Source organism: Perognathus longimembris, chromosome 9, assembly GCF_023159225.1.
Source record: "Perognathus longimembris pacificus isolate PPM17 chromosome 9, ASM2315922v1, whole genome shotgun sequence".
Taxonomy (NCBI): domain Eukaryota; kingdom Metazoa; phylum Chordata; class Mammalia; order Rodentia; family Heteromyidae; genus Perognathus; species Perognathus longimembris.
This window is the reverse complement of record NC_063169.1, coordinates 67,711,364-67,782,378: the sequence shown is the minus strand read 5'-3', so window position 1 is coordinate 67,782,378 and position 71,015 is coordinate 67,711,364. Positions and strand designations below refer to the sequence as shown.

Sequence of the window (71,015 nt, the reverse complement as noted above, 5' to 3'; positions counted from 1 at the left end):
TGTAGAATGAAGCGCACCCCATGAGGTCCCAGGGTCCTGAATCCTGAGTCTAACTCCACTCTCTCCCTGACTGCGCGATACTCTGCCACGCTCAAGAAACGCACCTTCTCATGTCAAGCACGTCACGAAGAGCTCGGGGCTGCGCGCTAAAGACAGTGCTAAATCCACTTTGACTGACATGTAATTCTGGGCCATCTATTTGTGACCCCAAATCAGCGCTCGTGACAATTGAAAGTCCTTCCTCACATCTACCATTTCTAGGGAACAGGTGGATTTGACCACCTGGTACGTTCTCAGTCGAATCTGGTAAAGTGGCACTGGGCCTGTTCACTTCGGCCCTCAAGCTCTAAACAAGTGTTCTTTCCACTATTTAATACCGTGTTTGACTTTTTTTTTTTTTTTGGCTCCTTGTTGGTGATTTTACCATCTAAGATGTTGCCTAAGCATGGCGCTGAAATCCTGTCCAGCAGTCCTACATGCAGGAAGGCTGCAGTCTGCCTCAGAGAGGAAATGCACACGTGTTAGAGAGGCTTCCTCCAAGCTTGAATTGCACGCTACTGGTCAGCAGTGAGGCCTCCAGTAATAAATCCACAATGTATGTGGAATAAAGTGTCTTTAAACCAAAACATACCATTTAAAACAGGTCATGAGATGATCCGACGATAAAAATAATAATAATCTTGTGTTGAAACACTCACAGAACCAAACTCTGTATTTTTCCCTAAGAATGATGCCTTAAGATCTGCTAATTTATGTCCATGGAAAATTTATACACCACAACTACCATGAATAATAAGAACCAGCCATGCTTTACTTGTTGAACGTCTATACTCCAATTTTTAAGCTTGTATTAAAGAACTCATACATTCCCCTGGAAATCACTCCTGTTCCAAGGCTTCCACTTCTCGTCATTACAAAAATAATGTGCATGCAGTCTCAATCTTTTCTCCGAGTTCAGTCCCCCTAACTTCAGTTTCCTAACGTGCTGGTGGACATTTCCACTTGAGTGCCCTGTTGCATCATCAAAAATCCAAATGACAGGGCTGGGCATATAACTTGAGTGCTCGCCTCGTATACATGAAGCTCCCAGGTTCTGTTCCTCAGCACCCCCATAGGAAAATGTCAGAGGTGGCGCTGTGGCTCAAGTGGCAGAGTGCCAGCCTTGAGCAAAAGGAAGCCAGGGACGGTGCTCAGGCCCTGAGTTCAAGCCCCAGGACTGGCAAAAAAAAAAAAAAACCTCAAAAATCCAAATGACAATGTTACCTAGAATTTCCGGTGTCATCGCCCAAGCACTGCCCCTTAACAATGAACACCTCTTATTTCTATTCACAGCCCCACTCCAAAGCTCTTAGGCTCAAAAGTGTTATCTCACTTTACCTAGCCAATTCATCACAAGGTCCTCTCATTTTTGCTTGCAGAATCTCATGGTTCTCTTGCCTTTCTCATCACTAATACCCTAGCCTAAATCTTTTCAAATCATGTCTACATAAGTCTAATCACTGTCTATCTGGCCTCCTTTTCTTGCTTTTCAAACCATTCAGGACCTTCGTGTAAGGGTGATCTCCCTAAAATACCCGTTACAACATACCGTGGGTCTGATTTCATATGTGCCGCTCTTTGGGCTTTATCTACTGCCCCACTGACCTAGCCAAGGCTCACACATCTGACCACCTAGTGGCCATTCCTACCTGGGTGTTCCATGGGCCCTCAAACCCAGCCTGCCCAAGCCAACTTGCCCTGCAGTTCCCACATTCCGGGGGGCAGAGGTGCTGGTAGCTGGCGAAGCTCGCTTCTGGTGTGGTAGTGAAGACAGAAGAAAGGGTTTTTGAAAATGGTTATTATTTTTCAAGTAGTTGTACAAAGGCATTGTTGTTCAACAAAAAAGCTTATGAACAGGAAGTGTCTTGCTCAAAGTCCCCTTTCAGCATTCTTACCCATTCCTCCCAGACTACCCAGAAGAAAGTATTTTTCAAGCTATGTATAGCTATCCTTTGTTTTTTGTTTCTGTTTCTTTTTGCCAGCCCTGGGGCTTGAACTCAGGTCCTGAGCACTGTCCCTGGCTTCCTTTTGCTCAAGGCTAGCACTCTACCCCTTGAGCCACAGCACCACTTCTGGATTTTTCTGTTTATGTGCTGCTGAGGAATCGAACCCAGGGCTTCATGCATGCTAGGCAAGCACTCTACCACTAAGCCACATTCCCAGCCCCAAGCTGTATATTTATGAGCACTGTTTAAAGATTGACTTTAGAAGGACCACTCCACACCTGATGCTGGGCATAACTGGCCATGTTGAGAATTAACTAATCTACCCTATTATTCTTTTATGGCCCAGGACAATTCTGTGAGGTTTTACCCTTGTTTTCATTACCTGTATGAGGAAACGGAGGCTCAGATAATGCTCCAATTTTCACTTGCAAGTAAATCAAGTAAGTCTAATCATAACAGACATGATGAGCCTAAAGGGTGTAAAGTAGCCCAATAATTTTTTTTTTTTGCAGAACCAGGGTTTGAACTCAGAACCATAGGCCTAGCACGACTTGAGCCATGTCCCCAGCCCTTTTTGCTTTATTCATTTTGTAGTTAGGGTCTCGTGCTTTTTGTCCAGGGTCAACCTCGGACCGTGATCCCGCTTCCACATCAGCCTCCCATGGAGACGATGTTACGGGCAGGAGGCCCCCCCCCCTCCCCCAGCCCTGCCAGAACTCGTAGTGATAGTTAGGACTCGGTGCACAGTGCTCTGCATGTCATCCTATGGAGGCTTCCATTGAGGGAATCGAGGCTCCGGGCCAGCCCCAAGCAGAAAACCCCACGACTCCCCATCTCAACAAGAGAAGCCGAGCGCGGGGGTGCAGGCCTGTCATTTCAGTTGTGACAGGAAGCCGGATATAGGTGAACCACAATCCAGGAGCCCATTAAGGACGGAAAAAAGAAGCTACCTCAGAAATAAGCAGCCCCAAAATGAACGGGAGGCATGGCTCGGTGATGCAGGACCAGAGTAGTAAGCGAGGCCCCGAGCTCACATCCCAGTATTGTGAAAAGGCAATGATATCTGGAACTGCGTCTTCATTTCAGACTGTGTAGTACAGCAGTCCAGCCGCACCAGCTGTAAGAAAGAAGCAATCGGTCCTTTAGACACACGTCGACAGCCATTGCCGGAGCAAGAAGCTAAGCGCGGGAACTGCCGGTCTGCTTGGGCTGGCGTGGCTTTGAACCCGGCTGAGCAGTTCAGCCTTCTTTGCTTCAGCAGCCTCCGCTGCCCAACAAGGCTAAGGACGGCTCCTTCCTCACCCAGCTGCTGTGAAAATGAAAACGGGTTCCGAGGCAACTGAATCATAGAAATGGACTAACACGCAACCCTTTTTTAGTTACAGAAATTGCAAATTACAGCCAATCCAGTCTAAGTCATTCAAAACCCATTACCTTGTTAGCACTAAGCTTCGTGTGTGTTAGCACCTGAAATTGGGGTTGGAGAAGTGCACAGCCAGCACGCAGTCACTTCGCCCCCGATTCTTCAGCAGACATGACTAAGCTCAGAACCCTTCAGTAAGCATAGCTTCCCCTAAGACTCTTTCTGAAAGCAACATTTTCACGGCCACAACCAAACTCCAGCCCTGCGTCTACTCCCGTAGAAATTCCCCCAATGCAGAAACCTCAGGAGAATTTTCTTTTTTTAATCACAGTCTATTCACATCTTCCTAAAACAATTTTCTCAGGTTTTTCTGCCCAGGCTGGTTTTGACCACAGGCCTCTGGGTTCCGCTCTCCTGAGCAGCGGGGATTACAGGCTGGAGCCTCTGGCGCCCAGCTGGACTATTCTCAAACAGCAGCCCCCTGCTTCCCAACGACATGGAACTCATACAGCGTATGGGAAGCTGGGTAGCAGTCAGATCTGTTGGGTTTACATTTCTAATCAAGATCAGTCAGAATTTCACTAGAGATACAACAGGTAGAGATGCATTTGGTACCCCAACCACCACTGTGTGCTTAGTCCCTGGTGGGTTTTGGTGGTGGTGGTGGTGGTGGTGGTGGGACTTGAACCCAGGGCCTGGTGTTGTGCCTGAGTTTTCTGAGTCACAGCTCCACTTCCAGTTTCTGGTGTTTAATTGGAGATAAGAGTCTCAGGTATTTTCTTGCTCCTGGATTGTGATCTACATATATCCAGCTTCCTGTCATAACTAGAATGATAGGCATGTATCCCCGCGCTCAGATTCTCTTGTTGAGATGGGGAGTCATAGAGTTTTCTGCTTGGGGCTGGCCTGGAACCTCGATTCCCTCAATCACAGTAAAGAAAAAAACAGTTCTTAGTATCAATAAAACATGCTACATCTCAAGGCACTCCACGTCTATGAACCTATTTTAGGGAATAATTAAATGATACAACAAGATACCATGTCCTCATTGGAAAAGTGGAACATTTGCAACTATCTAAAAGCCCAACAATAGGATGGTGATAGTATGAAATTGTATACAGCTACACAATTAAATAGTTAAGTGACGTTGAAATATAAGCATACAAAATTGTATATCTAAAGACATAAATCATATATGCAGAAGGCAAAAAAATTTGAATGCACATAGAAAAAGGAAATATACTACCAAATATACTACATTATTGTATTCTGCATCTGTGAAACAGGCATCAGCTGACATGCTTGGGACCAAATGAAGTCTGAAAGACCTCTAGAGTGATCTGAAGAAGCACCGAAGTCCTAGGCACTGGGTTGAGGGTCTGATGACTGGGTAAGATGTCAGCCAAGCAAGGCTGAACTGCACTGCCCACAATTCCCATGCTTGGGTCTAGTTAGGGCAGCTGGACCATAAGAGACCATTGTGCAAGATTCTGAGGAGGAAACAAAGCCGCAGACCTCCTTCTCATTGCCTGCGTTTTGTCCCATGAAGGCCGCACCTGTCTTGGCATAGGGGGGTGGTCAGGCCTGGGGTGCCTAGTGATGTCTATCTCTGTGACCAAGGTTCTAGTCTAGTCTCCCCAGGACACCCACGCCGCTGAGGCCAAAGCAAGACAGTGTGTGTGTGTGTGTGTGTGTGTGTGTGTGTGTGTGTGTGTGTGTGTGTCCTGCTCAGGTCTTCAGCTTGTCTTTAATTCCCAAGAGTTTCCATCCACCTCTCTTCCCCTTTGCCTGCTTGTAGACTTCAACCTCCAGCACCAGACACAAAGCAATCGTTCTGCAGAGACTATGGACCCTGGCTCCCAGGACAATGAAGGGCCAGTTGCTATGACCAAGCCCTAAATATTGGCGTGTGAATGTGATATTTATATAACCCAAGTAGACAGTTAATTGGATAGGTGATAGATTAGATAGCGATAGATAGATAGATAATAGAGTAATAACTGTTTCCTCTTCCCAGTGATTCTGCCTCCCTTCTTACAGTAAGCTTAGCTAGTATGAATGGCAATATTATAAGAGGTGCTTGAAGCCAATTTTGGTAAGTAAAAAAAAGCAACCTACTTGCGCCCACAAATTACTTAGAAGGAGAAGAAAAGCTGTTTCCATCTCGTCTGTATCTTTGCTCTAAGCCATGCTCTCTGCAGCCACTTAATCACCTTGGAATCTGGGAAGGTCAGGAAGGACGAGACTTACAGTTCATACCTTTATGACAAGGGGGCAGAAATCACCCCCCAAGGACTAGAGAATCCTCAGGACACACCACCCACCATGCAGCCATGGCCACCGGTGACAGACATAACCACTCCCACAAGACGCTGACCGGGATTCTTGAGTGATCATATCTACCCCTCTCCCGCCCTCAGTTCCCTGTCTACTATAGCTCAAGTCTGTCGCCTGAGGACCTGAGCAGATAGCTGGGGATGGGCTGAAGTGTGAACCCCACCTCTCTCCTTGGCTGCCTGTGCTGCGTAACATGTGTCCCTTCTCTGACCTTCACACCTTCGCTGCCATGGTCTCTACTTGGGCAGATGTGGGTGAGTGGTGAGACCTGACATCTGGAGCTCTTAGAATCGTGGCATGGGGGTCTCAAACTCCAGTTCTAACTGTGTCAACCGATGGTGAGAGGCTGTGGATCTCTAAGGCCGTGCTCTATGGAAGCCAAATCTTTAAAATGGTTTATGAATCTTCTCTTGCTCTCTTCATTCGTAGGGAAAATAGCCTTCCCCCAGTATTGCTCCCATGAAGGACCAAGGGTCTGACATGCTGCCTTCACTTCAAGAGTGACTGCAAAGGAAATACAAGGAATGAGCATGGAGAAGCTTGTTTATCTTTGTAGGTCGGTGTCTGGTCTGAATAGAGGTTTCGTACATAGAACACATTTGTGTTAAAATTTTTTTTGGTTCCTTGAATATTTTGCTTCTCAACAGCTGACCTCCCTCTCCTGGGTTAAATAAAGCTCTTCTGATGAGTTCTGCCCAGCCTTGAATGGGGGGATTATTGCACCTCCTCCGGGCAAGCTTAAAAGTGAAACAAGTCAAAGCGTAGCAGAAAATGAGGGTGTGATTTCTGCACAGGAATTTTCTTATTTATTGGTTAAACCAAGTCCTTTTACTTCCCCGAAGAGTTAAAATATTAGGGACCCCATACAAGAAAGTACACGCATTGCTCTACCCCCTGGACCTGCAAGAGCTTCACGTGCCAAAACCACAGGGCAACCGCATCGACCGGGCGGGTGCCCCTGTATGGACGGCACTGAGTTGATCGGTGCCCCTGTATGGAGGGCATTAAGTTGATTGGTGCCCCTGTATTTATAGTGCCTAATGGGTCTCATTCCTCAAGGGCATGGACACAAGAACTTGAACGTGGCTTGCTGTAGCCCAGTTGGATTTTAAGTGTGGTGTCCCCCCTACGTTATACTCTGATTCAACTCGGGGGTCTCCCACTCCCGTCCCGGGAGTCGGGTCCAAGTTGTAGGATGTCCACAGGTACAGGGGCTTTGAGGATGGGGTCCCTGGTCCTGATCGCCACTAGACCCTAGTCACTTCATCCCTAGCAGCTCCTCATGACCTCTGTGCCATGCGCAAACACACGGGGTCATCTGACTTTCCAGCACAGTACCGTCCAGCTGTCCCAGGCTCAGAGAGGCTGAGCAGACCGAGATCACGGACCATCCCCATTCTACTCTGTGGCTGAATAGGGGGACAAGGAGCAAGAAGAACCTGAAGGCCCAAACTAGACCCAAGACGTGCTATTAACTTCCATCTTTGGCACGTTTTTCATCTTCCAGAGAAGACTCTAATTCTCTAGGACCTTCGCTGTGCCTTATATCCATTGTCGCTGCTGCCAAGGGAGAACCCACCAGCATGCCCTTGTTGCTCGTAGTAGCCCTGTGCAGAGGACATGGGTGTAGGTATGTCTTCAGTTTTCACTGTATCTTAAAGACCTCTGCAGAATCGACCCTCCAGCGCCAGGCCTAGTGACTCATGCTTGTAATCCTAGCTATTCTGGAAGTACCTTGAAGGAGAGAAGCCAAGCCAGAAAAGAAAAGGGTACTGTGTGATCCCAACGGACAGGCCTTCCAAAAGTCAGGGCGGGGGGTGGGGGGCGGAGGGGGAAGCCAGGGGTTGAGAGCCCTGGAGACCTTCCTGCCAATGACAATACATAGCATGACATCGCAACCATAGATGCAGGTCTGTCCTGTATCTCTTGTTGTACGCAGAGGTTGCATGCACAGCGTACGACACCCAGAATGAACCAGATGGTAACGCTAATCTCTGGATGGTGGTGATGAGTCTCAGCAGGCTTCCTGGTCTCAGGAAGGCTCTGGAAACAGCACAGAGGCATGGGGTTTAAGGCTGGGCCTGTGGGGTAAAGGCTGTGTGTGAGACCTCAGTATTTCAGTATCATTTTCCTGTGAGTCTAAAAGGCTAACAAAACGTAAATCTGCTTTTAAAATGCCAAGCCATTCAGAAACAGGGATAGAAGAATGTGAAAAGCACAGGATGATTATTTTGCTGTTTATCACTTCAGATTTTCTCCAGGCAGAGATAACACCTAGACACTCTTCTTTTTGTTTTTACACAAAACTAAAGGATGACATTAGCTACATGACCTAAAGCTTTGCAAAGTGCGCTTTCTGAAACCTGAAAGGACCTCATGCGTCTATTCAGTGCCCGTAGGTGGAGAGCTGCGGTGTGGTGTGAATGTCAGGGAGGAAGGTGGCGATCGTGCCGCACACGGGCGAGGCTCCCGCACTGCACGGCCCTGCGCCAACACGCCCGCGTGCCCGGCTCCGCAGACCCCGCAAAACGCCTTCCCCAGACGGCGTGGTCCCAGCTGCACACAGAACCAGGCCCCCCCCTTCGGTTCCCCCCTCTCCTCCCTCTCCTCTCCTCTCTTCTCTCCCTCCCCCTCCTCCTCCTCGTCCTCCCTCTCTCCCTCCGTCTCTCTAGCTCTCTCTCACGTCTCCCGCTGTCCTTCTGTTGTTCCGTCTCGGCCTTTCTCTCCCCGTCTCTGTCTCTGTCTCCTGTTTGCTCTCTCGCCCTCTGTCTCTCTCTAGCAGAAGCTTCTGGCATGGGAAAAGGTCCTCCCTCCGCCGATTTCCTCTCCAGGTCACCCTGTGCCCTGAGACTGGGCGGGAGGAGAAAGACAAACTAGACGACGACCATGTCCAAAGCAACGGCAACGCCAGCGTCTCCACTGCAGCCATTTTCCCCGTGAGGAGACTGCTGCGCGCGTGGTTCTGAGGGGGAGGCCGGGACACGCGCTTGGTGCTATAGGACACAGGCGCGTGCCAGGATGTCCTCTCTTCTTAGGAGGCCGCCAGAGTGCGGCGGGGGGCTCTGTCCGGACGACTTCATCCTGTCTCATCCTGATCTCCTCCTGGAGACCCCTCCCCACCCCCCAGGACCTCACGCGGGGATGAAACCTCAGCCCCGGTCAAACCACAGGCAAGCAGCGCCTTTGGGTTTGGTTTGGCAGTCCTGGGTTCAAACATCCTGCTTGCTGCTCGGGCATCCACCCCTTGAGCGTGCCTCTAACCCTTTCGGCTCTGAAAAACTCATTTCTGTTGTCGCATCCTGTATTTTTCTTGATTCTGTCTGTGGGAAGTGTCCAGTACTCTCCTCTATCCCCACTGAGACCCACCACAGGTCTCGTCTCTATTCTACTCAGAATGAACCCATTCGCTCGAGCACAGGTGACTCAGACCTGAAACCTTAGCCACTCAGGAAGCTGAGATCTGAGGATCACAGCTCAAAGGCAGCCCGGGCAGGGGAGTCTGGGAGACTCTTATCTCCAATGAACCCACAAAGAGCTGGAAGTGGAGAGAGAAAGAGGCAAGGAAAGAGAGAAAGGGAGAGGGGGAGAAAAGGGGAGAGGGAGAGAGAGAGAGAAAGAAAAGGAAGGGAGGGAGGGAGGGACAAGATGAAAGATTTAACAAGACATTCGTTATCAACAGACGTGACAGGTGACTATTCTGTCTTAGAGTAAAGCAACAGAGAGGAAAAGGGGAAAGCAAGGAGAGGGGAATGGAGGGGAGCACTGAGAGGGGTAGGAGGAGGCTTAAAGGGGGTTGGGAGGGGTGGGTAGACCTGCAGGGTACCTGCCCTCTACCTGGAGTGTGGTTACCTCTGACACCACTGCAGAGATAGCCACCCAACCAAGCCGGGCTTCCAGAACTCCTCTTTATTTAAAAAAAAATATATTATTTACAACCTCAAACAAAACTCCCTATCTGCTACAGTGGCTGCAGGCCATAATAAATACATCACCAGCAATTTCAGCTCTTCAACTGCCAGGATGCTTGTGCCAAATTTAATCAGAAAAGCCCAGGTTGCAACCCACTCGGCTACGAATGTATAAATGTTTTCCCTTTAACCATATAATTGGGTTAATATGGGGAGCTCCCACGGAACTATCAACAGGCGTCTGAAGTTGAAAAGGGATTAAATAAATCATCCTCAGATTGGGGACCTAAATTCATCACATACTTTCCATTCTACTGTGGCATTTGCACTAATAAATGCCAGAGAGAGAGAGAGAGAGAGAGAGAGAGAGAGAGAGAGAGAGAGAGAGAGAGAGAGAGAGGGAGATGGAGAGACAGAGACAGACACAGAGACAGAGAGACAGCGGAGGGAGCCGGTGGCCTCTCGGTAGCAAGGCCGCATTTTCTGTAGCCCCCTGCCCCTCTAGCTCCTTGTACCCTCCAGGCCACACTTCCAACCTCGCGTGACCTCTGTCCCATCGTCCACCGATGGTAGGATGGGAGGACTTTCGGGAGCACCAAAGGCCTGTGTCTGTAGCCATTTGGGGGAGGGAGTCAGGCCCAGTATGGAATACCAGTCCTGCCCACAGTCTAGCTGTGCACTGCTTCTCCGAGAGCCAAGTTCCATGCAGAGGTGCGCCTCGCCCCCTGCCCCACCCCTGGGGGAGGGCACGCGTTCGCTTCGGGGGCCCTGCACTGAAGTCCAGGCCGGCTGTGAAGACTGCCGTAGTCCATGCTCTCCCCGCCCCCCCCCCCCGCCCCCAGCTCATCCCCACGGCCGGACCTGGAGGCGGAGGAGTCGCGTGGGTGGGCGTTTGAAGGTGACTCGAAGGTGACTCGCGAGGAGAGGTCACTGGAGTCCTCATCGATAAGAACCGTGTCCTTGCGAGAGGATGACAAGTCCAGAGCTCTGTGTTCTCCAGGACGCGAAGACACAACGCGGTCGTCTGCCAGCCAGGACGGGAGCCACGGGGAGCAGACAGACAGACGGCTCTCGAGCTCTGACGGGAGCCAGGCTGGAAGCCGCGGTGGAGGCCATGCCGTCTCCACCGCCCCTGGGCTTCGCCTTGCTCTGCGGCTGCTGGAGCTCGGGGAACACCGGCTGGGAAGGGCGTTGGGAGCTGCTGGACTACCACGGCCCCTCGGGGCCCCCGGCCCTTCCCTGCTCTGGCTTTCGTTTCCTTCCTAAAACCCAGGCTCCAGGAGACGTCGCCTAGGAAGGTAGACTCAAGAGGACAGCATACACGGAGCGCAGGGAACTTGGTCCCAGGCTTACGTCTATTCCCTGGGCCCTTGTTCTCCCCGAAGGTGCCCCCCCTGCAGGTTTCTAAGCCCCCACTTCCCTCCTGGCCCCCAGGAGGAGAGGACTGGAATTTTCCTGCTCCCTGGATGCCCTCACACCTGGGTGTTAGCGAATTCATGCATTCTTCTCTGCACTGTCTGTCTATTGTCAGTTTACCTCAGCAAACTCAATTTTCAAAACCCCAGAGGGGAAGCTCACTTCACCCCAACACTCCCCAATAGTTCATGTTTGCCTGGATTATAACACTTATAACAGGGAACATGTCATTACGAGCTCTTGTTAGGCAAGAATCACATCATACCCTTCACATTATTAAGAAAGTGCATGAACAGCATGAGATATACTTGAACTTGAAGCAGCTTGTTGGATTACTTCATTTTTACTGTAATAACGCATAAAATACACAATTACAAAAATAAGGTGTAAACCACTTCGGCTCGCAGCCCTTAGGTAAAGCAATAGAGCCCCCCCCCCCCAATGTCTGTAGCTACCCCAGGTCAATTGCTGTCAAAAACATTATAATGGTGTAGTGGGGGATTAAGACATTTTTGGAAGAGAGAGAGACCACATTCACTTAACTTTTATTACAGCATGTTATTATAATAATTCTATTTTACTAGTACTTAGTGTTGCTAATCTCCTACTTTCACAGATGTACGTATGTGCGTACGCACATACGTATGTATGGGTCGGTTGTGCGGCTTGAACTCTGGGCCCTGGGTGCCGTCCCTGAGCTCTTCAGCTCAAGGCTAGGGCTCTACCACTTTGAGCCTCAGTGCCACTTCTGGTTTTCTGGTGGTTAATTAGAGATGAGCATCTCACAGACTTTCCTGCCCGGGCTGGCTTTGAACCACGATCCTCAGATCTCAGCCTCCTGAGGAGCTAGGATTACAGGTGTGAGGCAGTGGCGCCCGGCTTACATTCACGACTTTACAAATTCAGCCCTATCACAGATGTGTTTAGACAGGTCAAAACATAATACATGAGGTCCCTGATATTGGACAGGTCCTCTTGGAGGCAGAGGATCATGAACCACCAAAGAACATTTCAAGCATAATGGCAACCATAAAGTCCTGGAATTCTGCTGGCAAACTACCGTGAGAGAGAACAGCACGTTTCTGAAACCACAGTGCCCCTATCAGCAAAGGTATATAATACCAGGACGGGCTCTTGGTACTGGCACACTTACACCACAGTGTGCCATGCTCAGTTTCCAAACGAACTTTTAATCCTGTAGAGAATCCAGCGGCTTCCTAAAATGTGTCACGATGCCCTGGCTAGAGACCTTCGGGGATTCTCTCAGCATTCACTCGCCATTCTACCGCCTTCTAGCTACCACTAGGAGCCTCGGAGATCCCCATCGCAGTGCAGACGTCAACCACCAGAGGGAAGTAGAGACCCACCTCGGGAGAGAGGACCAGGGTCTCCATCTGGTCCCGGCACCCTTAATTCTTTTCTCCCTGGATCCTGAGATAAAACTGTTGGAGCCATGACCCTGGTGGACACCCAATGGATAGAAACCCATTCTTTCACTTAGTTAAATGAGGGTAGTTAAATGAGGGTTCCCTCTTTTATTCTCGTTAGTTTGTGCATTCATTTAACAGACGTTGGGTGCCTATTTGTATGCAAGAAATCACTGGTGTCCTAGCCCCTCCGCCCAAACCTCCCCTCGCCTCCTCTGTGTGCACAGACACAGACACATCTCCACGTAGGTCCTTCCCGGATGCAGCGAGCCTGACCTTCGTGGTGCTCTAGGTAGCACGAGAGGAGAAGGGAAGAGACGGACCAAAGTCAGTGCTGTCTCCAGAACTCAGGCCTAAGAAGGCAAACCTGCCCTGAGGAATGACTTTAAACGCTCAAGTTCACTTGTGAAGTTTTCATCCACAGATTAGGTCAGAACGTTTGCCACAATTAAAACTTCTGAACTCTTGGCATTTCCATTCCTTGGTGAACAGGCATCGTTCTTTCAAATATAAAGCAATGATTGCCTACCTACAAAATCCCAGGTGATCTGTTAGGCAAAAAAACTGCAGGAAAATACCACACATTCCCCAGCCCAAAGCGCAGCGCGTGTATGGAGCAGAGAGAAGTGTTTTCACACACAAGCATACTGCAGCCACATGTCTTCATGCAAGTAAGTGTGTGTACGTGTATGTGTGTGTGTGCATGCATGTGTGAAACATGTCTGTTTTCCAGACACTACATATTTCATGAAAAAAAAAGATTAAAGAAAGCTAGGAAGATTCTTCTCTTGAGGTTCCAATAAGAAAGCACCCTAAAACAAACAAGAGACCAGAGCACCACGCAAAATAAATCTGGCGGGAGGGAGCCGGGCAGGATGGAGAGGAAGGAAAGGCCAAGGCCGCTTGCTGGCTCAACCTGTCACATCTTTATTTAGCATTTAGGGGAAGGGGCAAAAGTCACGCTCATCAGATAGCAAAGGGTCATAAAAATAAGAGGGAAATCGCAAGGGGTGCCAAGGAGCGGCTGCTCTAAACACCAGAGAAGAAAGAGGTCACGAGTCATTTCTGGGGACAGCCGGTGGCTTTGAGGCTCCGACAGAAACGCAGTCTAGGGACCGGATGGAGTCAGCCTGCCAGGGCGGCCATGCCAATCACCTGAGACCCCGGGGCCACACCTGCAGAAACCGCTCTCAGCCCGGAGGCCAAGGTCAGACATCAGCCTCCGCACACACCTCTGTCCTGGTCCCTTTGCAGGGAACACCAGTCACACTGCATGAGGGCACACCGTGTGTGCGGCCCACGCACCAAGGACCCTGCTGGAGTCTGGACGGGGTCTTCCCTCAGGGGCCTTGCGTGGGATCCTGGGTCCCCAGTTTAGCCATGTTTAGAACTGGTGGGACCTTTAAGAAGGGGTGCCTAGTAAAAGGTTCTCAGGTCATCGGGAGCAAAGGATTAATTAAGGTCTTGGTCTCAGCCTCGGCAGACATGTATGGGGCGGGCGGGGGGGGGGCGGTGTGCGGGAGGAGGAGGAAGAAGAGGAAGAGAAGGAGAGGAAGGAGAGGGAAAGAAGGGGAGAAGGAAGAGAAGGAGGAAAAATAATAATCCTAAATACTACATGTCGTGTTTAGCCTAATTCTAAATACTATAAAAGCACACGCAGTCATAGTCACCGTAGTGACCACAGAATTTTTTATAGTAGTAAAAGATTAAAACCACCTAATTTCTTAAAATTAGGGGGGCATATTGAATAAAAAGTCTTCCAGAAGAGTATCAGGAAAGAAGCCCGGCATGGTAGGTATGCCTCCAGAACTCAGGCAGTGGTGTCAAACCAGGCACAGCGGTACAAGCCTGAAGCTCTAGGGAGTTGGAAGATGAAGGTAAGGACTCGTGCATCAAGGCCAGCCAGGCCTCACTGTGTATAAAACTCCATCTCAGCCAAAGGCTAGTGCAGTGGGGCACATCTGTCATGACAAAGGGAAGCACAAGTACGAGGATTACAGGCCGGGCTGCCCTCCGCATAAAGCAAAGACCCTACCTCCAAAATAGCTAACACGCCAGGCAGGCACCAGGGGCTCACATCGGTAACCCTGACTACTCAGGAGGCCGAGATCTGAGGCTCGAAGCCAGCCTCGGCAGGAAAGTCCATGAGACTCACCTCCAATTAACCACTCAAAAAGCAGGCATGGCGGGCTGGGGATATGGCCTAGTGGCAAGAGTGCCTGCCTCGGATACACGAGGCCCTAGGTTCGATTCCCCAGCACCACATATACAGAAAATGGCCAGAAGCGGCGCTGTGGCTCAAGCGGCAGAGTGCTAGCCTTGAGCGAGAAGAAGCCAGGGACAGTGCTCAGGCCCTGAGTCCAAGGCCCAGGACTGGCAAAAAAAAAAAAAAAAAAGCAGACATGGCGCTGTGGCTCAAAGTGGTAGAATGCTAGCCTTGAGAGAAAGAGCTCGGGGACAGTGCCCAGACCCTGAGCTTAAGCCCCATGACTGACCAAAGTAATTATACTAATAACTAACACAAAAATGGGGCTGGCAGAGTTGCTCAGGTGGGAGAACACCTGCTTAGCAAAACGCAAAGGCCTGAGGTCAAACCCCAGAACCAACCCTCTGGGAAAAAGAGAGAAAAGAATCATAACAAAAGGATCATAACAAAAACTTCTTCTTTTTCTTACAGTTGCATGTTTTTATAATACTATAAATGCACAATATAATCTACTTAAATGTAATAAATCATAGAGTGCATTATACTTTTTCATTATATAACTATCTGCCTATTTTCTCCATTGGAGCAGTGTCTACACAATGGTGATATCTAAGATTAAGTTTAGCTTAAAATAGACATAGCCTGACACATAGCAGATTACTCCTTCAGGATGGATGGGCGGAGCTGGAAAACCTCCAGGAATATAACGTGGACTTGCTTGTGTGTGCCGTCGTGTCTTGGGGAGGAGGCTGAAAAGAGATTCCGTGGCCGCGTTGTAAATGGCGCGTGGCCATCTCCGGCAAACGCCGGCCTCGGGGCTGCTGGTTCCTCTGTCCGTCCCCAGAGGGGTTTTCCCTTTCTTTTTTCTTTTTGACGATTTTCGCGTAATTTATCAATTCCCCGATATAATCACATTAACAGACTACAGCTGTTCTCAATCACCACCAGGATATTCCCTTCTATAGAACTATTGACCACGTGCCCGGTTATAAAATTCCTTAAAGAATTCCGAATGGTCTGCGCGGCGACTTACAGCAACCTGTCCTCGGGGCTCCCCTGGGGACCCCACTTCCCAGAATGTCAGTTCCCCAGGGACTCACGAAACACAACCGGAAACCACCTGGACCCCCGGGGCGGGGTGCCCGACAGGCAGGACCCGACACCCCATCTTTCTGCTCTGTGGACCAGCTTCCCACACCTCCTTCTTGCAGACTGGCTTTCTCCTACACCCCAGAAACACACGGAGGGGGTGGGTAAAGGGTCCCCAACTTTCCCCTCTCACAATCTCCAAGCCAAGAGATAATCCCTTCTTTTCATTCCCAGTGCAAAATTCCCAGGAGACAACTCTGCCCTGATGTTGGTCTGACGACACCTGCAGCCAGGACCACACACCACCCCTGAACTCACCTGCCACAGCCGGGGGGCAGCACCCAGCGAGACACAGCCACCCCCCAACACCAAGAGGAGGAAGGAGACGACGGGACAGAGTCCACCCCTCTGTCCACACTAGCCACCGTCACTTCCTGTTAGGGAGCAAACGGGTAAAGGCGTCCCCGCAGGTCGTTTCCCAAGTAGACGCTACCTCTCCACACTGAGAAGTGTTGGCTATGCCGCCGGATACTGGGGTGTCACGCCGGGATAGGAACGCAGACTTGAAAGGAACTTAGGCCAGATCCTACTCCTGCAGAAAGGTGTGCTGCGGACAGGAAGCTCCACAAGCGGGCCGTATCCCTAACCGTCCTCGTCCCCGGCGGTGGCTAATTAGACCGAAGGCTGCTTAATTAAAACACGACAGGAATCGGGTGTAACTCGTAACAGGATGTCTTCATTAATTAAAGGACAATCAACCCGGGCCAACCACCTGGCTAACGCAGGAACTTGTCAGGAAGATGTTTTGTTTTTTTTTTTTACTTAGCTGTCACTCTACCACTTGAGCCAGGCTAACCCATAATATATATATATATATATATATATATATATATATATATATCTTATAACAGGATGTGGCTTAACTGAAATAGCTTAGGGTGGCCGCGCCCTTTAAAACGGCAGTGCCCGTGTCCCGTGACCCCTTGATCGAGAAGATTCCAAGCCCCACGGAGTCTGTGCCCACTTTCCTGGGGCCCCTCTGGCCCTGCGCGGAGGTCTCCATGCCTCGGAGGGGAAGTTCAGGGTTGGGAAGAAGGGCTGGCTCAACGCGCCGGCCTGAGAGAGGGCGTGGGCTTTTGGACGTGTCCTGGTGGGTGCCTCCGTACGTGGGAGCCGCGCTCACGAGCTCACGTCTGCACACGGCCATCCGTGGGGAACGTCACTCTGCCGACGGCCACGTCGGGTGGCCAGGGGCCCCTGTCACGCGAGGGCCACGCGGAAACACGCCCCTGGCTTTAGAATGCCAGCGGTGTGCCCGTCGGTAGCAGACCATTTTAACACCAGACTCAGAAGACGTGGTTGGTGGTTTTGTGTGTGTGTGTGTGTGTGTGTGTGTGTGTGTGTGTCTTAGTCTCTATTTAGACAGTAAGCAGCCCCGAGCGGATTGACTTTGTCTAAAGTCCCCGATCGCGAGTGTCCTGTCGGGCCCTGGTTAGAATCACATCCTTCCACGGCCGGCCTCCCCCAGCGCGCTCCGGTTTCCAGAAGAAAGCGCCTCGCTTATTCCACTCCTCTTCCCTTGGGGCTGGGACAGGATCCGAGGTCCCTGACTCCCCCCCAACACCCCCCCCACACACACCGGGGGCTGGGCGGGGATCCGAGGCCCCCCTGGGGCGACAGCCACCTGTGCGGGCTATAAAAAGGGACGGCCGGTGCAGCCGGCCCAGGCGTGCCTTGGTCAGCGTCCAGCTCCGCGGGCCAGGGGGGCTCGGCCGAACCGCCCCGGGCAAGGGCAGCCCTTCGGGCCACACCGGCTGAAAATAGACGGGTCCTTGTGGCTTGGGTTTCCTAAGAATGCAGCAGGTCAGTCCAAGTTTAGGATGAAAGAGGCAGAGAGGAGAAAGAGGGAGGAGGGAGGGGGGAGGAGGAGGCGGCGCGCATGCGTCCAGGGCCTGCGGCCCAGCCCTCTGGTCAGCCCTCGGGCCTAACGGACGGCGCAGGCGCGGCCCGAGCAGGGGAGTCCACGCCGGGCCCTGGGCCAGCCTGGAGAGAGCCACGGCCATGCCGGGTCCCCAGTGTCTGCGGGCACCCCAGGAAGAGAGGGGCCACGGTGACCCCGCTGCCAAGAGCACGGTAAGTGCCGCAGCCCCCCCCCCCCCATCTCTAATGCTATGGACGTGGGGCTCGACAGATCGCCATCCCCGGGGGTCCGAGAGGGGCCCCGGGCGGTTCAGCGCGGTGGTCAGTGGACACGCTGCTGGACTTGGCTCTCGGGGTGGGGGGGATCCGGATGCATCCGTGGGGCTGTGGGGGGAGAGCACGCTGTTGGCGGTGCTCACAGCGCGCGTGGATATGCTTAGGTGTGCCTGAGTGATGGGGTCTCAGACACTAACAGAGACTCTCCAGTGTGTGTGTGCATACACGTGTGTGCCTGTGCACACTAGTGTGTCCTCTGCCCTTGTCTACTTAGATTTTCGTACCTTCCTCGGCGTACTAGGAGTACACCACACAGAATGGAGTTACGAAATATCCCCAAAATGACAGTTAAAGCTTTGTGAGCGGGCTACCTTAGCACGGGCCTGGGGAAGGAGAGGGAGTGGGGAGAAGGAAAACGAGGGAAGGGGTAAGAAAGGGGAAGGAAGGGAGGGAGGGAGGACAGGAGAAAGGAGGGAGGGAGCTCAGCCTGCCAAGCAGGCTGCCGGACGACACCTCTCATCTGCTGGCTCACCAAAGAGTGACGTTCACTTCACTTGAGACCGTTAGTATCTGTGGGTGCTCAATGAACACGCCTTGAACAAAGCGCAACTTCAGGTCGGGAGAAGACTTGTTGGAAAGGAGGCTGCCTGTGTTGTTTAGTGTGAAATTACCCATCTTGAGCAAAGGGGTAGGAGGAAGAAGGGAAGGTTTGACTTTAGAGCACAGGAGCCGAATGTAAGCTGGTCCAGGCCCCGAGTCCATGCAGAAGCCGCTAGAAGACACCCAGCAGCTCTGCAGGACTTGGGTAAGAAGGAAGCCCAGGGTGTGTTGACCCGGAAGGCGGCCGTGGCTCCTCACCGACGTGAAAAGTCACAGAAGCTTCATCTGCATGTCCCACGTTCTATGAGACAAGCTTTGGGTTTTCCTTCCTCTTCTCTTTCCGGTTCTGGAGCTTGTACTCGGGGCTCGGGCGCTGCCCCCGAGCCTCTGTGCCCAGGGCTAGTGCTCCACCGCGAGCCACCGCGCCACTTGGAGCTTTTTTTCTGTGTAACTTATTGGCGATGAGAGTCTCACAGAGTTTCCTGCTTTCCCCCTCGGCCCTGCCCGTGAGCTGCCCGGTTCGTTTCCGCAGTGCCTGTGCTGTGGATGGTAACAGCCATGGAGACCCCAGCAGGCTGGGCGGAGCCCCGGAGCACAGCCAGCCTCCCCGGTGAGCGGAGGGAGCAAGGGGAAAGAATCTTCCAGGGCAGGGCAAGCCAGGGGCACGGAGACCCCCTCCACCCAGATCGCTGCTTCGGGCCAACTCAGAACTCTTGTCTCGTGAGTTCTTTCCTGCTCTGCACTCGTGGGGGGAAGGAAGGGCTGTTCTGGGGACCGCAAGGCCGGACAGGACAGGACTCCCCCGTTCAAGGATGATTCAGGATGAGCTTGCTCCCTCGGTAACGTAGGTGTGCTGTGGCATTTGGAGACCTAGAGGTTAGACTTGGGAGGTTCTAGACGGTTCTGTACACCCATCCCAGACACAGCAATCTGGAAGATTCTTCGTCCTTTGCCCCCTTGGATGTCAAAGAGCCAAGAGCGGAAGCGGTCCCTTGGGCTGGTGGTGGCCGGAAGACAGATTGGGGTGTGGTCCACACAGCCGGCGGGCTGGCTTCCTCGCCCACCGACAGCCACCTGCGTGTTGCTAAGGACGGCAGGCCGGAACACCTCCCTCACACGCCGTCACTTCTAATGACACCGTGGACGCGCGGCAGCACTGGATCTGGGCTGCACCCAGCCCGCGTTTCCGGTTCCTGCTAGGCCCGCACCGCACCACCCAGCCAGTAACCCATACCGGCACTCTGAGGCGGGAATGCACAGCTGTGACCTTGAGCAGAGGTCACGGGAGGAACTAAGGGTCAGTCTAGAATGCTGTCCTGATCCAGCATACTCACCATCACCCCGGGGCTCCATGTCCACCCCGATCCATCCTTCAGGGCGTCCATGCTGCAGTTGTGATGTCTACAGATGTGGAAAAGAGTCGCCCGGTGGTGTCAGGGCTGTCGATGTACCTCACAGCAACCGCATACAACCACAGTGCAAATTCAGACCGGGAACGGCATGCGACCACATTGCAAGCTGGGAACCACAAATAGCAATGCAACCAACCGCAATGCAAGCTCGGGACTGGAAATAGCAATGCAACCAACCGCAATGCAAGCTCGGGACTGGAAATAGCAATGCAACCAACCGCAATGCAAGCTCGGGACTGGAAATAGGGAAGAAGGCTGCTGTGCAGGAGATTATGGGAAATCCCAATTGTGTTCGTCCAAACTCAGAATCAGCCTACTGTGCTTCAGAAAGAACGGAAAGGGGACACAGCCCAGACCAGGAAAAGAAGGGAGACTTTGCCCCAGGGTTTCCGGGGTTTGGGTCTCGGCTAACTTCCCAGCAGTGCTAGGCTCCCGCAGAAGAGCAGCGCCACGCTGGCCTGGGAATGTCACCCCCGGGCCTCGCCGCCAAGTTTCCAGGGCACAGGGGCCTCGCGTGCTTTCCAGAGGCGCCGCCAGCTGGCAGGGCGCGCCCGGTCCTGTGACCGGCTCTTCTGCCTTCCCTGCCCAGCACCCAGCCACAAGAATTGGAATGGGTTCTTATTCTAAGCATGGCGACCACAGGAGAAAGAGACGTGGGAACCGGAAGCCCTGCCCTAAGCCAGGTGGTGTTACAGCCGCACACTTGCCGCATATGCAGTAGGCACACTGCTGACGTGCTGTGCACACTTGTGTGGCTAGTACACAGAGCCCACAGCGGTGCACACAGTCTCCCACGGGGCGGGGTCCTCCACGCGCCCCGAAGGCGCTCCCACACGGCGGAAGGGGCCTCGATGCGGCTGGCACCCCGGCTCGGGGACCGGTCCCTTCTGAGAGCCGCCTTGGCCTGCGCGATTTCCATCTGCATTGCATCCCAGTGTGCCTGCCCCCATTGCGGCTCCTCGTGCCGGGCTCCGCTGCTGTCTCTTGTAAGAGCTAAGTGTCCCATCAGGCTGGGGGGAAAGGAGGGAGGTGATTATCCACGGGGCCAGGCAGACGGCGCCTGCCTCCCAGTTCCAGCTCGGCCTCCTGATGGGGCCCTGAGTAAGCTAGTCAGCGTCCCTGGGCTTCCATTTCCTCCTGTGAGAGCGAGGATAAAGATAAGCATCAGCCACCAGGGATTATCCTGGAGTAAAATGAGGTCTGCTGGGTAGCACATGGAGAGCAGTGTTAGCCCTGAATGAGTGGTAGATAGTATCTGCCGACATTGTTATCATCAGTGTTCCCAGTGTCTCCGTCATCCCCACTGTCTCCATCATCCCCAGAGTCTCCGTCATCTCCAGAGTCTCCATCATCCCCAGTGTCTCCATAATCCCATGGTTCCACTGTCTCCATCATCCCCCACTGTCTCCATCACCCCAGTGTCTCTATCGTTCCCAATGTCTCCATCATTCCCAAGGCATCCACATTGCCCCCAATGTCTCCACCGTCCTTTCTTCCATCGTTCCCACTGTCTGTATCATCCCCAGTGGCTCTATCATTCCCACTGTCTCCATCGTCCCCATTGTCTCCACTGTCTCTGTCATCCCCACTGTCTTCATCATCCCCAGTGTCCCCCCGTGTCTCTATTGTCCCATGTCTCTATTGTCCCCAGTGTCTCTGTCATCCCGTGTCTATCGTTCCCAATGTCTCCATCATCCCCAGTGTCTCCATCATCCCCATTGTCTCCACTGTCTGTCTTCCCCACTGTCTCCATCATCCCCAGTGTTGCTATCGTTCCCAATGTCTCCATTGTTCCCAGTGTCACCATCATTCCCACTGTCTCCATCATCCCCAATGTCTCAGTCATTCCCACTGTCTCCATCGTCCCCAGTGTCTCCACTGTCTCCATCATCCCCACTGTCTCCATCGTCCCCACTGTCTCCATCGTCTCCACTGTCTCCGTCATCCCCACTGTCTCCATCGTCCCCAGTGTCTCTATCGTCCCCAATGTCTCCATCGTTCGCAATGTCTCCACATCGCCCCCAGTGTCTCCACCCTCCTTTCCTCCCTACCCTCCTAGCAGCTGCATACCGTGTGACTGGGGCTTTCTTTCTATCAAGCCTTGCCCTCACGGCCTGGAGCCTGGTGGAGTAAGGATGGGATTGGAGCTCAGCGTGCTGTTTAGCACTGGGGAAAGGCCAGCCGCGCATCCGCCGAGGGCCTTTGCCGGCATCCCCCGACCTTTAGGAATATGCTGCCTTTCCCTAAACTGTTCCGCTCACAATTTTGTTGGCCCCAACAAAGCTGTCTATTGTTTTCATCTCTCTCCTGAGCCCACACTTCCAGCGCTTTTAGTCTAAGGTCTCTGATGCCTTACCAACTGGGTCCACGCCACGCTCTTCTCTCCCCCACTCAGGCTGGGCTTCCAGACCCCTCTGGGCAGCGCCCTCAGCGCCTCGGCCGTCACTGTGGCACTGTTTTCTGCCCCCCCCCACACTTGACATGCCATCACCGCCCAGGTCAAAGGCCACCTTGCAGGAAGTCCTATTGGACCTGCACCACTCCCTGCCCTGTCCTCGCTTATGCTCATGTTTCCTCCCTGAGTCCCCATGGTGTTCTTCTAGAACATTCTCCCTGGTGTTCTCACTGTTTGTGTACACTGTGAGTAATTGCAGCTTTGTTATTTGTGACATTGCCTTCCACTTTTAGTATCCTGCCAGAGGCCTTGCAAACAGTAAACAGGGTTCCTTGAGTAGAAATTATTTTCATCCTTCAAAACAATTGAGCTGGGCTGGGGATATAGCCTAGTGGCAAGAGTGCCTGCCTCGGATACACGAGGCCCTAGGTTCGATTCCCCAGCACCACATATACAGAAAACGGCCAGAAGCGGCACTGTGGCTCAAGTGACAGAGTGCTAGCCTTGAGCGGGAAGAAGCCAGGGACAGTGCTCAGGCCCTGAGTCCAAGGCCCAGGACTGGCCAAAAAAAAAAAAAAAAAAAAAACAATTGAGCTGCGCCATTCGCTTCTTAAATGGCAACCTTCGCCACAGGCGTGCAAATTCATCATCAACAATAATGTCCTTAAGTCCTGCATCTGGCCAGGCAGTTTGTGATGAGGAGTCAGCCTGGCGATCGCATGTGCTCTCCTTCCTTCCTTCCTTCCTTCCTTCCTTCCTTCCTTCCTTCCTTCCTTCCTTCCTTCCTCCCTCCCTTTCTTCCTTTCTTTTTTTCCCAGTCCTGGGCCTTGAACTCAGGGCCTGAGCACTGTCCCTGGCTTTTTCTTGCTCAAGGCTAGCACTCTACCACTTGAGCCACAGCGCCACCTCTGGCCATTTTCTATATATGTGGTACTGGGGAATCAAACCCACTAGGCCATATTCCCAGCCCCCTTGCTTAGTTTCTGGCTGTGTAATTTGGAGCACACACATTCTCTGCCCAGTTTCCCTATGGACAGAAGCAGTAGTGCGACCCCACCAGGGGGCTGTGGGGGGGAAATGTGTTTGCAAAGTGCCTGGCACTTAGGAAGCAGTCAGGAAGTATAAGCCCTTGGTTCTTCTCAAGAACTGATTCTGCCCTGGGCAAGGGCCGGCAAAGGCCCACTGAGAAGCTGCAGTTTCCAGTTCTCGCCAGCAGGGGGCACTCAGTGTCCAGGTTGTGATCGATGGAGCCTCTTCCCAAATCACCTTCAGAGGTGGAGTCAGAGATGCGTTTGTAAAGATGAAGAAAATCTCTGGATTTCAATGTTGCCCTAAGGCCCTGGGCAAGGGGAGGACATTTGTAAAGTTCCTTGTCCCTCCCCTCATCCCACCCCCACCCCTCCCATCAGTTCCTCCCTCGACTCCCTCCCCCATCGGCTTGTTAAGCTAGTTCCCAGGACCTTCTCAGGCACCTTCTCCAGGGCTGCCCGCTGGGTCTCCTGTTTTGCAGTGTGTGTGTGTGTGTGTGTGTGTGTGTGTGTGTGTGTGTGTGTGTGAGTGATTCGTGGGGCTTGAACTCAGGGCCTAGGCACTGCTCAAGGATAGCGCTCTACTACTTTGAGCCAAGGCTCCCCTTCCAGTTTTCTGGTGGTTCATTGGAGATAAGTCTCACAGGCTTGATTACCTGGGCTGGTTTGTGAACTGTGATCCTCAGATCTCAGCCTCCTGAGTAGCTGGGATTAGACTCGAGCCACCGGCGGCACCCGGCTTCCCTGAGGTTCCATCCAGCGCGGTCCTTGTTGCTTACGTTGTCAGCCGCTCACCCTGGGGTCGGCGAGTGCCAGGAGCTGTTGATCACCGGCAGGCGCGGGCCTGCCCCGTGGCCCACCAGTCCAGTCGGCTCCCGCTCTGTCCATCCCGCAGACTCCAGGCACCGTCCGAACACCTGGCTGGCGCCCCGCGGTGTCTGGAGTGGACCCGCAGTCCAGCCCAGCGGGCGAGGACAGTCTGAAAATGCAGGAGAAAGTACGAGGCTGCGCTCAGGGGTGAAGCCGCCTCCAACGCCACCGTGAGGGCCCCGCAGGGCGGGGCAGAGCGGGGCAGAGCAGAGCCATGTCCATTCCCAGTGGGATGGAAGAGGGCCTGGTCGAGTGGGTGCGGATGCAGCCGGACCCCCAAGGAAATGCCGGCGTTCTTCCTGGGGCAGGAACAGAGGTCAAAGATGGCGTGTGCGCGCCGGTGCCGGCACCAGGAAGAGTTCAGAGTTACAGCTAACAAGGCAGAACTGGAAGTCAAGTCCTGACTAAACGTGGAGGCCAGGAAGGTCTGGAACGTTCCTACTTGATCCTCTCTTTCTCCCTGACGGCACGAGAGAGAAATTGTCCATGCTGTAACTTCCTCTCAGTGCAAACATGGCTGGTTGTCTGAGCTGGACAGTACTTCCAATCACCAGATCTGTCAGAGGGTCTTAAGTGCATGCTGTGTGTGTGTGTGAGAGAGAGAGAGAGAGAGACAGACAGACAGACAGTACCGGGGGGGCTTGAACTCGGGGATGCTCAAGGCTAGCGCTACTTGAGCCACTGCTCCACTTCCAGCTTTTTGAGGGGTTAATTAGAGATAAGAGTCTTGCTGAGGTTCTCCTGCCCAGGCTGGCTTTGAATCAAGAGCCTTCGATCTCAGCTTCCACCACCCAGCAGCCCAGGCCTTTTAACAAGGACTCTTACATGTCGGCTAACAGCTATCCCCGGCCCTCGGGTGCCGGGGTTTTCTGGACAGGTGCGTGTATTCTGACGGAGGGGTGACCCCTGTCCCTCGCAGCAGAGCCCGAGGGAGCCGGGAGGGAGCTGGCTTTTGTGTGTTTGGTGTAGGAACGGGTTTGACGTGAGTCACTCTGTGGCCATCGCTACCAGAGGAAGCGAGCTCAGTCGGCTCTGCTCTGTCTCCACAGTTGGCGACCTTGGCACCGCGCTGCGCGTCCGCGCGTCCTGTCAGATGGCGGAGGATCTTAAGCAGGCCACGGCCACCCAGCAGGTAGGTGGAGTCGCCCGGCAGGGGCCCGCGTCAGCTGACCTCGCCGCCGGCCGCTCGCGTCGCGGCAGCAGAACGTGAACACTGCCGGCGGCTTAAGACCCAGACCGTGCTCAGACACCTGGCATCCCGGGAACGGGACGGGGGGGCTTTGCTCTGAATCATCCTGGTATTTTTGGTGTCACGTGGGTGTGGTCCCCGAGGAGCCAACTGGCGGGATGCAAACAAGGTCACAACGGCAGCCGGCTTCGCGCCTTCAGGGAGCTGGCTCGCGCGTGCTGGGTGCACCTGCCCTCCCTGAGCTGCTCACTTGCCCCCAGCCGGGACGGACAGGACACAGGCGGGTCGGACCGACGCTTGGGCCGGATGCCCACCCAGGGCCACCAGGCTCGTCCCTTCCCCCGGGGCACGCGGTAGGCCGCGGCTGTGGATCACGTCCTCCACGCCGCCGGCTCAGTCTGCGTGAAAGGCAGTGGCTCGGGCTGGAGTCGGGCCAAGGGGCCCAAGGGGCCTGCGGGTTGACCAGGCGGCCTGAGCGAGGCAGCGGCCCGGGGAAAGGAAAGCCCTGCGATTGCCGGGCCGCCGCTCCCTGCCTCCCTCCCTCCACCCTCCACCCTCCCCCTCCCCCTCCCCCCTCCCCCTCCCCCCCTCCCCCCCCCCCCCCCCCCCCGCTTAGGGCACAAAGCCTCCTCCCACCTCCACTAGAGGCCCTGCCGCCGCCGCCAGCCCACGGGCTGCCTCCAGGGGGCGCCCTCTCCCCCCTGGGAAGCCGTGTAAAGGAATCTGGGGGACCCGAGGCCTCCTGGGGTCCCGTCGGGCGCTCGCTCTCTGCTTTTGCACGCGCTCACAGGGCGTGTTACAGCGGGGGGGGGGGGGGTGGAGAGAAGGAAGGCTGAAGGAACCCCTGCCTTCTGCCGCGAGGCTCTTGCCGCTCACGCCCTGTAGTTGGGGGCCTGGGCTCCAGACGGGCTGCCGAGCGGAGGCCGGGGCGACGGTCCCTCGCCGCGGTCACGAGGCCACGGGCAGCCGAGAGGATGTGAAAGCGGGTGACACACGCAGTGTGGGAACTTGCTTTCCTCAGCGGGCACAGAAGGCCCTCGGCCCCGAGCTCCCAGACGGCCAGGAGCTCCGAGGAAGGGCTGCGCAACACCCGTACTTGATCCTGCGATCAAATGCCGGCGGGGGGCTGAGCCAGCCCGGCCCCGGGGGAGGCCCCCCCGCCCCCCACGGTCTCTCAGGGAGGGGACCGTCTCTCTCGTCCCCAGCGGGAAGAAGGCGGACGGAGCCCCCTCGGTCTGAGGGGTGGAGAGCGGGCGGCTCGTCTGCCCGTGGGCAGAGCCGCCCACCCACGCGCTCGTGGTGACCTTCGGTGCCGCTCGGCGTCTGCCGGTCAGCGCGGCTGGCGCCCCCGGGCCGCACCTCCTCGCCCGCACACACAGAGGCCGAGGGTGGAAACGTCCACGTGACAGAGCCCCCTGGTTCTGTCCCCACCACGGGGACGTGTGGCCAGTCACCACAGAACGCCCGGGCGGGCGGGCGTGAGACACAGGACGGGCGGGGGACCCGCTCGGAGGGAGGGCGGGGTGCCGCGGGAAGCCGGGGGCTCCGACGCGTCCGACGGGCCTGTGCAATGGCTGGGCGGGGTGGGGCGGGGGAACCACCGGGAGGAGCCGCTGGGCTTGGGGAGCCCCTCTTGATAACCACCTGGGGAGACGAACCGCTCCCCACATTCGGGACATTCCTATCCACGCGGTCGGTAGCCGACCTGGAGGTTCGGATTGACCTCGGAGCCCTTCGAGAATCTACTGAGCGCATGCCCGCCCCTCTCCCCTCCAGCACCCCCAGGCCCCAGACGGCCCCGTCTTCCTGGGGAACGCAAAGTCCTTAGACGGGCCGAAGCCCCCCCCCCCCCCCCGCTGCCTCTGGCTAGGGCCCAGGTCCCTCAGGCCAGGTCCCCCCGCCTCGGCCTCCCCTGCCGGCTGCTCCTGGGAACCCCAGTCTCCTCCTCCACGAGAGTGAAATGTCAGGGCGCTGGGCCCACCGGTGCCCCCGTCCTGCCCCCTGCACACTCGCCTCTGCTCTGTGGGTGTCTCGGGGCCCGTGGTGTTTCCCCCGAGCCCGGCCGTGAACAGCGTGTGTGAACAGCGTGTGTGAACAGCGTGTGTGAACAGCGTGTGTGGACAGCGTGTGTGAACAGCGTGTGTGAACAGCGGGTGTGAACAGCGGGTGTGGACAGCGTGTGTGAACAGCGTGTGTGGACAGCGGGTGTGGACAGCGTGCGTGGACAGCGTGTGTGGACAGCGGGTGTGAACAGCGTGTGTGAACAGCGTGTGTGAACAGCGTGTGTGGACAGCGGGTGTGAACAGCGGGTGTGAACAGCGGGTGTGAACAGGACACTCCCTGGTGGGCCTCAGCAGGCGGGCGGCTCCGCGATGGCGGCTGGCGTGGGCGTCCCCCGTCCCCACGGGCCGTGGCCTCTGTGACTCGCCTGCATTCGTTCGCTCTGCCCCCCCCCCCCCCCGCTTCTCTGAGCTTCCGGTCTGTGAACAATGGGGCTGAAGGGCCCTGCGCTGGCGCGGCAGGTGGGGATTTAAGGCAAGGGCGCGGTGGAGGGGAAGCGCTGACCCCGCGTCCTCGCAGGCCTTGTGCATCGGCGCTGTGTCTCCACGCGCAGGCCCAGCGCCACACGCCCAGAAGCCAACACACAACGCGCTGCTTGGTCAACAGCAAGGCGGCAGAACAGGAGAGACTCTGGGGTGGGATTGGGGCGTGCGCACAAGGCCGGGTCACCCCCCCCCCCCCAGGTCAGGCGGGCCAGACTCGGTCTCTCAGCCCCGCCCCGTGGTGGCCATGGGGTCTGCAGACCCCCCCCCCCACTCCCCAAGCCTTGGTTTCTTCATCTGCAGAGTGGGTCTAAGTCTGTTGGAAGGTTGTGAAGATGTGAAAACAAGGAGAGGAAGGGGAGCCTAGCCACCCCCCCCCGGCGGGCAGCTTAGTAAAGCCGGGGGGACACAGACCTTGAACCCAGGCCCTCGGGAAAGCAGGACTTCCTGCCATGTTTACTCCTGCTGAGCCCCTGGGAAGCCCGAGGGTCCCGCGCACACTAAACTCCCATCAGCTCCCGTGTGCCAGAGCCACCGTGAGCTGATGGAGTAGAGCAGGGGGAGCACACCTGAGCAAAGCCCGCCCGGGGGGGGGGGGCGCTGCCCCCCACCACTCTTTCTTGACACCCCCCAGCCTGCCCACCAAGCCCGCACAAGCTGACAACAGCCTCATCGCGTCCATGTAGAGATGGGGTCTCAGTACCCCCAGATTACGTCATGGGAAGATGGGGTCTCAGCACCCCCAGATCACGCCTTGTGAAAATGGGGTCTCAGGACAGTGGGGGCCGCCAGCAGCACTTTCACTGCAAAAAGCGTGGCCGTCAGCTGGAAAGTTGTCACCCCAGAGAGGCGGCAGCCCCGTGGTTTCCTTTCAGCAGGTATTTGCTACGTCACCTCTCTTTCCTATTTTGGTGCATTTTAAAATTTCCTCTGGGGTGAGAGCAGCCCTTATTGTGAAACTCAGTCAATACACACACACACACACACACACACACACACACACACACGAGGGCCTGGGATTTTCTGTGTGTGTGTGTATGTGTGCGTGTGCGTGTGTATGTGTGTGTGTGTGACATCATTCTGTTATGTCTCTGTGTGTAGCAGGAAAGAAAATCCCCAGTAAGTGTGCGATTCTGCTGAGATGTCAAAGAAATGGAAAGAAAAAGAGTGAAGGTGAGGAGAGAAGGGGGAGCAAAAAGGAAACCAGGGAGAAAAAGAAAAGAAGAGAAAAGCTTGGTTACTCCGGGACCGGGTTGCCGGCAAACCGTGGCAGAGCAAAACAGTCACAGGAAGAAACTCGAACTTGTTGTGGTTGTGTTGTTTGAACTCCAGGTCTTGTGCGCCTGCTGGTAAGCCAGACCTCCAGCCCTTTTCATACTTGTGATTTTTTCCAATACTTGCTTTTGGACTATTATCTTCCTACATAGCTGGAACGGCAGTTGCATGCCACCTCACCTAGCTTTTCGTTGGTTGCAATGGGTTATCATGAACTCTTCGCCCGGGCTGACCTCTGATTGCAGGCTTCTCCATCTCAGCCTCCCAAAAAGCATGGAGTATGGGGATCAGCCACGGTACCAGGCGCAAAGCATGCCTCTTCTTCTTCTTCTTCTTCTTCTTCTTCTTCTTCTTCTTCTTCTTCTTCTTCTTCTTCTTCTTCTTCTTCTTCTTCTTCTTCTTCTTCTTCTTCTTCTTCGTTTCTCTTCCCTTTGTGCTTTCTTCCCCTAAACATCGTTCCTTATCTGTGTCTATTCCTCTCAAACTGGAATGAATAATCATCCGACCATTACTGTTACTCTCAATTGAGTTAATAATATCCTATAAGGAGTAACGTGCAGGTTTGGCCCCCACCACCAGGGAGTCCGTGGCACTGTATGTTTTTCCTACATCCTGATCGCAAGGTGGCTAGGATGAGCTGAGCCCGAGGTCAGCGCACGTTCACACACACAAAACAGGCACCCTAGTGTGTAAGGATGTGTAAACTGTTGGATGACATTGGATGGAATTCTGGTGTACATGGTTTTAAACCATCGGCACTGAGCCCTCATCCCTACCTGCATTAATGGCTGCCCCTCCAGACACCAGGGGCTGCTTTGAGGGAGCTGTTCTCCATAGCCCTCCCTACTCCCTGTCACTCAACCCTCCCGGGGCCGTGCACCAAGAGAGGCGTCACCGATGAAACCAGGCAGCGAGGCCACAAGCAGGTGGGGAAAGCTTTACTACACTGTAAGGAGTTCTCAATCGCTCCGCTCTATGAAAACAGCCGGGCATTTCTCCCTAAAGAACTCAGGGCAAAGCAGAAGACATGTGGAAACAGAGCAGGGAGCTCCAGCGCCTGTGCTCGTTGCAAACCTGCCAGGCTGTCCCCGGAGCTGTGTCATTTCTGGATTTGAGGAAAAGGTGGCTGAAGATGTAGGAGGTGTGTGTGAGGAGTGGGGTAGGTCAAAGCGCAGAGCCATGCTTCACTTGGGGCCGGGAACCTACTGCCAGGGGCCATGCCAGACTCGTGCCCCAACACTGATTTTTTTTCAATTTATTTATCTATTAATTAAAATTTGTTGACAAGGTGCTGTGCAAAAGGGGTACAGTTACATAATAGGGCAGTGAGTGCATATCTTGTGATATCTTACACCCTCGTTTTTCTTCCCCTTCCCTAGATCAGGTAGGCATATATACAATACCCAGTGCACCAAAAACATATACAGTAGCCACGTGGCGTATGCCAAAGGAAATTCACCTAGGACTTTAAATATAACATCAACAATAGAGTTTGATTATCCTTGTCTTATATGATCATATGTACATAGCTGTTGAGCTATTGTGATCCACTGAGAGGTCTATTTCTGACCTTTTTATGTTTAGTAGTTTTTTGGTTTTAGATACATAATGTAAGGTCGCTGACCCAAACCTGTGGAAATACCATTTGACAAGAAGTTTTTTGTTTCGCAGACCTGGTCTCTACTGTTCCCCGCCCCCCAACAGTCATATATCAAGGAGACCATGTCCCTTTGTTCTCTGCCAACACTGATTTTTGGAAAATATCGAATAATTGAATACTGCCACCTTTAAGGTTTGCTTTTTTAAATAACAGAAATGTATTCTTAAGTCCCAACAGAGCATTATTCAAAGGCCACATGTGAATGTGATCTTTGCTAGCCCCTCCCCCTTGGCTGGCCCCACCCCTTGGCTGGCTCCGCCCCCTTGGTGAGGCAGGTGAGGCTCCAAGGACTGAACCAGTGCCACACCAGCACACAGACGATGGGTGGAACAGTAAGATGAGCAACGCCGATAAAATCGATCGTTCAGAAAAAGTGATCTTACATAAACTGGGTTGGATACAAAGTAGATCATGTGTTCACAGCCATAAGTCTGAAATCAAACACGCTAACACACACACACACACACACACACACACGTCACATGCATCCTGGTTACACGTCCACCAAACTCATCAGGATTCTCTGTCCTAATCCACACGGCGTTAGAGCTGCCCAGGTGACTCGTTATGGAAGTGGTTGATGGGCTCTGGGCACGTCCTCCTTTCCAGAAGCTCAAGGTTCTGTACAGGACAAGCTGAGCTGCAGAGCAAACTCTTACCTGGGCTGCTGCCTACAGCTGTTCTGACAGATCCGAGTGCAAGAGAAGGAACCCAGTGGCCTTCACTCCGGCCCATGAATTGCTCTCTTCCTCCCCTCTTCCTTTCACAGTTTCCCCCCCTCATATGAACTAACTGGGGAATGGGACCAATGGTCCCCTGCAACTTTTCTCAGTAGAAGGGCTCTGGCCCTCTCCTGTGGGGTTGGTAAGGCACTAACTGAGCTGAGCACAGAGGCTCAGGCCTGTAATCCCAGCCACTCCAGAGGTGTAAATAGGAGGATCAAGGTCTAGGGCAGCCTGAGCTTAAGACCAAGAACCAAATTGGAAAAATAACTGAAAGCACCACGGGCTTGGGGCGTGGCGTCCCGGGAGAGCACCGGTGTCCACGCCGGAGTCTGCCCAGCGACGAGGAGAAGGACCACTTTGCAGGGGGAAGGGCTGTAAGCCTTCCTTCTGTTTTGTAGGAATAAGGATACGTATTTTTCATGCTTTCATCCAGTTTCCCTTGAAAAGTTCTAGTTAATGCCTATTGGGGGAAATGGTGCCAAGTTTTAATGAGCTTCCCACACTTACCCAGGATGATTTTTGTTTTAGATGCTTACAGAGTTCCCCGAACCGAGAGCCTCCCTGGCCTCCACCCCTCCCCTCCCCAATCCCAGCCATTCCAGCCAGGACGTGCTCTTTCCAGAGGCCTCGGGCCTGTGGGCAGCAGCGGGGGAAAGGCTGCCACCGCTCAGCACGAGGACTCACCACGGTCTCGTGGGCAGGGGGACGTCCCGGACCCACGCAAGTGAAGTGGCCCCGCAGATTCCATTCTGTGTGCGCAACAGCTCGCCAGCCTCCTAAGTGGCATGAGCTCCCTGGAAGTCAGGAAGTCAGGAAGGAGGGAGGGAGGGAGGGAGGGAGGGAGGGAGGGAAGGAGGGAGGGAGGGAGGGAGGGAGGGAGGGAGGGAGGGAGGAAGCAGGGCAGGGTGAGGGGAGGAAACAGGCAGTATGGAAAGGGACCACAAGCTGCTAGCACCCCCGCCGCTCCTGGGCACTGTGGTCAGCACGCAAGCAATGGCCCAGAACCACACGTTCACACCACGACGTCTGAGGGAAAACAAGCCAGGCAGGCACTGGTGGCTCACACCTAGAATCCTAAACTACTTAGTAAGCCGAGATCTGAGGATCCCAGTTCAAAGCCAGCCTAGGCAGAAAAATCCAAGAGACTCTTGATCAGCAAAAATGCCAGAGTAGAGGTGAGACTGAAGTGGTAGCGTGCCAGCTTGGAGCACAAGAAGCTAAATGAGAGTGTGAGGCCCTGAGTTCAAGCCACAGTATCGGCACAAGAGAGAAACGGAAAAGGACAACCATTCTTGTCTTCCACTTCCCCCGCAGGGAGCCAGGGTGGCCAGGAAGGCAATCACGGAACCCACGCTCTCCGTGGCTCAGCTGATGACCCAGCCGCCGGTGCCCTCTGTGGCCCTTGTTCCTTCCGCCGGTGCTGTTCTAGCCACCTGCAATACAGAGCAGGGCTTGATGGGATCTGAGCCCCACCGTTCTTGTGACTAGTGTTCTGTGCTTCCATTTCCTCACCCGAGAAATGGGGATAAACAGGGCCGTCCAGCAAGGACCAACAGAACCATTACACACACCAAGCCTGGAGCAAGGCTGACACGTGTGTGTGTATGTGGGGGGGGGGGATGTGTGCGTGCGCACACACGTGCGTGCCATGAAGAGTCGTTCTGGGCTTTCCAGGAAGGCTTCTGAGATCTCACATGTATCACAGAAAAAGAGAAGGCAGAAAAGGGAAGAAATCTGTTTTCCCTTCCAGCCTGAAAATGAATAATTTATTAGCTAATCACAGCCAACCTGAGCCCAGGGTTTACCAGACTGAGGTGGGGGCAGAGCCAGAGTCCAAGTCCCCAAAGGTATAAACCATCAGCCTTAATAGACAAGGTAGGCAGATTCCTGACTCCCTGGGCAAGGGGGGGGGAGGGAGGGGCATGCGCCTACATGTCTGCCTACACACACGAGATAGAGACAGACATTCAAAGAGTCACACTGCTATTGAGAAGCTTATCCGATTTATCTACGTGCAATTTAGAGTCAAATTTCTACTCCCCGGGTTCAAGCTGCACTTTGAATACCACACCCTAATCTGTGTAATGAAGAACTATTTAAAGGAGCTTTGCTAGACACTTCTTCTTTTTTTTTTTTTTTTTTTTTTTTGCCAGTCCTGGGCCTTGGACTCAGGGCCTGAGCACTGTCCCTGGCTTCTTCCCGCTCAAGGCTAGCATAGCACTCTGCCACTTGAGCCACAGCGCCGCTTCTGGCCGTTTTCTGTATATGTGGTGCTGGGGAATCGAACCTAGGGCCTCGTGTATCTGAGGCAGGCACTCTTGCCACTAGGCTATATCCCCAGCCCCTGCTAGACACTTCTAGACTTATGGATGTGATGTTTAAAGCCCTGTGGGATTAGAAGCCTCCTGGCTATTCTCAGAGATTGCCTCTGCGGTCCATGGGCAGCCAAAGGGAAAGGCTCAGTTGTGTTTTACTATAAATAGTATGAAATACAAAGATGTATTTCATCATGTGCCCAAATAGTTGTGAAATGTCCCTCTTCCCCTGAGGCAACCGTCACCCACAAGTGATAAGAACCATCCCAGGATTGGTTACAAGATGTGAAGAATCCAGGGTAAAACAAAAACGTGGGACCCCCCCCCCTTTTCAAAAAGTACTGGGAATTGGAAGACAGAAAACACAGACCATGAACCCCAGCACAGGGGCTGAGCCCAGGGCCTCGGAGACTTTGCAAGCGCGGTGTCCCTGGTATCTCCCCTGGCTGGTCTTGTTCCAAATTGAATGTATTAAAGTCACCAAAGCTTAAGGCCTTCTTATTCCTGACCAAACCAAACCCATAATAAGCTAAAGGATTATGCAACCATAATTCACAGAAGAAACCATCAAAGGAGAAATGAAAATCTTGTTTTAAAAAAACAAACAAACACCCACTTACTAAGGAGATTAGACTCCAGTTCCTTCATAGGAGCAAAAAGAATGCTCATGTGTATGAAAACATGATAGTTCACTGTGCAATTGACCCATACCACATGACTTACTGCAACACTTGTGCCTTAATTTCTAGGACATCACTTTCACAGAAATGAAATTTTCTATAGCCATGTTAATTTCAACAAATCCAATTCTCTTTATAAGCCCTATTATTTATCCTTCAATTCTTTAATGTCAGTTAATATGAAGAAAAGTTTTCTTTTCTGGTGGGAGGAGTTTGGGATTGGGGGTTGAACCCAGATTCTTGAGCCCCTCAGGTAAGGGCTTGACAATGGAGACACACATACCCTTGGGCCCCCTAAATCCTTTCAAGAGTGCAGATAGGATTTTTAATCATTTCCAGTGGGATTCTGCAATGTGCTGCAGAATGCCTGGATTGGCCTTTTTCAGCCCTGTTTTAGAGGCAGCAAGCTCACTACTGAAAGCAGTATGCTCTTTCTCTTCCTGGGGACATGAGACTTCTCAGCTCACGGTGGGTGGGGCAGAGTTTGGGAGCAGATAGTGTCAAAGCCCTTTTGGCAGGGAGTCTTCCCTTTTTGTCTCTAGGCTCTGCATACGTGCATGCACACATGTTCCTCGCCTGTGAATTCTGGCTACTAGAACTCCCTTCTAGGGTGTTACTAAAGATGTCATGGTAATGGGGTCAGGTCTTTGGTGCTCAGTAGAAATTAGTTACTTTCGTTACCTGCGTTAGACAGTGAAATGAAGTTGATTTTTAGGGCAGAAAGGAGGTGTCCCTTCATTTCCTCTACCCCATGCTATAGTCATAGAGTCCTTATTCCTCTTCAGTGTTCCAGCGATGCAGCTCTGTAAGGGGGGAAAATGGGGTCACAGGACAGGACAGCTCAGCCACAGGGTGGGCGCCAGGCGGGGGCTGAGCTCTTGGTCAGTGCTCGGGGCTCCCTCTCCCTCTCTCTGCTGGAGTTTGTGCAGTGCTGTTGATGTTGCACTCTGGGGGAGGTAACAGCAGGGAGAGTTACGCCCCAAATCAAAACAAGACCTATTTTTCCTTTCAGTGGGCATTAGCAGAGCAGCCCATGGTCAGGAGGGAGGGAAAGGAAGGGACTTCTGGTTTCTCTAGACTTGGCAGTGTGCTGTCTGCAATAGAGGAAGCCCTTAGGGACCTGTCCTCTGCCCAGTCACTTCCCCCTTGAGCGGCCCAGCCTCAACAGGGGGACAACTTCCACCCTGCTCACAGAGGTGTAACCGGCTCGGTGTTTAGTGGGGAGGGGAGGATGTAGGTAGGGCTTGGGGTTATTTGAAATTTCTTAAAAGCCCAGTGTCTCTTACAATGAGCTAAAAGGAACCCTTGCCAGATGTCGAGTGCTGATTGGGAAGCCTGGGTCTTCACTTTGTGAACATGTGAACAGCAGAGGAACACTTCTGTCTCTAGAGAGACAGCGCCTACGGCAGCCGTGAACGCCTAGTGCACCTCCTGGTGCGTCCTCGGGCTGCCTGTGTGACTCCGGCCTTGGCCGGTTGATAATGTACTGGACACCTGTCCAGTGTTTCATTTCATTGGGTGCTGACTGTGTTCCAGGCACTGTGCCAGTGTTCTTCTATTACATACAGTATTTGGTCCTTGTGTTTGTATTCTCAGTTTGGAGGTGGGACGATACTTAGCTTACCTCAGGGCCTAGAATCCCAGCATTAATAAGCAGTAGAATGAGGATTTAAGCTTGAGTTTTCCCCTGCTTGGACTTCAATACAGATACCTCACAAGCCTGGAGCTGAGTGTGTCCATGGTTATTTTGACTAAGTTTTCTTTGAAACAGCTCGTGAAAAAAAAATGCCCAGCAAAATATGTTCTGTAATAGCATCACTAAACTCTTGATGGTTCCAGTGGCCCAGAAGGTATTTTATCCTTCAGTGGTCTAGGGCAAATATTTCCATACTGCAAGTGTCATTCATTTTTATTAGATGCCCAAATATAATTGTCTTCTGCCAAACTATGAGCTCCAGATGGCTGTTCCTTGAAACACAGGGAACCCAGGCCAGGACTGGGAGGAGCCAAAAGATGGAGGGTGACGCCATCTTGGACAGCTGAATTGTGTGTCTTCCATGACTTCTGATTTTCTCCACCATAGCTTTCTCTGAGGCTAGTTCTACCCACGGATTTACTCTAGAGAGGAATCATAGAATAGAGGAACTGGAAAGCCCCATCATCCCCCGACTAGATAAGAGCAACCTGAAAACTCACTTCTAGAATCTGTACACACCTTAGCATTCTCTCCAGGGAGACTGAGACCTGGACGGGCTCCTTCCCCTCCTTCCCCAGACGCGTTCAGTGAGTGAGACTGCCATTCTACCCCGTCCCCTTCCCGTCAGCTCTCACGGGACCCGCCGGTCGCCCTGCTCCTCCAGCCTGTTCCATCTTCCATCTCACTCAAGGCACGATTGTTCCAATGCTGCTGAGCCAATGAAGCGCGCCGGGCCCCTCAGCTCGCCCACGTCTTGCGAATCCCCTGAGTGAACATCAGCTCTGTTAATGTTGAGAGCATCACGCGCCACAACCACCTGTGGCCCGGTGAGCACTTTCTTCTTGGGCCTGAACATGCAAGTCCCCTTGCCATTGTGCACACAAATGTGCAATTCCCCACATGCCCCGAACTTCCACAGTGGGTCCTCACGCTGCGGACTCCTGTATCAGGAGTTGCCTTGCCCCTGTGCTCCTTTAGGGAAGACCCCACTCCTTCCTTGAGAGTGGCGGAAATGCCGTCGTAACAGGAAGGTCTGGGCCAGCCACTGCGGTAGGGTGGAGGGGTGCCCTCCTCATGCTCCCCTCAGCCTTGGTCTCCCTCTTTATGAATGCCTGGTACACAGGTGTCTCTGGGACGGGGTACACCCTAGCTATCCTAGGCTCCCCGGGCTTCTTTTACATGAGCAGAGATCGTTAGTTCCTATCAAATAGCATTTTAGCCAGAAACTGCCGACTGGCCATACAAGGCAATCACCACAGGTGAGAGCAGACCCGTAACTCCACTGGGCCTGAGTTCAGACCCAGCCACGGCGGGGCACTCAGCGCTCCGTCCCGGTGCCACGTTCCTGCCCTGTACTTGCTGCTGTGGCTGGCAGCAATGCCCACTGCAGCGTGACGGTGGGAAGGATTAGAAAAAGATAAGAACTGGAAAACGGGCCTCACGGGATGGGAGACGACTGCCCGTCGCCCAAATGCCAACATTACCAAAACAAACAAAACCAAACCCCAAAGTGCTTTGATCCTCTGATCCTAGTTCCTTTATCCTTCGGTCCTGAATCACTCGTGAACCAAAGTCTCCTTTCATCATCCTTTCCCTTTCTTGGTGAGATGGGGCCCGCTGTCCACCTCCCCCACGAAAGCGGGCGATGGGGGAGAGAGCGACACTTGGGTCTGGAGGGCGTGGGGGGCGGTGCGGGCCCCGGAGTGACAGGCCTGGAAAGCCCATGGTTCACCACGGAAACCGTGACAGGACTCCGAGGTGACACCTCGCTGGGGCTGCCCCCCACGCCCGGCGAAGGACGGATGCTGGGAGCCCACTCTGTGGTTTGGCTTTTCCTGTCCTCCCCTGGCTGCCGAGTGGGCCGCTGTGCTGTTACTCACGGGCCGCGGGGCCGCAGCCGGGGCGAAAGCGAGGCCTTGGCATCTTCTCACCGTCCCCAGACACCGGCGGCCACTGCGGAAGCCACTCACGTCTCCCTCAAGCCCCAGGACAGGCCGGGCTGCTTCTGGCCGCGTCCATTTCCCCAGCCCCCAGGCCTTTCCAGAGGGATGCTTGTCATGATCCTGGTGTTGAAGGGGTCTGAAGTTGCCCGACAGCTGCAGGCCAGGGAGAAGTCTTAAAACCGGCCTGCCCCGCGGTGACTCCTGGGCAGCTGACACTGTGGAAAGCTTGCCTTCAGAGTTCTGGAAACGGGATTCCCATCGCTCCGCCTTCCTGGCACTGCCCAGGCAGGGGGCACCGGTGGCGGTCAGTGTTAGGGCACAGGCAGGACACGAGCTCCCTGGACAAAATCAGATCTCCCCGCATCCACTCCCAGATACCACACAGAGTCCCCGGGCCCAGGGTGGGTATGGAGGCGGCAGGCAAGGCCCGACATCACCAGGTTAACCAGTGAGCCAGGTGCCAGGCTCGTCCCTGGCGTGCACGAGGAACGGCCGTGACAGTTGGGAAAAGAGGACTCGTGAACAAAATGTGCCATGTCCCGTGGTCCAGGCCCAGCCGTGGCTTCCTTAGAGTCCTGGGCGTTAAGACTGGGAAACGGGGAGGTAACTGAACATCTCTAATCTGAAAAGCCCAAATCTGAAACCCCCCCAAAATCCAAAACTTTTTAAATGACAGACACCACCGTGGACAATTCCACCCCTGACTTTAGGGGATGAGGTACCGGCGACCTGCTTTGGGAAGTAAAGTTTTACTGAAACGTGGCCTCCCTGATTTTACACCTGGTCTTCGGCTACTTTCATACAACAGCGGCTGAGGTGTTTTCACAAAGGTGAAAAAGACTTGCAGTGTGGCCCTAAAGTGATCCTAGTTTTCGGGATAGGGATGCAGTGTGTAAACGTTGAGTTGTCTACCTTTGACGTCTTAAAGGATAATTGGTCTACACAGAATTCTAATCCCCTAAATCAGAAGAGATTCTCAGTCCTGCTCACCATAGCTCTGCGAAAGATTTGCTATAAGAATTCACATTAAGTCTGCAGTCTTTATTCAATAGAGCTATGGTATTATCTGTGAAAAAGGCAAAGTAATGATTTGGGAATACCGTTCGACCCGAATTTCGCTCTCAGTGCTACTATTTATGAGCTTTGAGAGTTTAACGAAGTTCTTTCCGCCCTTGTTCTTACTGGGAATGCCTCCCGCCCCATGGGGGGGTGGATTAAGTGAGCCCTGTGTAAAGTCCCCCATGCAAATCAGCACAAGGTTGCATTGTCATTTCAAAGGCGGTTTACAGGAAAGCCAAGCCACGATTCTAAGGATGGTCAGAGAATAAATGTTTCAATTTCAACAGTAACGTTACAGTTAGAGAACCACCAATGTCAAGCAGGCTTGATGTTCAAGGATGGACTGACAAGATAGAAAAGGCGGAAGGCGAGAATGACAGCAGACAGCATGTGAAGGGAGGAAACAAGAAGGGAGCCCTCACTCCTCGTGAGATAGGGGTGAGGGGGAGTCACAAGCCCCGGGAGGTGTGGTGGTTACTCCAGAAGCTCCTTCCTGTCTCAGCTTCTTCGCATGCGCTACTCCCTTTCTTTCTCCGGACCATTCTTCTTACCTCAGCCAACCTCACACCAAGCCATCATTCTTCCCCCTGAGCCTTCAGGCCTCCACCGAATTGTCACCTCTGAGGAGAGATCGTCAAGCTCCCTCGCCTGACCTCTCTTGAAGAAACCAGTAAGTGAATGGCAGGAAGACGTTGCCCAGCAAAAGGAGAGACTAGACAGCCAGAATGCTGGCTTCTGAGTATCTCAGTGCGAGGACCGACAGGAGGGCCTCTACTTTTCAACAAGGGAGGATTCAAACGGCCATCAACTGGTGTGGGCACAAAGCCTTCATGCAGTGGCCTCACCTTCTGCAGAGGAGATTGGATGCCTCAGCCGAGCCAGTGAAAGCAGGGACCCTGGGGGTTCAACACCCAGCCCAGTGCCTGACAGCCAAGTGATCAGCAGATGCTGGCTGGACCAGGAAGGAGACCGGCCTTGGGGAAACTTCATAGAATACAGGACAGCCCAGGTGCGGCTGCAGCCCAGGTGCGGCTGCTGGTGGGGTCGGGCCAAGAGTCATTCTGTCCCCTACCACCTACAGCTGTATTATAGGACCAGACGTGGAACAGAGCTCTCCCTCCTCAGAACAGTCTGAGGCCCTTAAAGGATCATAGCGTACTCACAGGTTAATTCCACTTTTTGTGAGTATTCAATTTTGGTTTTGCCAGACTTAAAATTTAGAGATGATTTTAATTCATGGTTTCTTTATTGTCTTGACTTTTTTTCTGCAAAAAGAAGGGGGGAAAGAGACAAAAGGCAAACACACAGTGGTATTAATAATGCTTTTCCACACCCAACCATAAAAACTGAAGCTGCCTTTCACAAAAATGTGAGGCATTTCTGGAGAACATTAAAATGGTGTTCCACACCAAAAAAAAAAAAAAAATGTCTCACCAACAATTAGCTCTTACTGTGAGTTTTTGCTTGTCTCATTTTGTTTTTAATCATTCCCTCTCTCCTTCCTCCTCCCATATATTTTGAAGGATTCCTCCACTGGATTGTTAACTCTTAAGTGAGTCTTTGCAAATCTGATATCATAGGAGTGTTACAGAATCAAGTGACTCTCCCTCCAGTCCTTTATACCTCCCTATCAGCCCAACTCCGTAGAGGAAGTTGGCCTGCCTGGCCTCTTCTTCCTTGACCTGAGGATAATCCCCACCTTTTGAAATAACTGGTTCAGGAATAGACATGTGACTTCATTCTGGCCAATGATGTCCCAGGAAAGGTTTCCTATGAGCTTCTAAGGAATAGCATGCTGACCTGTGGGAATATTCCCATAAGCAATGGCGTAGGAGACTCCCTTGGAAAACAACCATTTGTAAAGATGAATGTAAAGTCCAATGCATATCAGTAAACAAATCACCAAAAGAGGCAATCAGTAAGCACAGTAAATAGGAGCATCTGCACCTCGGAAGATGTATGTATTGAAGATATATGTGTTGAAAATATTTAGGGGTAAATTAAGAAAGATATAACACTTTCAAAGCATGAATTAAATGCCCCCCTCCATCAAAAGACCTAAGCAGTAATTACACAAATGAAGCCAAAAGCACAGAAATGAAGCTTCAGTGTGTGAACTTAATGGCGAAGAGCAGAGAAGTGAGTTCGAAGTACATTCTAGGATGTAGTGGGGTTTCTGACCCAGTAATACTAGCTTAGGGAAGAGCAATTGTTTAGGGTCGGACCCAGGGAGCTGGCAAGATGATGTCACTGCTGGGGGAGCTGAGTTCAGTTCTCTTTTCTTTTCCCCTGGAGGCTCAGACCCTCCCAGTGAAGACTTGCTCACCGTCCTGCTCTGTGGATCCCGGCTCCCTCCCCCGAGAAGCCGCCAGCCTGGCCTCGGCCTCCTCCCCACTGATTCCCAGGGCGCCCGCCAGCAGCTGACCCCACACCGCTCCGTGTGCGCCCAGAGGAACAAGGCGGCACTTGCCAGAAGAAGATGGAAACTGTCTTCCTGATACTCTGAGCTGACTGGCAGTCGGAGACACGACCCACTCCACGGAGTCGGCTCCACATGGGTCATGAGCATCTGTAAGAGAGGGCCGGGGCGGGCACGTCCTCACACCACGCATCACGGGGGGGCCTGCTCTCCGCAGGGGTCCCGCCCTGGCCCGTCGCGGGTCCTCGCATTCGACTCCATGCTTTTAATGGCCACATTTGGAGGTGGCTGCAAAACCAAGAGCTGGCTTCCTGTGTGGTTTCTGGAACCCATGACACTCTTCTTCTACGATCATATTTCATAGCTTATGTGTCCATATTCTGTCTTGGTGAAGATAAAAAACAAAGTTTCTCATTTGAGTGGATAAACACTGAACTCCAAGTTCCAGGAGAGAAAACACTAACCATCTCTTCATTTTCCTTTTTGTTAACATGTGACAAAAACCCATAGCATCTTAGTGGATTGAGAGGTCCTTTTTTCTTTTCTTTTTTTTTTAAACCACTGGTAGGATAGCAGGAAGCCATGCATTTGTCTTGTAGTCTACACAGCCACCCAGAAAGAAATAGCAAACTATTTACATAATATAGCAGGACAAGCAAACACAAAATAACCTGGGCTGCTGGTGCTGTTGAGTGAGAGGATAGGAAGAAATCTTCCGTGAAGGTGAAATCTCCGGGATTGGGCGTGGGGAAGTAGGAGAGAGTCCAGTCCTGCCCCGCCCTGAGCTCACACCTTCTACACCTTCAAATTTTAGGAGGAGGCTTTAGCTAGAGTTTGAGTAACAGAACACGGAGCCTCTCTTTCGCTGTTGACATAACATGCGCCATCAAACACATCACCCGAAGAAACAGAATGGTGCCTGGAAGAAAACGATCTTCCTGGCTGCGTCTGGGTCTGTGACAGACTCCAGCTCTCACGAAGATAAATTTTGGAGAAAGGAATTGGACCTCGCTTTGCTTCCAACGACCAGTCTACAGGGTGAACTGGTGAAGGAGAATGAATTTACCGCAAACAGGGCGAGCCCTAAGGAGACGCACAGCAACTCCCCTGCCTAAACACGAGGCACTCTTGGTCCTTTGCCTTTGAGCTCGGCTGTCTCAAGAGTCCAAGATGCCCTGGTGGAAATGTGAGAGAGGAAAACGGAATGTGCCTATATCTCTTGTTTACTGTTTCAGGCAGAAAATCATTGTTACATATTATATATAAATATATATATGCACATATAGTTATATAGTCTACTCACAGGCCAAGCTGCCTGAAAGAATAACTGAGCTTCTTCTAGGCAGCCCTCAGAATTCCTCTGGCTCCTTTTTTGAAAAGAAGGGAGCTGCTACAATGACCCACCCTACCCCCCTCCTGTCCTCAGCCCCCACACCGTTCCTCTGGCCACAGTCCTCCCGGCCAGTGTTCCCGGGGGGCTTGCTGGCATCGTCCTGTGCTGCAGGAACCGTGGGGATGTTTTGAAACTATGCTGAGGATAAATCATATTTATGGGTCCCTTGTTTTGCACTCACTATTTATCCCATTCCTCTGACTCAACTCAGATCTAGGCAGCAAGATAAAGCCACTCTCCGGTCCTAAATCAAGGGATGATGGGTGCGTCCCCACGCTTGGCTCTCCGCTTCTCCACTCCCAGACAATGCCATTGGTGTCTGCCCGCGGTTCTCGGGCTGAATTGGAGTGGGAGGCCTTCATAGAAATGCAAACGTTGGCTGGAGTCCAGAGCAAACATCTTCCTGCTGGGGTGGACAGTTCCTGCATGTTCAGAATTCGTGTTTTCCCTGTCTGCACTAACGATGTTATGGTACAGGGTGATGGTACAGTAATTAAGTTATGGGACATTCAAAGATTGAAAGGGAGACTTTCAAGTTTGCCCTTGTCAGCAAGGAATGTTTTAGACGCCTTGTGTTCTCCTGGGGTTTTATTCATCCTTCAAAGCCCCTGATAAATCCTGATTCTTCTGTAAACTTTTCATTCTGAAGGGCCTTCTACTGACCCGGCATTAGGCTTTTCTTTTGATCTGTTCAACTATGCTTTTTACTTACACCTCTAATGAAGCTGGGAAACTGCTAAACAAGAAGAGAGAAGTATTTCTTTCTTTCATTGACTTTGGGCGCCTTGAAAGCAAAAGTAATGGCAGAAATAGTGACCCTCATCTAATATTAGTGCTTTTAGTATCAAAACATTTGGCCACAAGTATGTCACTGCGATGCCAGAGACTGAGTAGGGTCCTCTCCCAGCCCCTACGAAGGGCATCATGGTATCAGGGCCAGCCAAATCCCAGCGCAGGTCCTTCCCCACTTGAAACTGGAGGCCTGGTAGAAATCGGCCGTCTAGACTAGTACGGGATTCCCATCCAGGCCAGCTGGTGGCTCCTTTGTCAACGTCCTCCTTCATAGTGCTTCTCCTTGGTTTCTGAATGCTGTGGAGATACAGAATGGATGGTTGTTCCGCTAATGAAATGTACAGAAAAGGCAGAAGGGCCACGCTTCTCTATTGGGGCAGTTTAGACGGTCTCACAAGGTTGCTGGCGTCTCCTGGCACCTTTCTGTTGTTTTTAATATTTTCAAGTAGGTGTACAAAGGAGTTGCCATTTAACAAAGCAGTGTATGAACACACACACACGTGTGTGTGTGTGTGTGTGTGTGTGTGTGTGTGCCAATCCTGGGTCTTTAACTCAGGGCCTGGGCACCATCCCTGAGCTTCTTTGGCTCAAGGCTAGCGCTGTACCACTTGAGCCACAGCGCCACTTTCAGCCTTTTCTGAGTAGTTTACTGGGATTTCATGGGCTTTCCTGCCCAGGCTGGCTTTGAACTGTGATCCTCAGCTCTCAGCCTCCTGAGTGGCTGGGATCACGGGGGTGAGCCACGGGCACCGGCCCGGAAACACTACGTCTCCATCAGCGTCACCACCCCTTTTCGCACTGTCACCCATGGCTCCCGAAATGATGGGAGTGGAAGGCAGGCCGTGGGCTCGCTCTTTGCCTTGATCTGATGGCTACGCATCCTAGGCGCGCGGCGGTCACACCGTGTGTGCACGCATCAAGTAAACCTTTTAATCCTCATTGTCTTTACTCCAGGTCTTCCAAGAACTTCAGCTTCAACCCGAAGCTGCACCCATCTGACTCACCCGGGGCCTCTGGGGACAAAAAGAAAGAACGGGCGGAGGACAAAGCCCAGGATCTTGATAGCAGCCAAGGACATGCTTCCTTCTTCGCCACGGCTTCAGACCCCCGTGTCACCGAGTTTCTGTAAGTTCCAGCCTTTCCAACCACAGATTCATCACATTCTACTCTCAGGAAGCCCCTTGCCGCTGAATTAAGTCATCGCATGACATAATCCTACCATGCTGGCAGAATGTAGAAATGCCTTCTGCAGATTTGATCTGTGTGTCATTGTTTGTGGAGGGCTTCTTCTTTCTTCTTATCTTAATTTCAAGGAAATCCCAACTCCCGGACCGAGGCTATCAGTGTGGTACCCTCGCCACGCACGTCACTGCCCCGTGGGCCCTGGTGACGGAGAGGGCGTGAAGCCATCGCCAGGAAGGCTGGCACCGGGACACGGTGGCCCCAGCACCAGTCTTTCATGCGGACAATCAGAGCCACCTGGGGCTTCCTGCAGGGCTAGATTCACCTCCCCCGGTGCGGGGATGCTAAGCTTACTCCCTTATTTGTGCTCCCTCTCTCACCCTCTCCCCTGGCCGCCTGACCTGCGGGCAACCAAGGTATGGCCAAGGAACACGGGCAAACCTCAGGTGCACGTGGCCGGACGAGACCCCTTCCTCCCTCCTCATACCCTCCAAGGAGGCCAGGCGCACACGAGTCTCAGAGGCGCTTTAGAGAGCAATCTGGTTTAATAAGGGAGTGGCTAACAGTAATGTACCAGCAGAGACATGCGAAGGAGAGGGGCTAACTGGGTATGAACGATTGGCTAATGGACTGTCCATCACAGTGATGTCACGGAACTTCCTCTATGGGCGGAGACCACAGCCCCCCAAGGACCGGGTCTCTGGGGTCTCCGGCCGCCATGGTGGCACACGTGCTCGCCCCCAGGGGCGGGGGCTTCTCTTTCGGTTGAAACCGGAAGGGGGGGGGACGGGCTAACTGGGCCGTCCCCTCTTAAAGGCACAGCCATCCCCGACAGCTTCCACCAAGGACAGATGTGACTTGGGGGTGCTTGTTTCTTTGTTTCTATGCCGTGCTTCTAGCAGGCACTTCCCTAAGTACCAGCGCTGTAAGGGTGATGTTCTGCATACACACTAGAAGATGCTTTTCCCTTTGGGAATCGCTGCCTGGGCCCACGCTGTCCCTTCCATGTGAGAGCCTGGGGTAGTAGAAATACAGCTGACCCATAGTAACATCCAAAATCTGTGTTCAGTTATATCTCCCTGCTCTTTCCTGGACATTTGTCCAGAGCCTGCCTCATCTCTTCCTGCCGTCCACACTCACCTGGGCAGGAGCCGTCTGGTGGGAAGACCATGGGCACAGACCATGCACTTACAGGCTAACATGGCCCATGGTAAAGCACCTTAACCCAAACGGGTTGTGACTGAGGAGGTCCAGGGGCTCTTGAGAGACCCCGGGCATGGGGTCCTCTCACTACGTCATCAGCACTGGCCTTGCTGACCTTGACCATGCCCTTGATTCAGAGATTCCAGGCTGAGAAGCCCTGTGAGGATTTGAGAATGACTGAGAACTTTCCCTGTTTCCAGGAAAGTGACTCCACCTGCTGCATAAAATTTGGGGGTGCTCAGGAAGCTGAGATTGCAGTTCAAAGCCAGACCGGGCAGGAAAGTCTATGTGAGTCATATCTCCAATTAACCACCAGGAAACCAGAAGTAGAAGTGGCGCGGTGGCTCAAAGTGGTGGAGTGCCGGGCTTGAGCAAAAGAAGCTCAGGGGCAGTGCCGAGGCCCTGAGTTCAAGCCCCACAACTGACCAAAAAAGAAAAAGGAAAAATTGGGATGATGAAATGAGTTCACACACAGGGTTTCAAAGGTAGAGCAAGGAGGTAGTTTAAATGATGATGACTGGACAAGAATTCCTAGCACTTGGCAGGTTCGAGATACAGAGGCTAATTTTTCCTTAGAGAAAAAAGCCAGGCCAGAGGCTTGGGTGACCGAGAAGCTGGGAATCTGCTGGTCGCTGAAGTGTAATTTAAGAACATCTTCAACAACTTCTCTTTTGCTTCAAATCCCACCGGTTTGCTGAATGGCAGAGCAAGTGGACAGTTGCCATGTCGAAAGCATGTATACACACCGGCAGAAGGGGCCTACAACTTTGGTGCACCTTGGTGGTACTGTGGTTTTGAACTCAGGGCCCCATGCTTGCTAGGGGAGATCTCTAGCAGCTGACAATACCTACAGTCTATACCCTCATCATCGCGAGGTAGAGTCTTCCTATGCAACCTAGGCAAGTTGGCCTCAAGTTAGAGATCTTCCCGCTTCTGCCTCCTAAGTAGCTGGGATTGCAGGCATGAATCACCTGCCCAGCTGCAGAGGTGCGCTTTGGAATACCGGACAGGCCTATTCATGCGTGGGAAGTTTGCAGTCACACCCAGGAACTACAGTGCTCGCGGAGCATCGAGGTCAGGAAGCTAGCGCCTGTCAAGTTTACAGCCACAGACGGAGGGCTGGAGCAGGAATCCCTTGGTGTTGTGTCACGCTCCATTAGGTTGCTACAATATCCTACAAAAGATGCTTTTCATTGTCTCCTCAGTGATAGGTAACAGTGAGCCTATCAACTCTGGAGAGCTGGTTCATTAAGCTCTAGGTAGGAACCAAAGTTCGCTTGGCCTAGGAAGCTGTAGAATGCCAACAGTAATACCAGCAGTAGCCTCCAGTGTTCACTGTTTGCCGGGCGTCACCCAAGCCCTTGATATACGAGTGGACCACTTCCTGTCTGACGCAAGCATCCTGCCCTCACGTGAGGGCACATGTACTGCCCATGTGTCACAGACAGGAGTCTGCTCTTTCCAGAATGACTTCTTTTCAGCTGCAAAAACATAGTTCCTTTACAAGTGGGGAAATTCCCACCTTCTCCACTGTGGGGATAGAGAGAGCCTCTGGTCAGTCCATGCTTGCTGGCCAGGCCCAGCCAGGCCCTGTGACCCGCCCATCCTTGCTAGCCAGGCCCTGTGACCCGCCCATCTTGCTGGCCAGGCCCAGCCAGGCCTAGTGACCTGTCCATCCTTGCTTGCCAGGCCCTGTGACCCTCCCATCTTGCTGGCCAGGCCCTGTGACCCACCCATCTTGCTGGCCAGGCCCTGTGACCCACCCATCTTGCTGGCCAGGCCCAGCCAGGCCCTGTGACCCGCCCATCCTTGCTAGCCAGGCCCTGTGACCCGCCCATCCTTGCTGGCCAGGCCCTGTGACCTGCCCATCTTGCTGGCCAGGCCCAGCCAGGCCCTGTGACCCGCCCATCTTGCTGGCCAGGCCCAGCCAGGCCCTGTGACCCGCCCATCCTTGCTAGCCAGGCCCTGTGACCTGCCCATCTTGCTGGCCAGGCCCAGCCAGGCCCTGTGACCCACCCATCTTGCTGGCCAGGCCCAGCCAGGCCCTGTGACCCGCCCATCTTGCTGGCCAGGCCCTGTGACCCGCCCATCTTGCTGGCCAGGCCCTGTGACCCTCGTGTAGTATGGAACCACACACAGCCTCCCTGACTTACCCAGACAGGGTCAATTTCTCATGTAGAAAGGGGTTGGGAATACTGACACACACACACCCAGAAGGTACAGTATGATGCAAAAGCACTCTTAGTAGGATGTCATCACAAAAGGACTTCGACATATCAGCCTGAGAAATTTCTACTTTGTCCATAGCTAATATAAAACTTCCATCAGCTACGGGGACACGCATGCCACCCAGATCAAGGCAATGCAGAATGTAGAATGGTCTAAGTGGACACAAACGTCTCTCTGGCATCTCCAAAAGCGAGGGCCAACTCAATCTGGAGGAGGTTGTGTGAACGAGATGAGCCCATCAGCCATGCTGATGTCTCGGCGACTCACTGGCTGGAAAGTCATTTTGCCGCTCACTTGTGTGCTTCCTGTTAGAATTGGTAAGTTTCTCGTTGAGAACCCACACACTGAGTCAGGCTGAGTGAACTCTGGCCGGGGCACTTTGATCACCGGGTACCGCACTTCGAAGCAGCAGCTGGAGGTGGGACTTTTTGGCAAAGGGCGTTGAACCTTTGAAATGAGACGTCATGACAGATGAATTAAAATGAACTTTCTATAAAGGCATTTTTTTCCCCATAACTTTCTGGAAAAATCTATTTTGGCTGAATTTTCTCATAATTGTTTTCAGTAGAGTTTGCTTTGGTTGTTTTTTTGTTTTTTTTTTAATTAATGGAAAGTATAGGGGGGAAAAAATCCCATTGACAACTTTTGAGTTATGAAAACAGTCTTAAACATCTTTTTCTCCAAGTAACAGAAACGTTTTGCTTTACTGAACTTCTAAATCAAAATCTTTACATTTGTGGACTGACACTCTAAATACTAGTCTTCAGTTGGAGCCTCACAATGGAATCCTTTTAGGAGATTAAAAAAAAATACTAGTGAGTTAGGCGTTGGTGGCTCATGCCTACAATCCTAGCTACTCAGGAGGCAGAAATCTGAGGATCATGGTTTGAAGCCAGCCAAGGCAGAAAAGTTCATAAGGCTCTTATCCCCAATTAAGTACCAAAAAACTGAAAATTCAGAAGTGGAGCTGTGGCTCGGGTAGAATGCTAGCCCTGAGCAAAAACAAAAAATGTTGAGGGACACACCCAGATCCTGAGTTTAAGCCCCAGAAACAGCACAAAACAAAATAAAATATAAATACTAATGAAAGTATTTTAAAACATAAATACTGAAAAGCTTAAAGAAATATATATTCCGAAGAAATTGGTCTCTGTCTCCCCAGGCCCTGGTCATTGAAAGCCTTCTAGGTGATTCTTTTATTCAAGCACCTCTAAGCAGGGACACAACCATCTCAATACCACCCTTAAAGGGGGGGGGGGGGAGATCCAGAGATGACAGAGGAAGAAATTAAGACCTTCTGGGAGGCTTTTCTTCCTGAAAAGAGGAAAGCGGCTTTATTGGTTGCTGCCTGAAGCACACGGCTCTGAGAAACACGTGAAGAAATTTTGATTCACACACACACACATTTCACACACAAGTCCAGCATTGCTAATCGTCATCAGTATCTCCCTTTCTGGTCCTGTGTAAGAGGTTGGCTCTTCATTGCCACCTGTTAAATAGCAGGGGAGGGGGAGAGACGCCAGAGATTAAAACCAAACCCTTATGCGAAGCAAGTGCTCTACCACTTGAGTTACACCCCCAGCCTTGCTGTATGTGTTTGGGTGTTTTTTTGTTTGGTTAGTTGTTTGGTTGTGGGGCTTGAACTCAGGGCCTTTTTCATCCAAGGCTAGCGCTCTACCACTTTCAGCCACAGCTCCACTTCTGGTTTTCTTGTGGTTATTTGGAGATAAGAATTTCGTGGACTTTCCTGCCCAGGCTGGCTTTGAATCGTGATCCTCAGATCTCAGCCTCCCGAGGCACTGGGATTATAGGTGTGAGCCACTGGCACCTGGTCTATTTTTGTTTCTGAGATAGGATCTCACTCACTTTGCCCGAGCTGGCCTTGAACTAACAACGCTTCTGCCTCTGCCTCTCGTAGTTGAGATTACAAGCGTGACCCATCATGCCCAGCCAAACACTTGTCTTTCCGTTTGTCCATCCAAGAATCTGAGACACACTCAGAAGCAGACGTGTGTTTTTCTGGTTCTCTGGTCAACTTGTCCCATCACGCAGCCTTCACCTGAACTCTTACGCGGGCTTTCTAAGAAGCCGCCCTGCTGGGAGCAGCACCAGCATTCAGTCTCCAAGCCAGAAGGGCCCTCTGTCCCTCCTCCCTCCTAACTCTGGGCTGGCACCTGCATGAGCCCTTGGGTGCCATGTCAGAGCCCGAGCCTCGGGGTGCCAGTAGCCAAGTGTACCTGGCGCGTGGACAGTCCCGCTTACCCAGCAAGCTCCCGCTCTGTACCAACTATGTGCCAGGAACGGTGGGCTTGCCGGCCTTCAGGAGATGCAGACAGGGAGCCACTGCGCCAGACGCCCTCAGAGCTCCAGCCCCGGCCTCGTTTACCAGTCAGAGTGCCTGGAAGGCACGGCAAGGGAATGTTTTTAATCCCCATCAAAGTTTCATGTGCTGATGGTGAAATACCTATGTAGTTGTGTGGCAAAGCCAATAACAATCACAGAATAGATTTCCACAGAGACAAACGTGAAAACTACAGGGAGAGAAGTTAAAGCGAAGCCCCTCCGATCGCTTCAGTTTTGCCTGTGAGTTAGAAGAGATTGTATTGTCCTGATCCACAGCCAAACGCACAGAGCACTGAGGGCAGGTGGACAGGTCCCCCCCCCGCCCCCCGGGGACAACTGAAGACCCTGCTCCCTGTCAACCACACGCAGGCCAGGCAGGTCCCCTTGCAGCCATAGAAGAGACAACGGGGTGTCCATTGGGGGGGAAGGTGATTTCCCCATGAGAAAAAGCAGTACAGGAAGCATTAACATATGTTACTCATCTAATGAGCTCTGAGTAAGATGTATAAATCTCCGTTTGTGAGCATCCCTGCAGAAATATGGTGCCAGCTGTTGGGGTATTCTGTCTTCTATGACTTTCAGCTCCATCATGACCAAAGTGAATGCAAGACACAAAAGCTCACTGCAGAATAGGAACCAGGCAGAACCGGGTAGAGACCTGGGCTGTGTGGCCAGGGACCGCATGCTGATGGATGTGTGTGTGCACATGCGTGTGTGTGTGTGTGCCTACATGCATGGGTGTGTGTGTGTGTGTTCATATTGGGGTTTAAACTCAAGAGTTTGTACTGTCACGCAGCTTTTTTTTTGCTCACGGCTGGTGCTTTGCCACGTGAGGCACGCCCACACTCCAGCGTTTCTGTTGGTTAATTGAAGGTGAGGTCTCGAAGGCTTTTCGGCCCTAGTTGGCTTTGAACTATCATCCTCCGCGTCTCTAGACTGGCAGGCGGGAGCCACCGGCGTTCAGCTTCCTGGTCGCTTCTGATACCGGGCTGCGGCGTGGACGAGATTTGAGGCTCTCACCTGGCACTTCCCGCTGCCAACTCCAACTTGAGGACTGCCGGCTCAGCCCGGGCTCGTCTGTTCCTGTATACGGTTCATATTTCCTTTATGAGCCGCCCCCCTCGAGCCGCCCCCGGAGCCCGCAGGGCGCCGGCTCCAGCCCTTCTTGGGGGAGGCGGTGGGAAGTCCCCCTCGGGCGAGCCTCCAACGCCCCCACCGGGGGAGCGGAGCAAAGTCAGTGCTGGGATCCTTCTTGAGAAAGTCTCACACAAGCCTCTCTAACACTCTCTGTTGAGCTTGTGAATGAATCCACGGCACTGGACTTGTGCAAACATCCTCCGTGCTTGCTCTCAAATTTCCTGGTTATCTGCAAAATTCCCCTTCCGTTAAGAAGTGACGCTCGCTTGGGTTCCTATGGCCCTCTGATAAACCTGTCTTTTGATTTGAAAGACATCCAAGGAAAGAAAACAGGAACTAAGTGACTGACATTTAAGGAAGCAAAACTCCCATCTGCCTATCACATTATAGAGGACTTAAAAAATGAGAAGGAAGCAAAGACCCGCCAAAAAAATAATGTAATTTCCCCTTTGACAATTATTTCTGAATAGGAACTTGAGCAATAACCCAAAGAAAGTGGGTTTGCATCTTGCTCCCGTGCTTCAAAGTGCAGCCCGGAGGCCTCTCCCGATGGCACGGGGGTGGGGGGGGTGGGGAGGAGGGGGGCGTGGCCTCGTGGAAACACCTGGAGCTCATCCGCCGGTCTTGAGTCCTCGGGTCTCCCAGGCTCTGGCTCTCTGCCCTCTGAGATTCTGCTCAGTAGCGACTGCTTTAACCAGTGGCCCCCTCCTCTCTGTATCAGTTCAAATATAAGAGGACCCGCAAGGCAGAGGTCTGATATCAACTCCCTGACAGAGACACACACACACGCAGGCACATATCAACAGGCAGGCGTGCGTATGTACATGCAAACACATGAACTGTCTCTTCAAAATTCACTTGCTGATTACTTGTCCCCCAGCCCCTCAGAAGGTGGTACCTCCTCAGAAGGTGGTACCTAACGGCGGGGGGTCTTCCAGAAGGGGATGTTTAAGACGTGATGGTTGAGATGCTTATGAAGGCGATCTTTAGGATCTAACTGAGGCTGTCGGATCTGGCCGTGGTTCAGCCTGGTGGTAAGTAGACTTGGGAGTAGAAATTTGGACACAGAGACACACTGCGAATGTGTCACACACACACACACACACACACACACACACACACACACACACACACACACACACACCGGATACAGCAGGCAGCCAACCTCTTATAAGCCAAGGAGGGAGATCTTAGAAGAACCAAACTTGTGAACACCTTGATCACGCCTAAACTCCAGGGGAAAAAGTGGAGTGAGCGGTCACAGGCAAAGCCCGGCCCGCGCGTCCCTCCCCTGGCTGCGCCTGGCTCCGACGCCCTTGTCTACACCGTGGGGTAAAGAACTTGCCACCCCCACCCCCCCATTTCACTCTCCTGCCCCCATAGCCCAGCACGCAGTGAGCTTCTTCCCTCCCCAGAGGCCCGTGGGAATGCCGGCTCCTCTCCACACTGCAGAGCGAGCGAACATTCCAGAAGCTGAATTTGAATGTCTACTGCCCGGGTTGAGACCTGCGTGGCTCGAAGCAGCCGAGAGCCGGGGAGCGGGGCCCTGCCATGCACGTCAAGTCCCCTGCTACCTTGCACACAGTGGGGAGGTCGCGTGCTTCTCAACCCAGGACAGAGGCTTCCAGAAACACCTGGGTTCCACGCCTCGAGCAGCCAAAGAAAGCCATTCTTCCCTGGAGACGGTGACCGTCCTGCCGGGAGCCTCCCTTCGCCCGCCCGTTCATTCACGGTGAACGCCATTGCAGCCAGGAGCCCCATGGTTGCCCTGTCTGTGGTTTACGCTCCTGGCTCTGGGTGGCGCGCGTGCAAACGTGAGGCGGCGGTTGTGGCAGTCACTAGCTGCTGCAGACACCCACGGCCCGATGACCAGGGCACGCGGTCGCCCGCCGTGGGAACAGCGCCCGTTGCTGCCTTTTCCTGACTCCGGGTGGGGTGGGCAGGCGCCTGCTGGCTTCCTTCAGGCGAGGCATGGACGGGGAGGGCTGCTGTCAGCGGCCTCCCCCACCCCCCAGCGGCCTCCCCTCCTTCAAGCAGCCAGCGCGGTGTCCTCGCAGGGGCGTGGAGGGGCCGTGGCCCCTTTGGCCGCCCAGGCATCCACGGTCCAGCATTTCACTCCACGGTGCCCGTCTTGTGACCAGCACAGGACTGGGGGAGTCGTGGCTGCCAAGGACCAGGGCCACGTGGAGCCAACCAATCGAGGCGACCGGAGGGAAACTGAGGCACAGGCCCTTCCCCCAAGAGCTCCTAGGAGTGTCCAGTGCGCCCAGCTGTCGTGGGAAAGCACCAGGCACAAAACCCACAGATCCGTTGACTCAGAAAACGGTTTCTCGGTTGCTCTTTCTCCAGCTTGATGCTCCGTGGGGCTAGTTGGACAGGCTTCTTGTTTGGCTTGTGGCTTTTTGTTTTGTTCTGCTTCTGTTCTTGTTTTTTGGTGATGGTATAGGGTTTGAATTCGCCAACTGAGCACTTGCCAAGCAGGTGCTCAACCACTTGAAACACGCCCCTGACCCTCTTTAGGAAAAATTTTTTAAGGATTGATGTCAAGGGCTAGGGTGTAGCTCAATGGTAGAACATTTGTCTAGCACGTGCAATGTCCTGCACTCTATCCCCAGAATCACAAAATAGAAAACAATAAAAGCAGTAACTGATGTCCAGATCTTATCTGTAGAAATTCCAGTTTCATTGAAATAAAAGAGCCTGGGCTGGGTGCAGTGACTCCGGTCTGGAAGCCCAGCTGTTCAGAAGCAGAGATGGGAAGAACTGCGGTCCAAGAACAGCCCGGGGGGAAAAGTTCATAAGGCCTTCCATCTCAATAAATAGGTTCAACATGGTCCTGCATACTTGCTATCCTGGCTACACAGGGGTGGAGGTAGGGGGATCGTGGTCTGAGCAACGTAGGAGATGTTATGCAAAAAAAAAAATAATAACTAAAGCAAAACAGGTTGGTCCCAATTCAAACTTCAGGCAGGTAGGTAGGTGGAGAGAGAAAGAGAGAGAGAGAGAGAGAGAGAGCATCTAGGCCATTGGGTATTTTGTGTGTGTGTGTGTGTGTGTGTGTGTGTGTGTGTGTGTGTATTTGTGTGTGCGCGCGCTCATGCCAATACTGGGTCTTGAACTCATGACTCCACAAACTCACTTGGCTTTTTCACTCAAGGATGGCCCTCCACCTTACCTTCCATTCCTCATTTTGCGGGTTAATTGGCAGTCACGCCGACTTTCTCCTGTCCAGGTTGGCCTTGAACCTTGATCCTCGGATCTCAGGCTCCTGAGTAGCTAGGACTCTAGGTGGGAGTCACTGGCACCGATGGCACTGGAGATTTTTACAAGGTCTCCAGTAGATTCTGGCATAGGGAAAGGTTGGAAAGGGTTTGTGCTGCAGATTGAAACCACCCTTCCTTACTTGGCAAGAATGAAGTAATGCCTGTTCGCTGCATCTCCCTGGTTTCTGTGTGTGGCAGAGGCGAAGGCTAAGGTTGCTCACGGCCTAGGCGCTGGTGATGGAAGTGGAAATGGTCCTTTGGGTGCCCTGGCCCCCCTGCAAGGATCCTTTATGGGATCTGAGGGTGCCATGCGGAACCGCTGGGGCAGTTGTGGTCCATTTGGTTTCGCTAAGCCACTCAAGTGAGTCACCAATAGGGGAATACCACGTTTATTTGTAAAAAAGAAAAAGAAGATACATTTAGCAAAGCCTTTCTAGTTGGGTCTCAGGCTCTAAGTGAGCCAAGCAGGAGGCCCTTTATCTGTGTTTAGTTCTGCGAATACTGATAGGTTTGGAGGGTTCTTGGCATAAATGCTTGAACAGTTCTCTTGTAAACCTCTCCCTCCGCCCTATTTTTAATAGCTGAGGAAATCTGGCTGAACACCCAGCAATGTGGAGCAGAATGAGTCCAAATACACTGCCAGAGCAGAAGTGCAACTTCTCACGGGGGAACTCGCCGTTTCATTCATTCTCAACACTAAACAGACAGGAACTGCGGACGGAGCTCCGGGGCCAGAATGGGCTTCTCCCTGTTCAGGGCCTAATTTCAGGGACCGTGGGGGAGTGGGGAGGGAGCCAGTAGAGTGCCGTGATTGTAAAGGCCCCCGTGAGCCAACTAACTACTCAGCCCCCAGGACCAGCAAAGCGTGCTTTCCTCGTTCTCTGGTGTCACCCACACCCGTTTGCGAGTGTGGCCCCCAGACCGGTGACAAGCCCCCTCTCTACAAATGCGGGGCTGCCCAGGCAGAAGCTCTGCGGTGAGGCTCCCCGCCACCCGTGCCGACAGGGGTCGCGCAGGTGCTCCTGCCCGTGCCTCGGTTGAGCACAGCTGCACAGTAGATGGGCAGGAGGGAGATTTACCAAAGCGCTCACCCAGCACACGTCTGAGAGGAATGGCACTGGGGCTGACTTTCCAGTTCTACCTATGTAGGATATAGGAACCGTGTAAGAGTTGGCGCAATGTGTCTTGTGATTGCTAGTGTTCCCTATACTACTTCATGGCCCAAGGAAGAAGGCAAAGCCTGTGTTCTTGTTTCTGTAGGAAGAGCTCAGGAATCCTGGTGCACGGAATCCTGCCAGGGCCCGGTCTCTGCCGGGGAGAGACCCCGGGAGGGAAGGCCTGGGAGGTTACGTATGGCCCCCGGGTGGCCCCTCTGAGTTCATCCTCGCCATCTTTCCTCTGTGGGAACTTGTGTCAGGCTGACCTTGCCCTCTCTGCTGCAAATCCTGTCCCACCAGCATGCTCCTCGAGTCTAACCAGAGTCCAGATGCACCCATCAGAAAGGCTGCCATTCCCAGGAAAAGCCTCGTGGAGGTCAGGACCCGCTGGCAAGTGAGAGACCGGCTGAACCTTTCCGGAAAGGAACCATGAAAAGATAAAGCCACACCCAGTGGGCATACGATAGGAATCACTACAGGCCCATCTGCCCAGGCTGGCCTTCCAGTTAGATAGAGACCCTTGACCCTCAGCCCCTCACCCTTGACCTTTGCCCTAGGCAGAAACGACATGGCTGCTCCAGGAGCCACCTTTGGAGGTTACTGCTCAGAGACTCTCTCTGGAGATGCCAAAAAAAGACACAGCATTTGACAGAAAAAAAGACCACACACATTCAAAATAACAAATGCTTTTAAAGTAGGGAGGAAAAACCCCTGGATATTTTTTTTCATGAGACTAAAAAAAGTGCTAAGTTAAAAATAAATAAAAGCCAAATTATAGTAACTATAGCTTTAAACGATATGGACCTAACTAAATATTTCCCCATAGTTTCTACATTTTTGTTCCAGTTTGGGGGGTTTTGTTGTTGTTGTTGTTTTTAACATGCTGCCTTTCCTTAAAGCAATAACAGAAAGCCTAAAGTAAAATAGTGGCTCAGACTAGCAAATAGAGGGTCCTGAGTTCAAACCCCAGAATTGGCTGGACTGTGTGGTGGGTAACTGATGTTCGTGATTGCTCTCATATCTTCTTTGATATTGATTCTTTCAATTGCTGTTGTTACTTATGTTTTGTTTGTTTAGGGGGGTATACAATTTTTCAGACTAAAGTATCCTCCAAAACACAAGGAACTCTTTATTTCCCAAGTTCATAAATGCCACTAGTGCCTGGGGCACCTTGGTAGATTTTTATCATCGGCGATATAGATTCTAATCACCTCATGTCAGGATGATTGGTTTTTATGTCTTCATCTTGGTCCCGGTTAGTGGGGAAGATGGTTTAGAAAGATTGTTTTGTCCTAACCTTTCTTAGTTTCCAAGCCAGCTCTCTAAAAACACTGAGTTCTTCAACTATTATTGTATGCTGAGGCTACTTTATAGTCCAACACAAATATAAATTAATGACCACAGAGATCTGAACGCCAATGTGAAACGTGTACACGCGCCGGCCCAGAAATGCGGGCGTCTGAAGGCACAGCAGACGCTCCTGCCAGACACAATGAGCGTGCGTGGCCTGAGGGACCCGTGAACCGGCTCCAACCACCCCAGGGGAAACTCCAGCAACCCTCGTGCAATCCGGAGGGCTGAAATTGGGCCGCAGGGCAGACCTCTCCCTGCTGTGGTGTGTACCTGTCATCCCAGCTAGTTGGGAAGCTTAAATAGGAGGATCGTGGTCGTGGTCCAGGCCAGCCTGCAAGGAAAGTGAGATCCTATCTGAAAAACAATGAAAATTAACCGTGTGGGAGGTGTGGCTAGTGGGAGAGGCCTTGCCTAGAGAGCACAAGACTTCAAGTTCAACCCCCATTCTGCCGCGAGGAAAAAAAGGGAAATGGCGCTTGCTGTATTCAGAGGCCATGCTTCCAGATGCCCACAACTCCAGCCAGCCAGTGGGGAGAGATCTGACAGCCCAGGGCCTCTGCTGTGTGGAAGCAACAGAACGACGAATATGATTCCATCCTGGAATTAAAAGTCAGCTGGATGGGGCTGGGGATATGGCCTAGTGGCAAGAGCGCTTGCCTCGTATACATGAGGCCCTGGGTTCAATTCCCCAGCACCACATATACAGAAAATGGCCAGAAGGGGCGCTGTGGCTCAAATGGCAGAGTGCTAGCCTTGAGCAAAAAGAAGCCAGGGACAGTGCTCAGACCCTGAGTCCAAGGCCCAGGACTGGCCAAAAAAAAAAAAAAAAAGTCAGCTGGTGAATGGAGCTACATTATTTTAAAACCTAGCCTTCAAAAGTAACAATGTACACGGAAGTTTAGCAGTAGCCTGGGCCCGAAGACCCCCATCCGGCCCCTGGAAGTCCTTCCCAGTGTCCTTCCTCTTGAGAAAAACCTCTCTTCTGGATTTTACTGCAAAATCATAGATTGCTTTTGTTGTTGTTGTTGTTATTGTCATCGTTTTTGGTGTGTGTGTGTTAATGGAAGTGTGAAGGATAGTTGGTGTGCATCTGGTTCCTTCCCTCAACATTGTATTGTGAGAGCTTGTTCTCTACTGGGTGAGCATAGCTCAGCGTTTGCTTCCCTTCTTCTGTTGGTGTTCCAGCCAATGTCCCTCTGGGCTCTTACTTGTAGAAAAGACCAGGAATTCTCTAGCGCACAGTAGGGATCTGCGGATGAAGTCCCCCGTGGCCCTTTCCACTTTATACTGGTGTCGCTGAGCTGTTGGGATGTGCGTGCGTGCGTGCGTGTGCACGCGCATTTCTATATACCACATATGGTCTGGTGTATGTATGTACCACATCATCACTCGCACTAGGGGCTGTGGAGAGAGACGCGAGTGTGCTCCCAGCTGGCTCTCAGATGGTCCTTGGCTGATTCCAAAGGAAGCGCACTGGCTGCGGTGGTGACCGTTTCTCACAGGCGAGCGCACCTTGGGCTCTCTCCGGATCTGTTGAGACGCTATCCCGCACACGGGGCCCCTGTTGGGTCCTGTACGACGGAGTGGATGGTGGGTGCTGGAAGAAATCAGCAAACAGGATACAAAAGCGAGGAGGAGGAGGAGGAGGAGGACCTCCAATGACCCCGTTAGAGACAACAAAATGGTGTTTATGCTCAGAAGGAGGCAGTGTCTGACCCGCACCTCCCACCTCTGACATTCATCGGAGCCTTCGCGGGGCCCCGTGTCATCTTTTCCACCGCTGGTAATTTACAGAGCCTTTCCTTTGAAGTGGAAGAAGGGGGGCGCGGGGTGGAGAGCCACGGCTGCCTTAAAAGGAATGAGGAAGTGGGAGCCGAGCTGGCTCTTCCCAGTGACAACCCGTGCTGCTGTGTCTTCCTGTCCCAGTAACGTTCTGAGTCTCCACCTGCCCGCCCCTGCCGCTTATAACGCACAGCACGAGACCCGAGCTCCAGGCTCCCGCGCTCTGTGGGTGGGGTGGTAGGAGCCGAGGGCCATGCCGAATCCTCCGTGTTCCGCCACCCGGAGGAGCTGAGGGGACGCTCGCTGTCTAAGAGAACTTTCTAGGGTAAGCGCTGCGGACGGGTAGAACCGGGAGATTGGCCGTCTGGTAAGGCAGGGGAAATGGGGACAAGGCACCACAGAAAGACGGGGACCCGGGGACCCTGGGCCAGCCTTGGAAAGATGACCCACACTGGACGCCTGACTGTACTCTCGGAGGCAGGAGTTCTGTAACTGTTATCTTTGGTGCATGTTCACTGTAAGCAGCGTCTGGGGATAAGTTCTGTTTTTCCTTTTCTTGTTTGGGTTTGGTGAGAACAGCAACTCGGAGTACCTCATCCTAGTGTCTGTGTGAAAAGAAAAGCAAACCTGTTAGCGTGTCCTTGTAATTGCTATTCAGATCATCCCTGGATGGGAATGTAATAATGACTAACAGAGTTTGGCGTGGTAAAGACATCTGGCTTGAAGAGTTTAGAAATAAATGTGTTTAGATGCTGTTCGTAGAAGCACAGGGTGTGGGTAAACGAGATGGGTTTTTTAATGAAAACTTTTCTGATCGTTTCAAGCCCTCTTCTTTGGCAGTCAGCCTTGGCGCTCCTGCCTGACGCTTCCCTGCGTGATTTGTTGCAGGCACAAGCAAAGCCCTCACGGCGTGGAATTCGTCCCCCGCACACGTCAGCCGCCAATGAAGCTGAGAGGCAGCTTTGATTCGGTACGTCCACTTCCCACATCGACTGCGTCACGCTTTCCACAGAAGGGCCCAAAGACGTTTACGCAGAGTTTTCTGTGCTTCTCTCTTTTAGACAAAAACACTAAATGCCAATGATATGGAGACGCTCACTGAATGTCAGTCAGAGGTAAGAATGTAACTGTAGATGCTTCGTTTGTACTGTGAAAAGAAAGAACACTTTCTGTTTCAATGGACTGTTATTTGGCTGGCTTATTGGAGTAGAAAATGAATCTCCCGGGCATAGTAAACTAAACACATCAATTGGGATCTTCTCAGATGACTGTTCAGATTGTCAGTTCCAAAAGGTAGAGGGGAAAAAAAAATCAGTGCACTCTGTTCATTGGATTTTAAGATGAAAACATTGTGTGTTTTAAAATGACCTCTATTTGGTAGGGAATGGCCGGACCGGTTTCTTGTATGACTATTGTAACGGAAATAACTCTCTTTTAGGGCGATCTCAAAGATCACCCCCTGTTGATGTCATGCACAAGTGAAGACAGTGTTTTGCCAGCTAAGCGGTGAGTTTTGAAAATGTACTGCTCTTTCCTGTGGGTGCTATCAAACCACAGCGCCTTGCCAATACGAGGAATTTTGTGTTTAAGCGTTCTGTTCAAGACCACAAAACATTAACCCTTTACTGGAAGGTGTGCTCCAGCTCCTGAGAGCAAGGCCCTCTGCAGGTCACACACAGACACACAGATACACAGACACACACACACACACACACACACACACACACAACACACACACACAGCTCTTCAGGCTGACAAATCTCCTGGCCGTTTACGTTTGATAATGAAAGCATGCATACATACGAACAAATTACACCATGCCTTTTCCATCTTCTTCCTTGTCTAACGGAGACTGCATCTAAGGCCCCAGAAAGCCGTCGTGACTGACCTCAAATCCCAAAGAACCAACCAGGGTTCTCAATTTTTTATTTTCCATAATGCATCTCGCTATAGCATACCTCATACTTGGTCTTCTTGAAGTGTCATTTAGCAAATAAAGCCTTTATAATTAGAAAAGAGAGGGGGAAAGACGAAGGGAAGGAGGAAAGGAAAAAGAAAGGAACAAAGAGAAGAAGGAAGGGAGGGACGGAGGAAGGGAAGGAGGGAGGGAGGGGGAAAAAAGAAAGCTTTTGAGAGACAATATCCATTATGCATGTCTCCTGTATTTGAGACAGACAGATTACTTGGAAAGTATATTGATTATCCCCAATTGCCAGGTTTAAGTTCAAGCCTTCCTGCAACAAGTTGTTGGCCTAGGTTGGTCCTAACGCAGGCTGGGAAGGCCACTGCAGGCGCCCTGGACCACGTAGCTCCCCCTGGTGGCCAATGAGTGCTAGTGTGGCTGCAAAGGGCTCTTGGGCAAGTCACTTCCTCATTTTATGTTTCCTTTCCAAGGAAAGAAATTACAATAGTCTCCATTGTTCAGAAACGTCCTCTGCCATTATGAGGACCACAAGATGTGAGCCTAGTTCTTTTTTAAATGACTTGCACTGTTCAGTTTTGCTAAATTTCTTTAGAAAATCTCTGGGAAGGTAAAAACAGGAAAGGTGTGGCCTTTGAGGAATCTTTGCAACAAGATGTTTAGGGGTGGGTTGCCCTGGTAACTATGGGGTTGTTTTAGCGTTGGGTTTTCTAGATCGAGAGCCATGCCCTTTTGCTTTCGGGTTTGAAAAATAAATTACACCCCCCTTCCTTATGGCATATGCTAAATGACATTATGTGGCCCACAGTTCTATTTTCTTATCTCGATCTTTGTTTAATAGTATTGTATCGTGATCCAGTTTTTCACTTTCTCTTGTTTTCTTGGCCATAGAAGTTAAGAAGAGGAAGAAAGTGCTGTCCTGGCCCTTTCTCATGAGAAGGCTCTCCCCTTCGTCAGATTTCTCCGGATCTTTGGAGCCAGAGTTGAAAGTGTCACTGTTTGATCAGCCCCTGCCCGTCATCTGTGGTGAGGAGGACACACTTCCAAGGCCCATTCAGGTGAGTGTGTGCTTCCCCGTCACTCCCTCTCGCTCTCTGAGGATGCGTAAAGTCCTCGGGAGGTCTGAAGGTGAGTCTCACTCTGGACTTGCCGGGAGTGATCGTTAGCGTTCCCCACTCTTGGAAGCAACGCCTCAGACGCTCTGCCTGCGTCCATCCTAAGAATCCGTCGGATTTGCTCACGAGTTCAGGGCGATGCCCCTGGCTCTCTCCTCTGACTTCACGGCCTTAACAAGGCTGAGAATGCGTGGCTTCTGTAACAGCAGCTGTGGGGGGAGTGGAGAGTGTATGGGGCCAGGAATCCATAGTTCCTCTGGAAATATTTGAAAGGAGGAAGACCCAAAGCAATGTTCGAATGTGCCTACCTAGAGCGTTCACAGTGTATCTACTCGCCTAGAGAAACAGCAGGGAAAGAGGCAGGAGAGGGCGGCTGGCAGCCAGCACTGGCCTCCATAGTCTTGTTCCGAATAGCTTTCTACGATAAAGACGACGAGCCTGTACGGAGAGGGGATTGTGTGACCGTCAAGTCAGGCCTGCTCCGGTCCACTGTTTTAATTCTCTTCCTCTGGTCCACACTCGGGCGGTCGTGAGTTCGTAGGGGTGCAGCGTGCGTCTCGGAGCCCTGGGTAACCCTTCCTCTCTGGGCCCGCAGGACATCCTCACCATCCTCTGCCTCAAAGGCCCTTCCACAGAAGGAATCTTCAGGAAAGCCGCGAGCGAGAAGGCCCGCAAGGAGCTGAAAGAGGAGCTCAACTGCGGCGGCGCCGTGGAGCTGGACGGGCTCCCCGTGCACCTGCTGGCGGTGGTCTTCAAGGTGAGCGCGGGCAGCGCTGTCCTTCCCGGGAAACGGAAACGGGCTCTGCAGAGCCGCAGCGTGTGTGTGTGTGTGTGTGTGTGTGTGTGTGTGTGTGTGTGTGTGTGTTAAACTCATCGGGTCTGACGGCCCCAGATTGCAACTGGAAGGGGTGCATTAAGTTCTCCAAACTCCTGATGAGAACGACGATGTATCCATGGCCAACCGCACAGACCTCTAAGTGTGGCGCGCTGTCACCTCTCTGGGGCTGGCGCCTCTTACTATGCCTGAGGCCCAGCGTGCTGGCACCGAGAGGGGACAGGGACGGTCTGGGACAGGGCAAACGCGAGTCGCCTGCGCAGATGGCACAAAAGCGAGACGCCACACGTCACGTGGGGCTCATGCGCCCCCTCTCCCGCCCGTCCCCCAGGACTTCCTCCGTGGCCTGCCCGGGAAGCTGCTCTCCTGCGACCTGTTCGAGGACTGGATGGACGCCCTGGAGCAGCAGGATGACGAGGACAGAATCGAGCCCTGAAGCAGTAAGTCCTCAAGGGCCCCCCCCCCCCCCCAGGAGGCCAGGCCTCCGCGTGTCGCTTCTGAAGGAACCTGCTGAAGTGCCTCATGACCCGTAAAGCTAGCCTCGGCTCAGGGAAAAGCAAGGAGTTCCATCTTGGGGCGTTACAAATGAAGAATCTCTACATCGTTGGATGGTTTAGTAGACCAAATAAGTGGCTTGGAACACGTCAAGGCAGATGACTGTGTTTGGCACAGGTGTCACAATCTGTGATCTGATGTGATAGGTTGGGGGGGCCACGGCGCCGGCGCCAGTGCGTCTGAATGAAGACACAACCATGTTGCTTGTGTAAACAGTGCCGTCCTCCTTTTAAAGGAAGTCTGATTTGGAGAGAAACTCCTCACAGGCCCTAGCCAAAGCTAGATGGTGCCCCGAGCCCCCCCCCCCCTGGAAAACTGACATCCCTAACTTTCTTCTAGGGTTGCAGATCGACTCCCCCGGCCCAACCTTCTTCTGCTCAAGCACCTGCTCTATGTGCTGCACCTGATCAGCAAGAACGCCGAGGTCAACAGGATGGACTCCAGCAACCTGGCCATCTGCATTGGCCCCAACATGCTCTCACTAGAGAACGACCAGCACCTGTCTTTCCAGGCCCAGAAGGCCTTGAACAATAAGGTTTGTTCTGCCCCTCCCGAAGGACTGTTCCCTGTGTGATCTCACTCTGTTTGAAAACACTTGTGATTCACGACGTGACCCCAGGGTCACAGTGACCGTCAGCAGAGGGCGTCCGGCAGTTCCACGGGCTCAGACACGCACGTTTACGAGACTGGGTGTCGGTGTCCCCTGTCCCCTTAAGCCTTCAAAAGACAGGTGCAACGGTCCATGCTACCACCCCTTAGCTAGAAAAACTCCCTGTCAGCCTTCTGTGCTTCACACCTTGTCAAGCTTTGGTTGGGGAAGGACCCACTTAAACTTTAAAAAAAAAAAAAAAACAAGGTTACTTAACTTTAAAGTAAAGGGGTTCTTTAAAAAATAAATAAATAAAGTTGAGGGGTTCTTTTTAATTTGTCAATTAAAAATGTATGTTTCCAAAAGGCCAAATCCTATCTAACTTTGATGCATATTATTGTTACTACGTCTCATTCAGCTATTTTCAGACACATAAAAACCTCTAATTCTCATTTTGACACCTCCCCCAGTAGCTGGCCTCCAACATGTCTTCCTTCTTTGTCCCCTCTGTAAGACAACAACAAACATACTCCTTAAGATGACAACCCGCCCCCCCCCCCTTTCACACACACACAGGTTAAGACCCTGGTGGAATTCCTCATCGACAACTGCTTTGAAATATTTGGGGAGAACATTCCGGCTCATTCTCGCCTCACTTCCGATGACTCCCTGGACCACACCGACAGCTCAGGTACAGCACGCACCGCCATTGTGTCATTGTGCCTGTGGGGAGAGGCTCCCGCCAGTCACTCGTGCCCGCTAGCGATGTCAGGGGTCTCTGGTATCGCAGCCCAAGTCGCCTTCACACACCACACAGGTCAGACCGGACTCGGTAGGAAGTCATCAGACGGTCCTCCCACAGGCAGGAGGTCCTTGCTCGGGGATTCGCCCTCCACACCCTCTCTCACGACAAAGGAGCTTTTGCATCAATCTGTACCTTGGCCTTTTCTTTTTCTTTTTTTTTTTTTTTTTTTTTGGCCAGTCCTGGGGCTTGGACTCAGGGCCTGAGCACTGTCCCTGGCTTCTTCCCGCTCAAGGCTAGCACTCTGCCACTTGAGCCACAGCGCCACTTCTGGCCATTTTCTGTATATGTGGTGCTGGGGAATAGAACCTAGGGCCTCATGTATACGAGGCAAGCACTCTTGCCACTAGGCCATATCCCCAGCCCCTACCTTGGCCTTTTCTATTCTAAATCACAAATAATTACCACGTCTAGAAGCTGGGTGAGAAAGGCATATCTCTACATAAAGGAATACGAGCCCGGTGAAACGGAAATTGTTTTAATAATAGCATCCAAATGATCAGTTTTCAAACATAAATATTCAGTAAATTGTCGCTGTGTTCTTCTTTTCTTCCCTCCTCCTCCTCCTCCTTCCTTTCTCTCTCTCCCTTCTCCTTCACCCTCTCTCCCTCCCCTCCTCCCCTTCCTCCCTCCGTCACTCATTCATTTCCTTTTCCTCGCCTAACCTCAAAATAAACGCAGAAAGGAGTGGAATTTTGACGTGGGGGGCTTATTTTTCTAGCAAGCCCTGCAGCCCTTTGAATAACTGGAATCGGTGGCAGGCGGGAAATGTTGCTAAGAGAAACGGCCCCCGCCGCTGCACTGTTCCTTTCTTCCCCCCCAGACGTGTCCATGCTGCAGAACGACTCGGCCTACGACAGCAACGACCCTGACGTGGAGAGCCACAGCGCCGTCGGCTCCCCGGGCCGGCCGGGCCCCGCGCTGGCGGCCACGACTGCCGGCTCGGACCCCGGGGACCCCGTGGTTAGCACGGTGGCCAGGCTGAAAAGGGCGATGGGGCAGCAGGAGAGGCGGTTCTCGGAGCCCAGCGTGTCGCCCTCGCAGGAGTGCCTGGAGAGCCGGCTGACCACCCGCAAGCTCACCAAGAGCCAGGACGACTTCACCGCGCCCCGGCCGGGCCCCGGCGGCCGCGGCGGGCAGGCGGAGGAGTCCTTTCCAGCGGGAGGCAAACCCAAGAGGCCGGCGGACCTGAAGCTCCAGCCCGCGGGCCCCCCGGGGCCGGCGCCCGAAGCCTTCTCCAGCGGCTCCCTGGACGGCTCCTCCGACAGCTCCCCCGGACCGTCTCCTTCCTGCCCCAAAAGAAATTTCTTCACCAGACACCAGTCTTTCACGTCCAAGACCGAACAGGGCCAGCCCAGCAGAGACGTGAAGAAGCACTCCATGTCCTTCTCCTTGGCCTCCCACAGAAAAGCCCTGCCCCGAAGCCCCAGCTTTGAGGCTGGGAAACCCAAGGACATGACCAGAGAGCACGGCAAGAAAGGCTGGAGGAAGGAAAGCCAGCTGGCCGGCCGGATCGTCCAGGAAAGCCAGGCGGACGTCCACAGCCACGCGGCTCCCGGCCTCCGCTCGCCTTCCTGGGCGCTCTCGGCGGACGACGTCTTCCAGCTGGACCGACAGGGGCACCCCAGGAGGCCCGCCATCTTACCAGGAGGCCCTGCAGCTGCAGGCATCTGGATTCTATGGAAGCCAGACCGTTGGAAGCATGAGAGCGAGGCTGCTCAGCCAGGACTCCAAGCCGCCGCCCCTTCCGCACGGGCAGGGCGTCTCCGGTGGAGGGACGCGGGGTGACCACACGCCATCTCCCACGACTGAGCACCGGAAGCAGAGCCTGACTGTGGGTGTCTCTGTGGAAACTCAAGCTGGACCTGAATTCCACCGACTGAGGACCAGATCGGAGTCTGTGCAGAAAGGGAGGCAGGACTCTCTCCGGCGACGGTGTAGCCAGCCGCGCTTCGATGCTGACCAACTCCAGTATGCGAAGGAATCCTACATTTAGGACGGGAGCCTTGATCCGTGGCTGGCTTGTGGAGTGTGTACATACAGGACTGCATGAGGAACTGCTTGTAGACTGTGTTCTCTAGAAAGTCGTGAGTAAGCTCCTGTAGAAGGTGGAACGGAATCCTCCCGTGCAAGGTACATCGGCTAGCGCGTGTACCTGGGTCTGTGCAATATCTCACAAGTGTGTAAAATGTATTAGAGAGCAGGTGTAGGTGCAAAGGATGTTTGCATGAATCCTTGCTCGTATGTGTTGGCGTTCTCTAACCCGTTATCCTTTGTCCCTGAGGGTACATTTCTATAGTGCTTCTAAAATCACCTTTGTCTTTTTATTCCTGTTGCCTCAAAGGCCATGCAAGTTTTCACAAACTGTATGTAGGGAACAGTGTCTAGACCTCTGGTGTCAGTTTACTCTAGGAAGCAAGCTTGTAATAGCTAGTCATCACAGCAGAAGAAAGAAAGAGACTGCAAGCCACAGAGTTTGGGATATGAAGTTGTCCAAGGCAGTTGGAAAATAAAACATAATGAAAATTATTTTGTAAAATACTTAACTATCTCCTTTCCAATAGTTAATTAACAAGGGAGAGGAGGAAGCGTGTTAGAGCTGTGTTAACTCATTTAGTGTGCTGTGTGTGCTTCTTTGTAGTCCAGGAGGCAACAGTGGATCGGTTAATGGTTTTATACACACTGGGGGTCCTATGTAAAGCTTCAGTGGAATTTCACTACAATAAATTGCCTTCCTTCTTTGAACGTAAAAACAAATCACTGTTTATTGATATATTGCCCTCTCCCCCTCAGTTAATAGAAGTCTACCAAGAAAATTATTTGTATGCTGTTTCAGTTAATAAACATTCATGGACTACTATATATCCAGCGTTCAGGCCAAATGGCAAGCCTGGGAATCTCATGTCTAAGAAACACAGTCCCTGTCCCCCAGGAGTTTGAAAAAGAAAAAAAAATTTAAACACTTTAAGCCATTTTTTAATAAGCATCTGAGAGCCAAAAAATTTTACTATGTAAATACAGGATAATGAAACATATGTTACAGTTCTCATTTCTAGAGAATTAAACTTTTCAGTGTTCTTTTTTCGTATCTCATTATTCTGATACTTCATTTGCCTAATTATTAGCAATCATAATGATAAAACATTTGAAATATATTAGAACTTTATTGCTAGTCATTCTGATATTTATTAACAGTACTAGATTATGATTCCCTTAATCAATTTTTATAGAACACTGTGTGGTGTATGCTTTTGGTCTGTGTTTGTGAAATGCTTGTGTTGGCCAGCTACAAGATGAAGACCTGCTTCACTGTTAGATGTGATTTATTAATAATCTTGGAAACCGTGTTGTAAGCTGAAATGCTCACTGTGCATGGGCAGACCGAATGTTTACAAATTCTCTAGGAAGCACCAATGCTACATAAATTTCAAGGGCCAGGCCCTCCCTTCTGACTTCTAACTGAAGAAAAGCAATACACCCAAGACCTGAACACATTAACCGTAACAGGTGCAATTTTAGCATCGACCAGATGCCAGCCACTAGGCTAACCGTTTCAGTACTAAGGAAAAAAGAGAACTCTGAACTCACCATCAGATTCTTAGTGACTTATTTTGAGACAGTGTCGCTCTGTGGCCCAGTCCAGTGTGAATCTCACTATGTAGCCCACGCTGCCCACAAACTAGCAATCCCCTCACCTCTGCCTCCGAAGTGCTGGGGCTTTGGGTGTGTGCCATCAAGTCCCGCTCTTAGAGACCTCTCAGTGAGAAGTAGAGAATTCCACCCCGTAGACCAGCAAGCCTGCACGCTAGGGAGCTGAGCTGACCACCGTGTGGCCCGACTCAGCTCATGAAGACTCTTCTCACACTTCCTTACTCCTGAGAAGCAGGAGCAAGGCTCGAAATCCTCTAGCGCGGTTGACCGGCCAACGTGTCTGGCTCCTGACAGTCACACAGATGCCGTTGTGTCGCTGTGTTCCATAGTGGAGAAGAAGCCACAGGGAGGACCCCAAATACTTCACGGTCTCCACTGCTCCCCAGGGGTCGCAGATGGAGAGGCTGCTGTCAAACAGGCCCTGCACTGGGAGGTTTGTCTCGCGGCGCTGGAAGTTAAAGCCTGAGACTGGGGTGTCTGAGAGCGGCACCCGTCTGAAGACAGGAAGGGTGGGTTCACTCCGGAACTCCACCTGACCCGGAGGACGGTCACCATTACATGCTCACACAAGCTCCACCTCTGTGTTTCAGTCTCCGTGTTTCCCCTTCCCAGAAGGACACAGGTCATTGGATTAGGGCCCACCATCTTAAAGACCTCTGTCAGACTCCATCTCCAAAGACAATCACATTTTAAGGTACTGGGGTTAGGAAGTCAATGTCTGAATTTTGAGGTGGGGAAAATAATTTATCCCAATAACACCCAATGCTATAAAACAGCACTTAATTATACCACCACGTTTTCCTATTTCATCCTAACGAGGGTTATGGCTTCCAGTGAGATTCGTGTGATAGTAAACATAACTCTGTGTATGTGTGTGTGTGTGCGCACGCGCACGTGTGTGTGTGTGTGTGCACATGTGACCCTCAGACTTGGCCAACGCTACAAAACAGGAATGTTGCTCTCCAGTTTGTCCAGAGTTTCTCCTGTGATTTGTGGAGGGTTGGTCTGTTGGCCACCTATCCACCATGCACTGGTGTGCGTCTCCTACAACCCTAGTTAAGAGCGCTCAGCCACGGTCGGTTTTCTGGCCCCCTGATAGGCTTATTAAAGGGACAGAGTACAATCACATCTAGGGAAACTGGCATGTTAAATATATTATCAATTGCAAGGATACATTTAGATGTATGTAGAATGTTCTTAACATGCAAATATGTCCCAAGGGACAATAGGAAAAATATACTCACGTTCCAAGGAACCAGTAACATTTGAAGTGAGGAACTTCACTGTCACGTGACAGGCAAGCCATGTGATCTTCCATAGATGACAACAGTTGCTGTTATCCATGAATTTGAAGCAAAAAGTACATGGTTTCACTGCACTGGAAATGTGAAAGGTATAGTATGACACTGGAACCGCACATATTCCTAAGAATAAAACGTGTGTGTGTGTGTGTGTGTGTGTGTGTGTGTGTGTGTGTGTACTGGGCATGAACTCAGGGCCTTGCAATCTCGCCTGGCTCTACCACTTGGGCCATACCTCCACTTCTGGCTTTTGTTCTGGTTAATTGGAGATAAGAGCCTCACAGACCTTTTTACCCAGGCTGTTTTTGAAACACAATCCTCAGATCTCAGCTTCCTGAGTACCTAGGACTTCAGACATGAACCACTAGGGCTGGACTAAAAAATATCTTTATATGACACTCTTCTGGCATATAAATCTTTTGAAAATGGCAAACACCCACAAATGTTAGAGCACGTTGAAATGCATACCACTTCAATTTAATACAATCGTAATTTGGGGGATTTTTAATTATAAAGAATGTTTGATAACTCTTTGAAAGATATGGATTGTCTGTCTATTCAACAAATGGTACATCAAGTCCAATCTATGAAACTGGGCCCCAGAAAAGATCCCCTTTCAACTTATTGGGCTGGCGTTGCTAAATCTAGCCATTCTTGGCTAAGAATTTTCACAGAT

The 71,015-nt window shown here is 52.4% G+C and overlaps 1 protein-coding gene across 1 annotated transcript; it reads left to right on the top strand.

Annotated features, from left to right (window-relative positions):
- The first annotated feature begins 17,762 nt into the window (after positions 1–17,762).
- LOC125357455 (T cell activation RhoGTPase activating protein) lies at positions 17,763–68,436 on the top strand. The gene is given in 14 exon segments (XM_048354382.1): positions 17,763–17,864; positions 25,282–25,364; positions 44,876–45,046; positions 60,459–60,540; positions 60,632–60,685; positions 61,009–61,062; positions 61,064–61,076; positions 62,383–62,549; positions 63,202–63,363; positions 63,773–63,885; positions 64,336–64,531; positions 65,162–65,276; positions 66,211–66,992; positions 66,994–68,436. Coding segments are annotated over 14 exon segments (2,454 nt in total). The 5' UTR covers positions 17,763–17,792; the 3' UTR covers positions 67,384–68,436.
- The last annotated feature ends 2,579 nt before the right edge of the window (positions 68,437–71,015 follow it).